The 72089-nt window shown below is 33.9% G+C and overlaps 3 protein-coding genes and 1 long non-coding RNA gene across 9 annotated transcripts in view; 2 read left to right on the top strand and 2 right to left on the bottom strand.

Annotated features, from left to right (window-relative positions):
* The window catches only part of LOC148600243 (uncharacterized), an 8480-nt gene extending 6376 nt beyond the window's left edge, over positions 1-2104 (top strand). For all 3 annotated transcript variants that reach the window (XM_088557214.1, XM_088557215.1, XM_088557216.1), the window contains exon 2: positions 1-2104. This exon is cut by the window's left edge. In XM_088557214.1, coding sequence (XP_088413340.1) covers positions 1-2042 — 2042 coding nt within the window. In that variant the 3' untranslated portion in view covers positions 2043-2104.
* Positions 2105-18564: 16460 nt separating this feature from the next.
* Positions 18565-54312, bottom strand: LOC148600242 (TPR repeat-containing protein DDB_G0287407-like). 3 transcript variants are annotated; one of them, XM_088557477.1, is made up of 19 exons: positions 54182-54312; positions 51161-51604; positions 48819-49033; positions 48092-48193; positions 47468-47543; positions 46813-46927; positions 45017-45249; positions 44149-44304; positions 42856-43084; positions 41042-41274; positions 39536-39682; positions 37266-37451; positions 32016-32191; positions 30095-30308; positions 27383-27581; positions 26109-26191; positions 24358-24547; positions 23817-23935; positions 18565-22068 (listed from the first exon to the last, which is right to left on the bottom strand). In XM_088557477.1, the coding sequence occupies exons 2-19, from the start codon at positions 51584-51586 to the stop codon at positions 21862-21864; spliced, it is 3306 nt and encodes a 1101-aa protein (XP_088413603.1). In that variant the 5' UTR covers positions 51587-51604; positions 54182-54312; the 3' UTR covers positions 18565-21861. The 3 variants fall into 3 exon arrangements, with proteins under 3 accessions (XP_088413603.1, XP_088413604.1, XP_088413605.1); XM_088557478.1 differs by having other exon boundaries at positions 54158-54299; XM_088557479.1 differs by having other exon boundaries at positions 54218-54290.
* Positions 54313-56935: 2623 nt separating this feature from the next.
* LOC148600240 (uncharacterized) lies at positions 56936-71389 on the bottom strand. Its single transcript, XM_088558318.1, has 3 exons — positions 71237-71389; positions 67351-67595; positions 56936-62937 (listed from the first exon to the last, which is right to left on the bottom strand). The coding sequence occupies exons 1-3, from the start codon at positions 71334-71336 to the stop codon at positions 59128-59130; spliced, it is 4155 nt and encodes a 1384-aa protein (XP_088414444.1). The 5' UTR covers positions 71337-71389; the 3' UTR covers positions 56936-59127.
* On the top strand, positions 59875-68181 carry LOC148600241 (uncharacterized). Of its 2 annotated transcripts, none has more exons than XR_015917911.1 (3): positions 59875-60017; positions 66313-66507; positions 67902-68181. It is a non-coding gene; the product is annotated as an uncharacterized LOC148600241 (long non-coding RNA). The 2 variants fall into 2 exon arrangements; XR_015917912.1 differs by lacking the exon at positions 59875-60017 and adding an exon at positions 61769-61875.
* Positions 71390-72089: the final 700 nt, after the last annotated feature.

Below are 72089 nucleotides of genomic sequence, written 5' to 3'. Positions count from 1 at the left end.
ATCTTTGTCAACAAATCCTGGTAGAACCAAAAACTTTAAACTGTATGCACTCATTTTGCAAGAAATGTATTCAGCAGTATATGGACCATACAACAAAGGGTCAGAAGAACCCTGCCGGGTTTCTGTGTCCTGACTGTAAACAGGTAATGCCCCTATCTCAATTAAGTGGAAAAACAGCCGAAGCATGGGCTGGAGAATTACAAACAAACGAAGCCCTTAAGAGTATCCTTAAAGCCTTCCAGACTTCTGGTGAAGAAATAGCAATAAAATGTGCATTTCATGCTGAAAAAGACGTGGAATTTTACTGTGAAGACCATGACATGCTCCTGTGTTCTTTGTGCGCTACGTTAACACACAAACCATGCGCAGATGTTGTTACTTTAGCGGTCGCTGCTGCAAGGAGAAAAGCAGAGGGCGGTAAATTTATCAACTTCCTGTCAGAACAAATAACCATGTCAGAAAAACTTCTAAGTGACAGAAAAGAACAGCTAGTAGCACTTGATAGGTCGGAAACGGAAATAAAAAATCAATTAACACAGCTGAAGAAAAAGATGATAGATTATCTTGACAATATGGAAAGTAAAATTATTCAAGAACTGTCCCAGAGAAAGCTCAAAGACATGCATTCTCTTAAATCCGATCTTGACGTTTCTAATGGGATTCTCGTAGATGCTACAAGTTCTTTGAAAACTATACAGAATTCAATCGAAAAAGACACACCAGCAAATTTTGTAATCCGGTTTAAGGAACAGGTCGTTCTCTTCGATGAACGACAAGGAAGATTAACTCGATTTGTTCAAACCCTGAAGAATACAAAACTTTCATTTCATCCGAACAAAGCGTTAGAGCAAGCTGTTTTACAGGGAAAGGCTATTGGTACTTTAACTACTGACACAACATCAAGTCGGTTGTCAAGTGTTTATGGCAAAGCAGCACCGGTTGAGTCTCAAAAAACAACTATGACGAGACAAGGAACAGCTAGATCAAGACCATTTTCTGGTGTCACGTCTGCTGCACCAACACCCAGGTCCGTTCGGAGTACTACAGATATACCGTCTTTCCGGAAACCAATGATACCAAAACAAATACGTTCCCGTGATCGTCGCGAATCTTCAAAACAGGACGTAGAAACAAAGTCTTTGATGTCAGAAGCTTCATCTAGATTATCGGAACAAAAACCTCCAAATGATTTGACACAATCAAAAGCGATGGAACTATCATCCGTAGAAGGGAAAACCATAACCGCGAAACTCAAAGCTGAATTCAATGCGTCTGTTCCAGAACAAAAAGAATGTTCCATTGAAGGAGCTGCCATTTTGAAGTCCGGACATGTGCTCCTGTCGGATTCTTATCACAGTTCACTCAAACTTTTTGATGCTAAATTTTTATACATTGGACTCATCAAGTTTGCCACATCTCCTGGTGACGTCTGTGCCATTGGAGACAGTGAGGTTGTTGTTTGTTTGCCTGATACAATGAGGTTAAAGCATGAAAAAATTGAGAATAACAAAATAGTCCCCGGAGAGGTTCTCACCGTAGGGGACAAGTGCCATTCGGTTGCCTACAACAACGGTACGCTTGCCTGTTGCTCTGGTCGAACGATTCATGTATATGCTCGAGATAAACATTCATGGCAACGCATTTCTACAACACCAATGGATGCTGATAACCTAATGTACATCGCTGTCGATCCGAATGGTGAACGTGTCGTCGTTACTAGAAATGGCTACCCGAATCGCCCTGTTGTATGTTTGTCAAAGAACGGACAGAAAGTTTGGAGTTACACCCATGAAGAATTACGTCTTCCAAGAGGTGTGGCGTTTCTAGGTTCCAATGTCTTGATAGTTTCTTGGGATCAGCAAAAAGTTATCCAATTAAATAGGGATGGTCAATTAGAAGGAGTGGTCTTGCAGCAGGGTGTACAATGGCCATGGAAACTTAGTATAAGTCCCAAGCAAGACAAGCTATTATTGACCCAGTGTTATTATAGACTTCCATTTAAAGACAAAAACTGCGTGAAAATATTTAAGATTATACGTTAAATGTCTTCGGACTGATTTAAAATATGCATGTACTTGCTAAAGAAAATATCTTTTTATCCAGATTGTTTTGTTTTAATTGAGATCACTCTTCTTTCTTCTCGTTTATGAAAACTGTATCTTTCACATTATATGAAATTGTTTCAATTATTGCCTCCTATGCGAGGCGAGGTCGAGTCGAATGTAGTAATATGTCAATGAAAAAAGGGTATAATCAATCTGTAATAGAGCCTTTTGTGATAACTGAGGGGTAGTCGATGAGCATGCTGAATATACACTTCCGCAAGCCCTACCTCGAGGAAGTGTGTATTGAGCATACTCACCAAATTACCACAAAAGGGTCTATTCAAACAATAGAAGGTTAATTTCTTTGATTTTTAAGGAAGCGAGCTTAAAATGAATACGGTTTCAGTTATATTCATTGTTTTACATGTAATGATTTGTCCATCATATTGGCGTTTATTGAAAATTGAAAAGAATGCGGAAACAAATAATTCATCTTTTTATTTACAAATAAACATTAAACAGCGACAATTATACACAACAAAAAAACTAAATAAGTCCATAAGTAATGCCCTCTAAAAGGTGGCCCCGGCTCTCAAACACAGAATAAAATGGTGGTCCAAGCAGGAAGCTGATCATGATGTTTTGAATTCCAAGATATTGCACCTCTACATCAGATCTAGAGTTTCGTCAAAATATCAAGTGTCTGTGATACGTAATGAGAATAATAATTTGAAGTCAACCCATATTGTTAAAGTATTAGAAATAGTCAAATAGTTAAATAGTCAAACGAGATGTGCACGTAGTTCGAATCTTGGACTAAACCATATTGCTTTCCAAAATAATGCTTCTGTCAAAGTATAAAGTTGCTATAAATAATATTATTGCAGGAAAAACTATTATCAAAACTTTTCATTCAAACTCTGATCAAATAAAAAAGTAGTCAAACTTGAAATTGACGTCGCTCGAGTTTTGAATCGTATCCCACAATATGGAAGTCGAAATAATCAAGTGCTGTGATAAATAGTGGCAGGGAAAGCCGTAATAAAAGGTTGCGGACGGACGGACGACGGACACCATGATCGTGTTGACGAGATATAATATGCGACACGCTAAAATAATTGTACTTATGTTTAAATTCCAAGATTAATTAACTTTATCTGTATTAAACTTTTTTAAGTTCTTTTAAACACAAATTAGATATGCTTATTCGAAAAAGATTATGAAATAATGAAAATGTTTCATATTCATACGTTCACATTAAATATATTTTTAAACCAAATTTTAAGCATGACTATATCGCACTCATAATATATCAGTTTAAAGAGAATATTGTGATGGCTTATTCCAGAGATTTTGAAAATGGTGCTTCGAGATAAAAAGTGGATTCTATGTTATAAGAATAACTTTGCTGTATTTGTCAAGGAGACTACAACCCCACTGGGGTGAAAATGTCAGTCCATGGTTGCCCCATTGCTTACTTTTGTCCCAATTCGGCACAGAATTAACAATTATTTTTGCTGGTAAACCCCCTACCCCCAAACCATGAATCACATTTTGCATGATACTGGAGTGCTACTTAAAGTCAGTACACGAATTCTAGTATTACATGTTGACTAATGCATTCACAACAAGAGGCTCACCCGAAGGATTTGAATCGTGTAGTCGTATCAAGAGTTCTATACTTGCATCATTCCTTCTACCTGCTGAGCCACCTAAATCACAGAAGATAGAAGCGTTTGTATGACATGCATTAAAATAAACAACCATATTGCCCTGCAAGTATTGGCATCTGTTGTTTCAGATGAGTTGATCTTCCGGAAATCAGTTAAGATAACTGCGACCATCATGTTTAATAGTTTATCATGAGTCAAAGTCGCCCCTTATATTATTCCGGCAAAGTCTGGTCACCTTTGGCTTAGTATTTGCAGAGAAAAGAGCCCATCTGAGTGGTTTCATCGACGTACTAAGCAACCCGAGAACCACAAAAAGGATTTGCATTGAGCGCATTGAGGTCATCAACCCCGTACACCGGCGCCGCCTGTAGTTGCAGGAGGGAGTTGATATTGATCTTTAACAATAATAACTGAAAAAATACTAAAACAACATGAAAAAGAGCAATAATTCCAAATATAAGTCAACATATTCCCAAAATTATTATCATGAATAAAGAACATTATACTATAGATTCTAAACCCAGACAGGATCTGTCTAAATCTAATGATTGATATTGAGGAACTTGCAAAGAACCTTAAATTGTTAGATCTAAATGGTCCATTTTGTTTTTTGTTACGGCAGCAATTTTTTGAGGTATGATAATAAATCCCTACACCAGTTCTGTTCAGCCATAATTCCTTGCGGAACATATCTTCAGAGTTTCGTTCCAGTTGGTCTGGTAGTTTTAGAGGAGATTTTTTTTATAAAGTGTTAATGAAGATGGATGCCAAGTGGAGGTATTTTAGCTAAAATGGCCTCTAAAACAAAACAGAAAAAGCTAGACGATAACGGAGGTGCCAGTCACGGGACCTGCGTATGACATATGACCTTTACAAAGACCTTCAGGAGTAAGAGGATTTTGTCGTCTATTGCAATTTTCTTACTTTGTTTTTCATTTCACACTAACGCCTTTACTGGTGTTGTTATAAACATGCCATTTGTGGTATTTCTGTCCGTTTATCTCCTTGAACATACCAAGAAAATGTCGAGAACTGCTGGATCACGCTGATTTTCGAATCATAAAACCATCTTTAGAACAGATACAGAGCCGTTGCCTACGACAATTAATTAACCACATATGAAACCAGCCGGTGTCGCGTAATATAAGTTCCGGCCTGTTAGCGGTTCCAGTAGGAATCTGTATTCTATAATAGAGGTTCCTACTTGCGCCTATAATTCTGGTTCCGGTATAAACACAATAATCGTTAACTATGTATGTTTACATTTTACCTTACAATTACATTTTTTACCAAATGTCTTGAATTATGTTGAAAGCAGACATAACAGTAAATGTAATTAATGTTATTACAAATGTAATTATATCTTTTTTGTGAAAAAATGGTCGGTCTTTAGACATGTTGACAATAGTTTAGCGAGAGCAGTGTCGAACTTCTTATGAAAGAATCATTGAATGATATTGATATATCTCTGAAAACTATTTGATCAATCAATAAACAGTATGTGAAAAATATCAGAGCACATACATTCAGTCAGCACCTGTTCCAATATCGAATTATAACTAAATTCAAGCCACTGCCTGTATTTTTATAATTTGCCTTTAGTATAACGCCCAATACCGTAGACTTTTTCCTTTGTGTTTTTTCCTGCTTCAAAAATTAAATCAAAAAATTGTTCATTTTACATTTATGTATTCATCTTTTATTTCATCATCAATTTTACACAAACCTTGTCTTTTTTCACTTTAAAATTCTTTCATTGTTAATTTCGATCTGGGTCATATTTTAAATTTTGACGTTCATTTAAGGAAATACCATTCTGCCGTTTTCGGTCATATTAAACCTTATTTAGAAATTACTTAGTAATCAAAGTTTTTATCTGGATTTTCCTCAAATTACCCGTATTTAATATTTTCTGATATTCTTTCGGGTCATCATGTTCATTTTCTCCATTTGGTTAATTTAAACATTTTCTATGCCTTGTTCATTGTTTTTTATTGTGTATTTTTTTTTCGGCTTTTCTTGCCAGGATTTAATGAAAATTAGAATAAGTTTTCAAGCTTTAATTACATTTCCACATATTTATAACACCCTTACCTGAGATATGCAAATTATCAACATGAGCATAAAATTAATTACTATTCACTGAATAAGTTTTCGAAATACAATTTTTTATCTACCTAAGAAGGAGAAAAACAAAATTTTAATTTTCGTTTTTTTTTAATTTTATTTAAAATTTTGAAATATATTACAGGTATATCTATACAAAAACATGTCATCATCACTTAAAGATAATCTACCTTCAAAATGTCTTTGCCCCAACATTACTCTTTTCTATATAACATACAAATATTAGGGGTGGAACTTCTCTTGGGGTGGAATCTGACTTATACGGGGGAACCAGAATTATGGTGAAGCGGAACCTCTATTATAGAATACAGGTTCCCACCGGAACCGCTAACGGGGCGGAACTACACCGGTGCATCTGTATGTTCTTAACTATGAAAGGAAGAAGTTGTCCATACCATCACCCCCCCCCCCCAAAAAAAAAAAAAAAAAAAAAAAAAAGAGACCTGCCTAATTGTCCATACCATCACCATCAAAAAGAGACCTGCCGAATTGTCCATACCATCATCACCCAAAAGAGACCTGCCTAATTGTCCATACCATCATCATCAAAAAGAGACCTGCCTAATTGTCCATACCATCACCATCAAAAAGAGACCCCCCGATTAGACGTCCATACAATATTTATTATTATACTGCTAGTCACTTCTTCACAATAGTAAACATTTATCTTGCTGATGTATAAGGATCTGATGTTAATTACATTCAACCATGCAAAAAGAGAACTCTTTTATGTCTTAAACAGTCCCTATAGTGCCTTAGATTGATAATTATCCCTTATCTTAAAATTGAGTAGTATTACAGCAAGTGAAAATTGTCATGCTCCTAAATCGCACAAAAATCTCAATTACTGACTGTCAACATTTCTGTCTATCCGTTAGTAGCATATATATAGTTTTTTTTTGAAGACACTGAACGTCAACGTTTGATATGTTTAAGGTAGATCTTTGAGAACTTTGAATTGTAACATGGCTTTAAAAATTCATTAACACTATCGGAGAAACAGTTTCAATATTAACTGTAACTGTGCTATATGTATAATTAAAATAACACCTGATGTTCTAGTTACACATAACTACCTTTCTCACTTGATGTTACACGTAGGTGAAAGTGTTAAGTCGAAAATCCATAGAGTCTCAGGGTATTGTTTAAATTGAACAAGCTCAGATCATAGTTCATTTCATTGTGTAGGTATTTGGTTATACCGGTTCCATCATATAAATAAAGAACTTTTTAATCCACAAAGATTGCATTCAGTATGCCAGCAAACGACACGAGCATTCCAAATGTTATGTTCCATCACGAACTAGTGGCAGCCGCCACTCCGGGATGGTTTCATTACACCCTGGGAATTATTCTTATGGTTACAACAGTGGTGTCTATCGTCACAAACGGAATTACATCGTTCATATTTTTCTTCAAAGACCGAAAACTATTGACGAGAACAAACGTATATATCGCTACGATATGTATTTTATCGTTCGTTATGGCGGTTCTAGGTATCCCAATGGTAGTGACGTCATCCTTCAATAAAGTTTGGATGTTTGGATTTTTCGGTTGTCAGTACTACGCCTTTTTGATGTCTCTTGGGGGTCTTGCTCAGAGCCTGATGATGTCTGCGGTATCCTTCGATCGATATGTGTACGTCGTACGTCATGGTTTGTCGTCTCAGCTGACTCCTCTTACAAACTTTACGTCCATTCTTCTCTGTTGTTTGTTGGCACTGGGTTTTGCTCTTTGTCCGTTACTCGGATGGAACCAGTACGTATACGATGGTATTGGAACGGATTGTGCAATTGATTTACTTGGGGAAAAGAATTATGGAAAATCGTTTCTGGTGACATTAGTAGTGGTATTTTTCATTATGCCAGTTTTAGTGATGATTTTCTCTTATGGAACTGTTTATGCAAAGGTAGTTAAATCCACAACGCTCTTATTAGATTAATAACCACACCCTGATAAAACCTTACAATAAAAACGGAATTATTCATAAAATAATTAATTGCAAAGAGCTATAGGTAGAACGGTACCATTTATTCCCCATAGGCGACAATAGTAAAACTTTTGAAAAATTCACACCTTTAAAACAATGACGGAGCTATAAACTGACTTTTTTCCAGTAATATCATCATTTCTCTAACTAAAATTGCGATCAAAGTCATAGCAAAACCGTCTCGATTCTTTGGTATTTTAAGCAGATGATGTTTGGGGTCAAAGTTCCTCCCTTTTTCTGCGAATGGCATATAAATTTTAAAAATTCATAAGATTTATATAAAATGGTTTTCAAAAAATATATAATGAATTTTTTTTTTAAGTATAATAATGTTAGAGCCTGAAATTGATAAAACATTTTGGGTATCAGCACAATTTGTCCAATCACAGTGTCCGGAAGTATTTACCTGAGGGTACACGAAAAGCCAACCTAAAATAATGAGAAATACAAATGTACGTAGTACCGTTCTACCTATAACCAAAATATTATCACGAGTACCGAAGAACGCCTAGATTTAACGAGAGTGCGGAAATTGTTCCGTGCACGAGTTAAATCCTCAAGCGTTCTTGGCACGAGCGCTCATAATTTGGTTATTTACGATAACCTATTGATTATCCTGTTTGCTATATAGATTTTCTTCATAATTTATCGATATTTTTCAACATGAATTTTAAATTCTGTGATTGGTGGATTGATATCAAAGTTGTGATTTTTTGGCGGAAGAGAGTTCAAGAGTGAAATTACCGAATTTTTTTCACATTAGAATTATCGAAATTTATTACACTGGGAACATTCGATAAAACCATGTTATCTATATAATAAATGTATACATGTCTTAGGTTTATTCCTCGAATGCCGACATGCTTTGATCTACCGACAATTTACCTGTAAACTTTTTGTTGGCGTCCAAGGAATAGGTGTTAGTGGTTATCACAACAAAGGTGCATGCTGATCAAAACTTTCTTACTAATTAAAAGATAGGTAACTTACAGGTGACTTATGTGACTTCATAATTCAGATAATTATTCCAGTTTTTAATTCTTCTGTCTTTTTTTTTTTTTTTTTTTTTTTTTTTTTGCTGTTTTCAATATAAAACGGTATAACATGTTCCATTTATCAACTTCACTAATTATTTATAGAACAATTTTAATTGTTATTTTAGCACCTTTTGTTATAATATAAACATCTATTGAAATATTTTTGTTGGCATTCGGGGAAGACACCATGTATTACTGGTTGTATTGTAACGATGCTCAATAACAATATCAACAATTCAGACCGGGTCAGAAAATAGAAACATTTATGATCTGATTTTTATATAAAGTTCTGGTCGCAGTTAAGTTGCTGTCTTTTTATTGTTAAGAATCATGCATGCAAAATCTGAAAATTGTGATACACCCACAAAAAGGCTACATATTTTTACTATTGTAATTAATCAAAAATCATTTAAAATTGTTTCCATTATGAAAAAGTACAAAGTACACACACAGTTGTTCTGGTTATTGGAATATACTATACTATTTGAAAAGTTTTAATTTTACGAGTATTTGTCGATACTCTTTGATTCATTTTTTTGTTTGTTTGGCATGACAGGTATTAAAGCACTCAAAGACCTTTTTGAAAACATTACCCCAGTCTTCTGACGATTCAAATACTGAAAGTGACAAAGAAATGGTAAAAAAACTTTCTCGGGAAAAAGATCTGATCATCACCATTTGTATTATAGTTGGTATGTATCCATGTATCCTACATGTTTATCTGGCATTTATTTCATCTGTATTGCTCTATAAGCTTCTCTACGGTGAAATCCATAGTTCCGCAATGGTAGTTTGACTGTTAGTGAACCGAGTACTTGCCTAAACAATGTAAATCGAACTCGCATTTCACCCAATCATGTTCTATTTAGCCTTTAGTTTTTACAAAAGGTTTGGTAAAGAAGGTTTTCTTTGAAATATACTATATTCTGTAAAATAAGCGACCTTATTCAAAATGGCTTGTTACTTTGAGGACTTCTTCATTAAAAATGTTTTCTAGGTATTTAACCAAAAAAATAAGTTTTTTTCCGCTTGATTTCCGGTGGGTTAAACTTCTTTCATATAAATAAAAGACTTCAAATATTAGGTGTTTAGCTTAATCACATTTGCCGTGGTTTTCCACATGTCAGATGGTAGAGGTTACAATAGCCCCATGTCAGAAAATAGCTTGCCAGACAACCTCTAGCACTGCTGAAGTACCGAATAATCCAGGCGTACATTTCGTTCTCTCTCGTTCAGTGGCCATAAGAAGACGCGTTGTGTAAATGCTGTCGGACAGTGGCCGTAAGAGGACACGCTGGGTAAATGCTCTCGATCAGTGGCCGTAAGAGTATACGCTGTGTAAATACTGTCGATCAGTGGCCGTAAGAAGACTCGTTGTGTAAATGCTGTCGATCAGTGGTCGAAAGAGTATACGCTGTGTAAATGCTCTCGATCAGTGGCCGTAGGAGGACAGCTCTCGATCGTTGGCCGTAAGAGGTCACGCTGGGTAAATGCTCTCGATCACTGGCCGTAAGAGTATACGCTGTGTAAATGCTCTCTATTAGTGGCCGTAAGACGACGCGTTGTGTAAATGCTGTCGGACAGTGACCGTAAGAGGACACCCTGGGTAAATGCTCTCGATCAGTGGCCGTAATGAGAGGACACGCTGTGTAAATGCTCTCTATCAGTGGCCGTATGAGTATACGCTGTGTAAGTGCTGTCGATCAGTGGTCGTAAGAGGACACGCTGTGTAAATACTCTCGATCAGTGACCGTAAGAGGACACGCTGTGTAAATACTGTCGATCAGTGGCCGTAAGAGGACATGCTGTGTAAAGACTCTTGTTCAGTGGCCGTAAGAGGACACGCTGGGTAAATGCTCTCGATCAGTGGTCGAAAGATGACACTCTGGGTAAATGCTCTCGATCAGTGGCCGTAAGAGGACACGCTCTGTAAATACTGTCGATCAGTGGCCGTAAAAAGACGCAGTGTGTAAGTGCTGTCGATCAGTGGTGGTAAGAGGACACGCTGGGTAAAAGCTCTCGATCAGTGGCCATAAGAGTATACGCTGTGTAAATACTCTCAATCAGTGGCCGTAGGAGGACACGCTATGTAAATGCTCTCGATTAGTGGCCGTAAGAGGACACGCTGTGTAAATACTCTCGTTCAGTGGTCGTAAAAGGACACGCTGGATAAATACTCTCGTTCAGTGGCCGTAAGAGGACACGTTGTGTTAACACTTAAAGAAAAGTAACATACGTGCTAACCACTACTTTTCAACACAAATATAACTATTATGGTTAAGTTCGTGGATTTCAAGGTTATGTGAAAGTAAATTGCTTGAATAGGCCATTTTGTCAAGGAAGGCTGTTTACAGCCTGAACTTGACCTAGAGATCGTCGGCAAGTGGGATTCAACCGGGAGTGGGATATTGCCACATGGAACCGCCTAAATATTCCGCTGTCTGTTCTCTTTGCCCTCCCCCTTTTTCCACCTTGCAAATTTACGTTTGTATATCGCTCCGCCACCGATTGATATGTGATGCTTTATTTTTCGTAAGAGATGGAAGTATTATGACATCAAAGATTTTGTAATATTTGTTGAAGTGCAGTATTTCTATGATTATGTGCTTATTTTAAACTATTTGAATTTTGTCTTAGCGAGCAGTACTATTTTTTTTTTCAGATTGACCTGACGCAGGTCAAACACGCTACCCCCAATAACCAAAAGACAAGTGACTAATTTAAAGGTACTGACGCCATATTGATTATTACAGACTTTCGTTAGGTATCTAGAAAGTGACAGTGATGATTTTAGAAATTCAGTATTTACATTCTTGAATATTTGTTACATTTCCTATTAGTGTGCACCTCATGATGTGCATTTAATGAAAAGTATGAGTTATCCAAGTTTCCCTCAATCTGTGCAGGAAAAAACTGTACAGCATCATGTTGTCACATATTCCAAAAATACTCCAAAATACTCCCTGAACTGTAAAACTAGAAGTTCATAATATGAATACCAACTCACCTTCAACTGACATTAATGACAAGAAGGAAACTTGGGTTCAATGTATGAATTTTCAAATAGTAGAAATGAATTTGAATGTAAATGAAAGTTTTCTCATTTATTTTTTTGGGGAATTTGAAAAAAGACAGGAATTTTAAATAGGTTTGGAGGAATCAAACACAAAAACAAATTTTAATATATTATAGTGCATGCACAATTTGTTCAACTGAAAAAGGCCCTTTAATGCTATAGTGATTGTCTCATTGGTACATTACTACAGTAACACCCATGGATATTTTCAAAAGTTGGCATATGTGACTTTCTCAAATGAAGTTTTAGTTCAAATAAAAAGGTTTTAATTCAGATGTTTCTTTGATTGTTTAAATTGTATAACAATTTTTAAACAAATCAATATGCCCTAAAAATCAAACATCGCGACAAAAAGTGCCCTTCGAAAAATAAAAATTACCACGCCCTTTTCTAATCCTAGATTTAACACTAATATATGGCATACCTCATATCACACCCCAAGACCTATATTGCATACCTTATATCACACCCTACACTGAATACAATTGAAGTATAATGAAAATAAATGTTTTAATGAACATAACATGCCAAAATCTGTATCTGATGCGGTATCAATCCTCGACCTATATCACCCTGCGACCAATAGCCCTAAGTGGATTGACATAGGAGTCTTGTGTTGATACCGCATGATACAGATTTTGGCATTTAATATTCAGTATGGAATGTACATGTTACTCATAATTGATTATCAATATGGTTCTGTTTTCGTGCATTGTCAAGATATGCATTTAGAATGCAAATCTTAAAGTTAGATACAGGATTTTCATGACACATGAAAGACACAGTCAATTAGGTGGTTAGAAATTCTATGTCCATGAAAGTGGATTCAAAATATGATGGATATCAAAGTACCCAAAAGTAGACCTTTCCTAAGAGCTGATTTTCAGGGACATTCATACATGCACAATGTATTAGGTAAGAGAAGGTATACATAAGTTTGTTCATATACTTCCAATGTACACAATGATTAAAAATTTTCAGAACTGCTGATAGGTCTGCTGTCAACATCGCTAGTGTAGAACAGTTGTCATGTGTCTTGGCAAAATTTGCCGTTTACATTTGTATGTCTGTGAACAGAAAATTTATACTGAAAACAACAAAAATACATGTGCATGTACTCTAACTATGGTTACTGGCATATGCATTACAGTATTAATTAAAGATTTCATACATGAAATTATGATATTTGTAATATAATAATACATGTATCAGATTTGTTATATACTTTACAGTTTGACGTTAATTGCTCATAAATAAATCAACATAAAGGGATGGATCCAGATATTTTGAAATTTGGGTTTAGACATTATTATAAATCATCAGGTAACTTGAAACCCTACATGGGAGAGCCCTAAACAATATCATTAGTAACCTTTCCAGTTTCTGTATTTATAAGTTTTGTCTAGTACATGAAATGACTTATTTATTGTTTTAAACTCACCACTTCAAACCACTGTAATGATTGTTTACATGAATATTTATGAGGTCTTCCTTGACTCGATGCCTCAGCACTTTGATTATGTGTAGCTAGGGATGATAAAAACATGAGGAGGTTGATCTTTCTTTTCGTGCAGGAGTGATCCCAAATTTCATTATAAAATGGGAATGGTGCCGATCAGGCCAAAGAAAAATGATATCTTGTTTTCTGCTGCCAGCAAGAAAAAAAGATAGGTAGGTAGGGAAGTTATTTTATTTTAAAAAAAAAAGCGTTTACACCGAGTTAATGGGAAATCAAATTTAGTCTTTATTGGAGCTTGAGCCATAATGGTCATCAAATGTTTAGGGTAGGCACAAAAACATCAAGATTACAATGTAGGTAGGATAGCAGGAAACAAACATATTTTTATATTTTTATCCCTAAATATTAGTATCCTAAAATTTAAAGAACGGGGGTCCTAGACTATTATTTGTTCATTTTTACACAAAAACTAAGGTATCAAAATGTTCCAACAATTAGGGGTTCAGCCCTGAAACCCTACTCCGTTCTCCGCCACTGTTTCGCATGGCAAGCCAAAGTGGACAAAAATGAGCATTTTCTAATATTAAAAAATGATTTTTTAATATTACGAATTCATTTTCTAATATTACAAAATATTGATTTTTGTCCACTTTGGCTTGCCATAGAACCGCCGCATAATACTACATGTGTAACTTGCCGTGTAGGAACGTTTTATCATTTATAGAAAGAGAAGGCGTGATCATTTTGACAATGAACAAGTTTCTTGAGAATGGAGATATTTTGGCTTATGTGATACTAGATCTATTGTATTGTAGCAATTTGGTGCTGATTTGAGGTGTACAACTTATTTTGATTCACTTCTTGTCTACTTTGTTAAATCTCTTTAAGTAAAAGATAATGCTGTGTTTTCGTTTTTTTTAAATACGTATACGCCATAAACAGCTAAAGTTGGCACGTATGAGAATCAACGCAACATAATGTTTCAACGAATCGAACGTGATATGATCGCGCACACGTTTCAGTTTATTAGTGATCATACTTTTTTCCTACTCCAGCAATGCTAGAGGTTGTCTGGCAAGCTATTTTCTGACTTGGTGCCATCCTATCCTCTAGCATCTGACATGTTAAAAGCCGCCGCTAATGTTAATTAGCTAAACATGTGTTTTAAAGTACTGTGTCTTCTATTTACATAAAAGAAATTTAACCTACCGGAAATCGAACGATAAAAACCCTAAATATTTGTTAAATACCTAGAAAACATTTGTAATGAAGACATTTTGAATTAGGTCACTTATTTTACGGAATACAATATATTGTTGACAAAACGAAATTAAAGTTGGTAAAGGCAATTCGTTGGTTAATTTGATATGTTCGTTTCGCAAATTTTAAAATCTGTAATTTTATCAACCGGAATTACACACTCAAAAAGCTAAAAACCAAATATAATGTTCATTTCAACTGCTTTTGAAAAGGGTTTACAGTATTGCTGGATTTTCTCATCAGGTAGGTCATTGCTTTTCTTTAGTTTAGTCACCTTCTCTCGTGTAATGGTAAAGAAACTGTATAAAACGATTTAAATGGAAAATAGTGTACTGTAATTCTGCCTATTTCAAAGAACGGCGGAACGAGCAATATGCAATATGGCGCTCGGAAGTAAGAGGTTGGGGTATGGAGGAACCGAATTCCGAACTTCTTACGTTGTAGGAGTATTTTTTTTCTGACATATTCATATAAATCCTGTTTCGACGTAAACAAAATAAATATTAGTATTGGAGGGAGATTTATTTTTTATACAATTATTGGGTTTTTTTTTTCATTTCAGGTAGGCTTGTAAATGTGTGATTTCCAATATATTTCGTTTTTTTAAGTTATTTCTTTTATTTTTGGTAGGCTTGAAACTATATGATTTCCAATATATTGGTTTTTTTTTTTAGGTTTGTTCCTGTTTTGTTATACTCCCTACTGTACGTTGATGGTATGGAAAATATTCGTCACCGAGGCAACATTAAGCCCGAGGGTTATGGTTATTCCATCGATGTTGACAAAAGTTAGTGGCATTTTTACACCTTTTGTTTACTTGCGTAGAAACAAACAATTCCGAGGTCATGTGAATAGCCTGATTCCCTGCTTCCGAAAAATGACGGTGTATCCTGTGGCGGATCGTCAAATGGCAGAATGGAAACGTAGTGAGAGTACAAGTAAAAACATGGAAGACCATGGGAACTAGACACGATCTGTCTGTAGATTATACTGTTGTCAGAACATACAGACTCAGTAGAACTGATAATAGTTAGCAGAAAAAACGACCCAATTCGTCCAATAATCAGCTTTCATTAGTACCATCTGATTGGATAGATGTTAATCCAATAAACCTTGAATTACTGAGATGTCCTCAAAACGGTGCAAATGCACAGTAATAACCGCAGAAATTTATTCCCTAAATGCTGAAAGTTGTTGGTATACTGCTGGTTGAAAGGTTTGTAAGAGAAAAAATGATAAAATAAACGCTTGCTGAAATTTGAATATTATATCACGTTAACTAAGATTTTATGTAAAATATTAAAAGTATGAAATCCTTGCTTTGAATAACTCAAATATCTCCGACAAAGAGTCAGGTTTTGGGTAATCGGCTTACCATAGATTTACACCTAGCACACGTAGCATTGTTCATCTCAATTAGATTAGCTCCGAGATGTTTTAAAAAATTTGTGAAATTCTGTGATATTACCATGCCTTGTGTATAAATCGAGCTCATTCGCCCGGCCAGTGATTTGTTTCTGGACTGAATGTCTTAAATTATGTTTATAAATCATGAGAAATACCATTGGTATAAAATATATTAGTTTGATAGGAAATTAATTCACGTGTTCAGTAGTCTGGTAATTTATTTGTGTATTGATAACCATTTATTCTTCGCAATGGTAACGAATTTTACTTCAATTGTGAAATAAAGTTGATGTTGTCGTATCCGGGGGTTGTATGTTCTAATATAATGATTTTGCCATCTGGAAGTTGCCATTTCTGCATGTGTTTTATAGGTGTTGATATTCCGTTCCTCCATTCGAACGGTTATTTAAAAGTAAACAATCCATGGATCACGAATAGACAAAGAAAATAAACCGGCACACAAAGAACCTAAAATATCCAATATAACATAGAAAGAGGATTTAATAATCAAACTGGGCTCCACCAAAACAGGACAAGGCAGGAACATAGTTAAAGAAAGCGTCCTCAAACACCCACGACATAAGAAGTGGCTTGTTACTCTACCTGGTTTCTGAAAAAAAAACTGTGCTTAAATGTATTTTTGTTCATTTATATCTTGATGTGTACATGTGTACCAATTTCTTTTTAAACACTCCACTTACGGACAATATACAACTACCTTCAATGCTCATTCACAATCACTCATGACAAAATATTATCCCCTAGCGACCGAGGGATCATTTGACATGAATAGTGTACAAGTATCATTCGTAATTTCACGTTACCTTAAACAATACAAATAAAAAGTATAGATTTACAGATTACGTTTCAGTAAAAATAGGCTTCACCTTTCATAATACTTTTAAATCTGTATCTATTTTTTTTTTATCAAATAATGTTTTGAATAAAATAGGACTGAAGGCGAAGTCGTACTTACTTATATGGAAATGCTTCATATTCCGTAGGTGAAATAAAGGCTGTCGCAGTTACTTATTTACAAAAACAATACACTATTGATCAAAATGATATGAAAATACACATCTAATGTTTATTCTAGGAGTTATCCGATTAAACAACAAAACACGATCTCTCCAATAGAATAACGTATAATAGTACGTGAACCCGTTTCTTCTGCTTCATTCATTAATGATCTTAGAAGCCAAGTGTTAGCCGCTATTTCAGTACATCGCAGTATTGGTAAGAATCACAAAAGTTGCAACGATGCAAAAGTCGCTAAAATGCACATCGAAAATATGACAATTTTTTTCAAATGCCGACCAAAGTCTAAATGTCTTCATGTGCAAATTTTCAAGGCTTCAAACGTAAATGTATGAAAAGAAAGCAATGATCGCGTATTATCGTTAAACAATCCTAGTTTTGGGGATTTGATGCATTGCATCTACCCCAAAGAACTTGAAGATAAAGGATACTACAGACACTGTGAAGTCAGCCTCATTTATTGACCTACACTCAGATCGATGGTAAGGGAAAACTATTTACCAAACTATACGACAAACGTGATGACTTTTCACTCAATATTGTCAACTTTCCTTTCGTCTGTGGCAACACCCCTTTAGCACCTGCGTATGGAGTTTTCTTATCACACCCATACATTATGACAGAGGTTGTCGTAACTACGCAGACTTTTTGTTTCGCGCTAGACTTCTTACAATAAGGCTTATGGAACAGGGTTATGTTGCTACCGGATTGAAGTCAACACTACTGAAGTTTTATGGTCGTCATCATGAACTCGTGGATCGTTAAGATGTATCCATCTGCACCATGAAAACTGATTTGTTCAAACGTGTTGATCATAGTTTTCCTTTCGTCTTTCATTTACCCGAACTTGACTTTTTATGAGCAACTCGACGGTTGTTTCTAGAAAAGCAGAGGACGCTTACCCTACCGGTGCACCTGGTCCATGCTCCCAGTTTTTAGTGGAGTCGCTCATTTGCTTTCGTTACTTTGTATGTATGATTTTAGTTACTTTATGTTCTTTGTTGTGTATGTCTGTTTTCCACGTCTGGTCTTTGTCACTGGATTACATTCTTTTGATTACCGCTATAACCTTGGTTCCCTTGGTTACTCTAATATCCAAAGAGTAATTCGATCAAACTGAAATTCAAGAGTGATCTGTATTTTATGATACTCAATACCTATACAATGTTTGAAAATGGTCCATTTATGTCTTTCAGTGTTATCGTCTGACAAGGAACGGATAGACACACAACTTGAATTATATAATACCTTACCACTTCGTATGATGAGGTATGAAAGTAAGGAAAATTGATATTTTCTATGACACAATCGAGGACTATAACCCTTAGTTAGAAAGATCAAACAGCAACAATATAAAATCTTGACCTGTAACTTATCATGATAAAACAATTATAATTCAATTTTTCTAAGCATAATAAAAAAAATAACTTGGCTTATCAACAACACAGAATATTGCATCTATATCTTTTTATTCAAATAAATAAATTAACAGATTGAAAAAGTGAATAATAGATGATATTATTATATAAAAAAAACAATTCTAAAAATAACCATTCAAATGATTTAGCCTTCCTTGGAATAGATGTTACTTTTTAAAGTAGCTCTCCAGTTAAGAATCATGCAAAATGTGATTCATGGGTAAAAAGCCTACATATTTTTATTTTTGATATTTTGTTTGAAATGTCATAGTAAACAGAAAATAAGGTGGTTTTTCATATAACCTGTGCTCTTAGGAGATAAAAATTAAATGTATATAGAATGCACTGTAGATTTCAAAATTAAGGGAGATAACTCTGTAAATGACGCTGAAATACAATAGAATCTACTGGATTTTCAATGTTGATCATCTCCTAAGAGCAGGCAGATTTGAATGAATAATTACATATATCATAGTTTAGACCCATACAACAACTTAATAAAAAAAAATAAAAATATGTAGCCTTTTTCAGGGTGCATCATATTTTTCAGATTTTGCATGATTCTTACAAAACAGCTACCTAAATGTTTCTTTATACTGATGATATGTCTTAATAAATTTATTGGGGGTAAGCTACATTGACATATCCAGTGACTACATGACATAATAGATAGAAAACACCTTAAATGTAGAAAAATCTACAACTAGTTCAAAAATGATCAAATGAAACATTACTTTATTATAAGTGATATCTCTGCACACTAACTTTAGTACATGGTCTAAATACAAACTGAGTTGTCAAAAAACAAGTAGTTGCTGAACTTGCCCAAAATCAAGGCCCAAAATCGAGTCAAGGCCAAAAATCAGATGCCAAAACCAGGACCGAAAATCAAGTCAAGGCCAAAAATCAGAAGCCAAAATCAACGCCAAAAATCAGAACCTAAAGTCAGGGCCCAAAATCCAGGCCCAAAATCAGAACCCAAAATCAAGGCTAAAAATCAAAACCCAATATCAAAGCCTACAGAGTACAACACAAATAAGAAAATCTTGTATCAGAGTATCAAACAGTTATGATGGGTAGTTACAGAAAAAAAAGTGTCACACAGACAAATGGACAAAGGTAAAATTATATGCCTGCTCCAAAAAGGAGACAGTAAAATAATAATTAGAACACGGAGGTATAACAAAAATAGCAAAGATCAATGAAACCTGTCTTTACCAAACTCTGAATTGAACAAAACCATTCTCAACCAGACACTTTTTAAGTCCCTTTATTTTAATCTCATACCTCTCTAGAAAGACCAATATAAATATAGTCTGGTTTAGTCAAGTTTCATTTAAAATATTTACAGCCCAAAAGTGACCTGGTTTAGACAAGTTTCATATATAATATTTACAGTCCAATAGTGATCTGGTTTAGACAAGTTTCATGTATATTATTTACAGTCCAATAGTGATCTGGTTTAGACAAGTTTCATGTATATTATTTACAGTCCAATAGTGATCTGGTTTAGACAAGTTTCATGTATATTATTTACAGTCCAATAGTGATCTGGTTTAGACAAGTCTCATTTAAAATATTACAGTCCAAACAAGACCATCTTGTTATACAATTATTACAGAGTCTAGAAGGGGTTTGGTTTGGACAAATTTCATTGGTCCAAAAATGGTCTTGTTGAGACAAGTTTCATTTGGTCTAAAAGTGGCCTGGTTTACACAAGTTTCACTGGGTCCAGAAGTGGTCTAGTTGACACAAGTTTCATGTATAATATTTACAGTCTAAAAATGGTCTGATTTACACAAATTTCATGTATGATATTTACTGTCTAAAAGTGGTCTGGATTAGACAAGTTTCATGTATAAGATTTACAGTCCAAAGGTGATCTAGTTTAGCAAGTTTCATTGGGTCCAAAAGTGGTTTGGTTTAGACAAGTTTCGTTGCATCCAAAAGTGGTTTGATTTAGACAAGTTTCATATATAATATTTATAGTCCAGAAGTGGTGTTCACTGTACTAACATAATAATACACTATGGTTTCATTACATGTATTAACATGAACATAAATGATTGTCAAAGTTGACTGCAGTCAGTAATAAAAGAGTTGTCAATGACAAAGTTACAAAATGATAAAAATTAAGTATGAAAATATACAACCTGTCAGCTTGGAGTCAAGTGTACATGTGAAATGTATGAAAATTAATATGGTGAATATATCACAGACAACAACCTTGATGGGATAAAAAATGTCAGCTCAAGGCCACCAATTAGTCTTCAGTGAATGATAAGGAAACCATTACACCACAGGGCAGGCTGCAGCTCACTCAATATAACATATTACACAGGTACTGCCCCATATAAAACATGGAATATTACAAATAGGAGAAGTTATTCATTAAAACTGGCTGAATTTTCCATTATGGAAACTTCATGTGGTCTGAGGGTATAAAACTGCTGATCTTTCCTATTTATACATTAGGAAAAATGAATACACAATAAAACACCAAACCATTGAACAAAGTTTTGTCAAGGGGAGATAAGGCAAAAAACCCATCTTTAAAAAGTCCTTTAATAATTTTAATGACAGCATATATTGCTGAAAAATGATTTGTCATATATGTTCACAATATCAGGTACATAAGTTTGTTTTGTTTGTTTGTTGGGGTTTAACCTCCGAGCAGCAATATTTCAGCTATATTCAGATGATAGGTACATATGTTCAACAGGTATATAAACACTAAGCTAAGTTTAAATTAAATTAGTTCAACACCTTTACAGATTACAGACAGTATGTATCATTAAGTATGATGGACAGATGGATGAGAGTGGCAGTTATGATAGACAAATGGATAGATTGATGAGTGTGGGAGTTGTGATAGACAGAATGACAGATTGTGATATATAGATAGATGGGTGGAGTTAAGCGACGACTAAATCTTTTTTTACTGTTGATGATGCAAGTAAAAATAAAATGTTGGTGCATTTTGAATGACTGAAGTATACAAATATGTGTAAAAAGTTATAACACAAAATATGTACTAATACAAAAACAACTAAAAAAAAATTTATAAATAGCAAAATACTCATGTTCTTAATATCACAATGTAAAGTAGTATAAATAGAAATGTACATAAAGGTCATAGAACTGTAAAAAACATATGAAAAAATTCCTGGAGTTCCAGCTATCAGAGTTCAATTGTATATACATTTAACAAAGAATGAGTGTAAACAATTTTCAATATCCTGCAAAGTGAGTAGTTACGAGAATTTCACAATAAATATTCAAAGGTTGATATGTTTACAAGGCTTCATGCTGCTTTGTAAGTGAGATATGTTTACAAGGCTTCATGCTGCTTTGGTTGCTTCTCTTGATATTTCTGTGCTTCACTATCTCTATGTAGACTCTGCAAGATAATGATAACGTCCTCCCTAGACCGTACAGTGTTAGGATGTAAATCACCCTGTACTTCCTCTAGTATCTCTAACTCTTGCTGGTACATATCTAAACAGCCTTCAAGGAAATCCCGTCTACGGTTTGTTGTCTGAAATGAAAATACTGGTTAATAAAACTGAAAAAGTACAAACAAATGTCTCAAAGGAGCATTTACTTTTATACAAACTGTATCTCTTTAGTCATATATTCTGAAAATGATTTCTAAAATCTTGTACTTTGTGCCATTTTAACATAGATGTTATAGAAAAAGATGGGTACCCATCTCTCATCCATTACACCTCCTACACCACTAAATGGAATTTGATGAATCTTTCTCAGAATCTTGATTAAATTTTCACAATGTGCAAATGCTATTTTAGATTTTGATCCAAATCAATATGTCAGTTTCACATAGCAAAATACAAACTGTGGCATTTATGAATATTGGGGCACAGGTACTCTTCTGTGTAACAGAAGGAAGGAAGGGATACCCCTATGGATATGCAAAGTGGGAGTATGAGAATTATCCTACAGCAGTTGTCTGGACAAACTAAAACTTCAATAAAAACATTGTTCTAGGATGTCTATAAATGTTTAACTTACAATTATGTCAGCCATTATTACAGAACCTTTTTATGCCCCTGTAACTAAAAGTTGGGGAGGGGCATATTGTTATAACCTTTGTCCAATCCTTCATCTCGCATGTTTTTACATGATAACTCAAATACTCTTCCTCAATTATAATGAAATTTTGGGAATTTGTATTTATATATCCATAGTGGGAAGCTCCCTTTAATTTTTTGAAAAATTCCTATTTTTCGATATTCATTTACAGAAACTTATTCACACAAAATAATGGATATTTTCCAGTTTTCACACAATAACTCGACATTTAAAATGGAACTATGGGAAAGTGTATATGTTTATATCAGGAAGCTTATTTAATTCTCTGTAAAATTCAAATTTTTTGTTTTCAAGTTATAGATATTTATTTGTAACAAAAGGGGGGTTCAAGTGTATTAGGAAGTTCCCTTTAATTTTTGAAAAATTTCTAGTTTTCAACTGAACTTGTGTGACCCAATGCGCTATAGTTTAAACCAAAACTTTTTTTCAGTATAAAACTTTTAACAATATTTTCATCTGTACAATGTCTTCTTCATGCATGTGCATATTTGTGTGGATGATTAATTGAAAATCTACTTAGCAGCTTAGCAGCTCAGTGAAAATTTTTTTAAAAGCCCATAAACAGATTAGGGGCAATGTCTGTGTCTCCCTGACACAATGCGGTTGGCTAAACAATTGTGTCAATGTGGAGTGTGGGAGCATCACCTTGTCTATTTTTTTTTCATACTGAATTCTGCTTTAATTGAAATATAAATGCAATTTCAATTTGAAACTGCATGTTTCTCTGACACCACTAAGTATCACAAAAGATTGTGTGAAATGCAGTTTAACTGAAAGGAAATTATCGATAGATGAACATTATAAAAATGTCATTCATTTCTCAATTTTCATTAATACTAACTATACAATTCACACATATGTTATTAATGTAACATCAAAAATTTTTTTTTTTTTTTTGCAGTAATTCATGAACTTTTAGAAGCAAGTGATTACAATTTTCTGTTCTATAAAATCCTTCATTGATCAAACAATTCTATTATGAGCACATTTTTTCAAGAACAAAAACACTTAACTTATTTCCAGACTTACAATATTACGATATCTTTATTTGGAGGTGTATCATTCAATCAATTGAAATTTTACTAATAATAAAAATAGTCAAATGAAATGCAAAAATATATATTACAGATATAGTAACACTCCCTGTATAAGGTACCATAACCCTATACCTACCCAGTTATTCCAAAACATCTGTCCATGAAGCTGAGCACACCTGGCTGTACTCAGGTGGAATTTACCAAACATAGAGAGACAAAGAGCCATTGATCTGGTAAACATCGATATAGGAATCGCTGAAAAAATAGTAGAAATAGATACAAGCATTGCAAATATCATATAATATACTGTGAACGTATATAGTAAACAATCAATTCCATGTCCTTACATTGACCTTACACCTTGACAATCAATGAGTTTCTATAGAACATGCAGAACATAGCTCATGAATGTATCAATTATACACCCAAATTTGGATGTTGTTTCTAAAAATTTCTGCAGAATGCCAACAAAAGTTATAAGGCCTACTATAACATCAAACTTTTACCTCTGACCTTGAAGAGTCATTCTATACCACCAAGATCACTGCTACCTTAAACTTTTACCTTTGACCTTGAAAAATTAATGTCCATCTGTACCAGCAAGATCACTGCTACCTTAAACTTTAAACTTTGACCTTGACAATATATGTTGTTCTTAACCTCTATTGACTACTTACAAAGGTCACCATTATACTGGTTCTTCTCCCCCAACATGTAGAGAGCAACAGCTATGCCCTGCTGGTCACTGATACTTTCAAACATTTTCAGAGCTTTCTTCAACAGATCTGAACCATTTGTAAAGTATCCACATGAGAGAAGGACACGACCAAAGTACTGCTTGTCATCAGAACAATATTTTTCATTCACCTGTAATCATATAAATCTAACATCAAACAACAAATCATCTGATTTTCAATCATTTTTTCAACAGTCTAAATTAAATTTCATTACAAATACTTGTATAGATTGAATAACAGATATATTTACTGGACAACCTGTTAAGATTGAACGTGTTGTTGATATCAGACAGCAAACAAAATTGATTACAACTTATATGTCCTATATATATAAAGTCAGATATCATATTTTAAATCAATCTGTAAAGTAATTGGTAGCAGAAAAAAAAGTTGATATTTATTCACCAAAATTGCTTACAATGTATGACTCATTTTTATAAAGCCACATACTGCATTGAAATTAATATATTCATTGGGAATTGAGATAATTTGGACAAAATCCTGACACAGAACATAAGGACAAACAAATAACTAGGAAATATCAATATTCTATCCATTCTTTGACTGTGACACCATACAAGTCACTATGACTTTACAGTATCTCAACAATACAGCTACACAGACTTCAGAGTATCCCAACAATACAGCTAAAAAGACTTCAGAGTATTCCAGCATTTACAATTACAGCTTACGCAGACTTCAGAGTATTCTAGGACCAATACTAACAGCTACGCAGACTTCAGAGTATTATCTGACCAATACTAACAGCTACGCAGACTTCAGAGTATTCTAGGACCAATACTTACTGCTACACAGACTTTAGAGTATTATCTGACCAATACTAACAGCTATGCAGACTTCAGAGTATTCTCTGACCAATACTTACTGCTACACAGACTTTAGAGTATTCTCTGACCAATACTAACAGCTACGCAGACTTCAGAGTATTCTCTGACCAATACTAACAGCTTACGCAGACTTCAGAGTATTATCTGACCAATACTAACAGCTACGCAGACTTCAGAGTATTCTCTGACCAATACTAACAGCTACGCAGACTTCAGAGTATTATCTGACCAATACTAACAGCTACGCAGACTTCAGAGTATTCTCTGACCAATACTAACAGCTTACGCAGACTTCAGAGTATTATCTGACCAATACTAACAGCTACGCAGACTTCAGAGTATTCTCTGACCAATACTAACAGCTTACGCAGACTTCAGAGTATTATCTGACCAATACTAACAGCTACGCAGACTTCAGAGTATTCTCTGACCAATACTAACAGCTTACGCAGACTTCAGAGTATTATCTGACCAATACTAACAGCTACGCAGACTTCAGAGTATTCTCTGACCAATACTAACAGCTACGCAGACTTCAGAGTATTATCTGACCAATACTAACAGCTACGCAGACTTCAGAGTATTCTCTGACCAATACTAACAGCTTACGCAGACTTCAGAGTATTATCTGACCAATACTAACAGCTACGCAGACTTCAGAGTATTCTCTGACCAATACTAACAGCTTACGCAGACTTCAGAGTATTATCTGACCAATACTACCAGCTACGCAGACTTCAGAGTATTCTCAGACCAATACCAACAGCTACACAGACTTCGGAGTATTCTCGGACCAAAAATACGGCTATGCAGACTTCAGAGTATTCTAGGACCAATACTTACTGCTACACAGACTTTAGAGTATTCCAGACCTCTTGCACGACATTGCTTGTAACCTGGATGTGCTCCATAGACATACTGCAGAGCTGTAACAGGAAAAAAACAATATAATTTTATGTTTGTTCAAAACTTGCAAAGATACAAGTTACAAGAACATATTCAGTGATATGAGATGGTCCCTGATATCAATTTACAAAGAAGCTGCATGGATCCTAGCATAAATCTATATACATATGCAGTGTTTACAGTGATATTTATTGTATCTATGTTATTTTTGATAAGTAAATACTATAGAAGTATTAATTTTCGTGGAGTACTAATTTTCACTAATTTCACAGTGGACACAAAAGTGCAAAAAAATGAGTTTTAACACTACAGGACAGTTATCATTTTTTGAAACTGCAAAAATTGATACCTGCAAAGATTAGCGAACACAAAAATTAATACATTTAAAATAGTTTATGTACAAGGTTACCAATGAATTTTAGAATAAACCCATAGTTAACTTTCTTGATTAGTAGATTTACTCAGTGTCATAAATTGTTTGAGAACTGAGTACAACTTATTCTTAGTAATGGAGTTGGTTGGAAATGTGATCATATAGTCATCTATAGCGAAAAAAAAACTATTTTGACAGATTTCACAACCTTCCCAACATAAAATACAATTATTAGTGGTAGTTTAATGTCACTGAAAGACGCCACTAACCAAATGAGAAATTATTTCAAGAATGGTTTACAAAAAGTAACTCAATAAAAAGACAGTAAGATCTGATGGAGAGAAGAGTGGTAAAATGTATGGCTCCTAACTCATAAAGTCTTAAACAAATAAGTAACAGAGCATACACCTTCCAAGGTTTAAAAAACAAAACTGAAATGCCTCACATAATTAAATACTTACAGTTAATACTGTCTAGGTATTAAATTAAGTTACATGCATGGTCACATTAGGTATACTCCCACTTGTACAGGAAGTTGATATCAGATAGCAACCAAAATTGCTTACAACATAAGACCAATCTATAAAAAGCCCCATCGATCCATCCATCAAATAACTTACAGGGTATACCAAACTATATAAAGCCAGACACCAAATTTGAAATATTCCCGTAATGCGGGAGCATAGATATTTGTGACAACAATATTAAGGGGCAGACAGACTGACAAGGTGATTCCAATATACTGCCCACTATTTGAGTGGGTGCATAAAACATTCTTGAAGCTACAACAAAGCGTATGCGCAGGTTAATAAAGATGAAATGTTACTAATTATCCAACCTTTTTTAAACAGTAAGTTGACCATGATGAATGTAGGTTCCCCTAACTCCTTGGCATCCTCTCCCTTAGTTTTGGTCAGTTCAGATATCACCTCCTTCAACATTTTTTCCGCAATATCATACTCCCCAATATCAACCAAAAATGATGCTGTGTTAGACTGTACTGGTGCCCAATCTTCTATCGCCGTCAAATTTTTGTCCTTAAAGAGATTGAATAGGATTAAACTAAAATTTATTGGTACAGGCGCACCTAAATCGGGGAAACAAATTTTGTTTTTTATGAAATCTTGATTTTTCATAAATTCTATCTAAAAAATTGTTTTGACATTTAATTCTATTACCACCACCCTAATCTGAATTTTGGATCCACCAGTGTTGTAAATAGTTACTTTATACTTTCTTCACAAACAAGATATTGAACTTTATGTTGTGCTGTGAATACACCCAGTGAACCATTTCTGTCAATTTATATAATATAGTAAGTAAGAATTAGATGAGTGAGGAACCTGAAAAATGGAGAAAAGGTACATAAGTCACAAGCAATCAATAATGAAATACAGCTCCTTTTTAAATAACACTATAACAATAAAGTTGAAAATGATAGCACTTTCCGTATATCCGTTACATCCTTCATTTCCTGCATTATAAAGTTGGAACATCATTGCTTCTAGGAGATACTTCGACTGTCTTTGTGGATTATAAACCACTAAAATCCAAAAAAATCTTTCATAACACAGTGTTAGCCAATCATTTCCACGATATGAGTGACGCTGACAATCAGCTGACTGTTCCTATACTTGGTTTTATTTTTGGTTTTCATCCTAACATATATACTCAATACTAATAGACTAGGTTTGCACTCATATGTGTAACACATGATGGACTGAGGTGTTTTTCAACGTCCTTGGCTATCTTTTGGGGTCTCTCATGGACAGTGTAAAGCATCAAGGTGTTTACACAGTCCCCAAGCATAGTCAAATCAGTGAATATGGGTCATTGTGTATTCGAGAAAATTCGTTGTCATGTGACCACATTCATTCATTAAATTCATTAAAATTAATGCATTATCACATGATTTAATGTTGAACGGTGACCAATTTGTAATATGCACGCTATATACAGCGTTGTGCAGCCTACAGCAGCATCTGCTGAATCTTTGACCCACCAAAATACTTTTTGGGATAAAATCAATACTTTTCAGTGCATGTAAGGCAGATATTGGTGTATGCAAGTCAACTGATGAAAAATTTCCAAGGCCAAAAAAAATAATGTTATGTTTCCAAGCACTATTCTAAAATTTTGTTGGGTCGGTAGGTAGGGATTTTTATTGATATTTTTTAAATGAAATAAGTCATAAAGATACAATGAAAACCAAATATGCAAAGACAAAACATGTAGTAGACTTAGTCAATAGCCTAATCCCTTTTGGAATTACGTGCATGAGTAATTTTTTGTCTTGACGGAGGTGGTAAAAACAAAAAAAATATCTCAAGTGCCGAATTCCAAAAAGGGATTATCCATGACCAAAAGCACACTCATTGCATGTGTGTGTTTTCAATTTTTGTTCTTTTTTCGAAAGACAATCGGCAGAATTTTAATGTTATTTTTTCTTATCTTGAAGTGTTAATTGTGAGTCAGTACGGATGGATTTAGCCGTAAAGTCCATTACATACCGGTATTGTATTTTTGTTTCATCAGAATTTCGAATGTTTGATGTTGACTACATGACTGTAAGTGGGAAATTTTTATACTCCTTTGCTAGAGAACTAGGACCAATGTAAAAAACAAAGTCTTTATAGATGTAAATTCTTAGCAAATCATACACTACTATTTTGGTCCTAAGTAAGAGTAATTGACAGACTTTTTAGGGAATATCTTAAGCAATCCCTCTAATAGAAGCTGAGAAATCTGTTCAAAAAAATTCCTCATGCATCACCTAAACAATTAATTACAAGTAAATCATTTATATAAACAGGAAACAGACAAGTGAGGAACCTAGAAAAAGGAGTCATGCAAATTACTAAATATCTAAACATTCCCTTCAATAGTAGCTGAAGTGCCAGTAATATACCTATCTACAGAAACAAATATCTTAACTATGCATTATTAGACATTTTGTGATCATATCAAAGAAATGCTGAGTTATAGTGCAGGATGTATAGTTGTTTGTTTTGTTTTTTTTTGTTTTGTTTTGCTTTTAGTCACATGATTTGTTTTTACAAATACTTAAAAGCAGTATGCTTAGATAATTTGACGTAAAACCATGACAATAGTTTGTTTTCAATGAATGTAACATTTCTTCTAAAAGTAAAATACAGAAATACCAATCATATCTATATTACAAATTTTGATAGCTGTAAACATGTAAATACCTGTGATAATTTTACAGAACCAGTGATATATTAAGAAATAAATCAAGAAAACTCCATTTTATCATTGTTTTACCAGGGCTGGCCATTTATGTCACATTGTTTTACACTGAGCCATAGCAAAGGTTAAATAATAACATAAATGGCCAGTCCGTGAAAAAACAATGATAAAATGGAGTTTCCCTGATTTATTTCAATTCAAAAAGGACTAGTTTCTTCATATTTTTTAATAGACTCAGCCAATGTGTTTATCAATTTTTTACCATGACCATGGTCTAAAGATCTTTGAAGCATGTTGTACTAAAATGCAACATTTAAATTTAATTCAGCTGGTATATCCTTACCTTAATGTACTGTTTCAGAGAATCATAATAGGCACTTGATGCTATCTGATATCCACCAATAAAACGCCAGTATTTCATTAACTGCTGTTTGCTGTTGTCTGTGTACATTTGTTCAAACATGTCTTGTGAGAGTAGAACTTTTTTGAGATTGTCTTTATCATTGGCACACTCTAGGTGGTATGGTAGTTCTTCTGCTTTTCTTTCAACATCAGAACTATAATCAAATACTGTCAGCAAAGTCACAAAGAAAATACCCACCACTTCAAATGTTAAATATGGTCCCCTAACTTAATTATGTCCCTTTGCAGTCCTCTGTTCATTCATGTGCATCTACATATGATGTCCAATCTCCTTTTAAAGTTTCATAAAAATTCCTTGAGCCATTTAGGAGGAGTTGCACTCACAAGGTTTTAACATGAAAAGCACCTTAAATTGGATTATCTCCATTCGGAGTCCATAAATTGAATAACTATATTCCTTTATGCACATCACCCTTCCAATAAAATTTCATCAAATTTAGGAGGAATTGCAATCACAAGGTTTTCACATGTAAAACTCCTAATTTAGATTATCTACATTTGGAGTCCTCCAACAGTAACCATGATCCTCTACAGTTTCATCAAAATCCCTTGAGCAGTTTGGGGGCAAAGCCCTTAAGTTGATTTATATCATTTTGGAGACTTCCAACAGTAACTATTTTACTTCATCCACATTTCTATTTGATGCCTTACATTTCTTTAAAGTTTCATATGATTGATTGATTGATTGATTGTTGGGGTTTAACGTCCGAGCAGCAATATTTCAGCTATATTCAGACGATGAACATGAAATGGATGATAAAATGAACATGAAATGATGATGAAATGAAAAATGGGATGGGACACAAGGACAGTAGGGTCGACAAATTTTGATTGCCACTAGAAAAAGGGAGGGATGGGTAAGGTCGGGCAATTTAGCCTCCTGCAGCGGAGCGCAGTGGTTCCTACTATCGAATACCACAGCAGGTTTCTTTAACGTGCGAGGAACTTGGCATCTTTCCCACCACGACGCACCACTATGGTTTACGGTCAGGTTTTCCGTATTATAGCCTGACAACCCCAGCATGTAACATGCCAGGGGTACCCCATTCCACCACCTGGGGCACACATCCCAGTTGCTCTGTGGGCAGAGTGCCTAGCCCCCGGCTAGGTTTCTGAGCACTATTTAGTAGCCTTTTACGACAAGCTTAGCGCTGCTGCAGGCCTATTCTTTTGACACCCGGACCTGCACGGGGCTTAAAGTTTCATAAAAATCCTTTGATAAGTTTAGGAGGAGTCACACTTATGAGGTATTAACATGTAAAACCCTGAAGTAGTATTATCTTCCTTTAGAGTCCTCTAACAATAACTTTATTTTCCCATGCCTTTGGTTAAGAAGTTGCACTTACAAGAAATGTAGACAGATGAACAGACAAACAGACACAGTAATTCAAATATACCCCCAAATTTGTTTGTGTGGGGTATAACTAGAGTCTCAAAGGAGTCATTGCTTATCTAGTTGTAATTTAATTATTATTGAAACAAAACTGTGACACAAAAAATATCAGGGTTTAATTGGCAACTTTACACAACTACTTATGCCAGATGGAGCACGACTACCAGTGGTCAGGTCATTTGATCATGGTGATACTTTTTGTAATATAAAGTTATCATGATTTTAATGTTTTTTTTTGTAATACCTTCTTGGCAAAAATGAGCGCTCATTAGAACATAATAATCTACTCTTTTGCAAGAATGTACATGCACAATGCTTTACAACAAATCATTACTTTCAGAAAAACCACGGACGATAACAAACTGTACCCATAAATATGTATAATTGAGATGGAATTTTGTTTTTAAGATGGAAGTTTGACAATTTCCATTATTGATAAGTTTTGAACCTTTTAGTGAAGTATTCTATGAGTCTTGTATGCCACCAGTTTTTGGTACTATCATCAGTCAGGTACATTTTTCTGACAGCTTTACTTATAGTTCTATGGTGAAAGTCCAATCTACCCTCTCCTGAGCTTCCACATGGTCGCAAAAACTGTCGTAATCCTACATACACCAATGCCCACTGAAAAAAGGCGTAAGGTACTAATTAATAACAAACAAAAACATAAGGACTGTCAATTTATTAATGATTTTGAATTACATTTAACATATTTTTTTTAAGTGTAAGTTTTTGTAAGAATCAGGCAAAATGGGAAAAATCAGAAATATTCATGCAAAAACCTACCAATCTGACAATATAATATCACTCAAGGTTACTTTCTCTATTTGAAAAGACCATTATTTCATCTCAGCATCACTGGCTTTGCACAGAAATTTTTTCAATATAATCTCAGAAAAATGAGGTTTTTGACAGAGTTATCTGCCCTTGAAATGTTCATTTTCAGTACATTTCAATGAAATTGTCCAGCATGGTATGGAAAATTTTGTCTGTTTTCCTTGATTTTGAAGGTGCAAATAGTCAAGTTACACTATCAAAATGACAGGTTTTTTTTCATACCATGTTTCACTCACTGCCTGATTCTTACAGAGACTGACATTACATGTAAGTTGTAAGCAGTATCTAAGCATTACTTACTTTATGACCTGGGAATACTGTGAAAGTACTTCAATTTGTTAATACTAATTATCATGGATAAGGACAGAAATACAAGTCTGCGGATTCTTGAATTTGTGATTTTCACTATACACATTAATGGGAATCTCCTTTTTGTTGGGCACCAAATTTTGTGGTTTGGCTTACCTATAAAAACCAAGAAAATTGGTACCCCACAAACAATAGTACTTTCACAGCATAAAATATCTACTGTGCATCTATTAAAAATACAAATGCACAAAGTCACCCAAAATGAATCATCAAATACGATGAAAAACAATAAATGGCAAGCTAATCATTAAGGGCTATCCCTACCAGGGAAAGAACTTATTTATTTTCTAATGTTTTTTTTTTTTTATTCTTCCGTTTTTTGCAAAATTTTCTTTGACATGCTCTCCCCTATTCATCTTTCAAGATATCATTACCAAATTTGGACCATCGAAAGAGCTCATTAAGGACTTTTACCAGATGACCCTGAGAAGAATTCCATTATCCATTGTAGAAGTTAGCTCCCTTTTATTGGCGTTTTTTTTTCACCGTGGTCCCCCGAATTCATTTTTCAGGGTATCGTGACCCTATTTGGTAAATGTGTAGATGTCATCAGGTTCAATTAGGAAATGACCCTGCTAAAGTTTTCATTACCATCTTTAAGAGTAATGTCCCTTTTAAATAGTTTCTTTTAATCGCTCATATCTTAAAAACCATTAGAGATAGAATAATTCTGGAAACGGTTTCATTAATAAACATAAATTTGTATTTTGTTATCAAACCATACAGGAGTTATATCCCTTGAAATATCATACTTAAGTTTTAAAAATTAATATTTCAAGAACCGGAAGTTGTAGAGATGTGGGACAGAGTGCTAGTTTTTTACCCTTTCAATATTTACTTTGGCACGGCCCTGTTGCGTCATCTATCAAGATATCATTACAAAATTTGGACCATCAATAGACCTTTCTTAGGAATTTTACAGGATAATCCCATGAAGAATTTCATTATTCATTGTAGAAGTTATCTCCCGTTTATTAGGGTCTTATCAATATGGTTAATAGGTGCCCCAAACTCATTTTTCGGGATATCATTATCATACTTGGTGAACATGTAGATGTCATCATGGTCTATTAGAAAATGACCCTGCTAAGGATTTCCTTATCATCTGTAAGAGTTATGTCCCCTTAAAACAATTTATTTCAATCCCTCATATCTTGAAAATCATAATAGATAGAATCAATCTAAAAACTGTTTCATGTACACAACATGAATACCTAATGAATAAACATAAACATGTATTTTATTATCAAACCATACAGGAGTTATATCCCTTGAAATATCATACTTAAGTTTTTCAAATTTATATTTCGAGAACCAGAAGTTGTAGAAACATGGGACCTTCATCAATGATCTTTGGTCCATGTGACCTTTCATTTGCATCCAAGGTCAAAGTTCACAGAGTGCTAGAAAGCCTTCCCACTGCGAACTACAGGCCTTGATACTGAGAAAACAATATGAGATAAGTGCATACATACAGCGTATGAAATGACCCCATTGATATGCCCAACATTTTGAGACAAAATTTACAACTGTCAGGCCGTCTGTTCAAAAGTTATGACAATTTAAATGTTTTGCAGAATCCAGTTTGTGACCTTGACATAAACGTATGACCTTGACCTTGTAAGTTTTTTCAAGGTCAGGTAATCCTAAAATGTATGGTGGTAGTTTCATGTCTCTATAACTTCCGGTTCTGGAGCTTGTTATTGCATCATATTTTAATAATCATTAGGCTCAAAATGAGCTCCAAAATTGCCCAAATTATTTTGTAATTTTGTTGTATATGTTCTGCAAATTATCATACAGTTTTCAGATTTGACATATCTTGTCTAGTTTTGGATCTATTGAAATTTTAAGTTTTGAGAGCAGGGGTATATATTTTAAAATCCACAGCAGACACACAAATGGTCATTCCACAGAATGAAAGATCTGCACAAGTACAACTGTTTCACAAAATACCAAGAACCAATATCAAAAAACAATGATACTACAACAACTTAAAATTTTCATATTTTTCAATGGTTTTATATATTTCATCAATACCTATTTATAGATTTGATATTGCATCATTTTTTCAACTTTGTCAAAGAGGGTCATGTGATATATCATTTTGAAGGTCTAAATGAGCACATTTCAAAAATCAAAGTTTCAACCATGATAAGTAATACATGTTCAAATAGTAGAGTCATTAAGTGCAAAAATTTAAAGTTCTTAGTGGGTAAGGTTGTTGCATATCAAATGAAAGATCTTAAAGCGTACATCCGAGATATCGATGTTTTGTCTCGAAATAAATGACTTGGGTGAGGTCATTGAGTGCAAAACTTAAGTTGTTTATATAGTTAGGTTGTTGCATATCAAATTAAAGGTCATGTGTACATCTCAAATTTCAATTTATTTATATAGAAAAAGAACCCAGTTGGGGTTGATAAGTGCAAAATTCTAAAGTTCACAGAAAGTAGTCTTCTTGTATATCTAACGAAAGGTCGTCGAGTTGACATTACAAAAGTTATGATGGGAACATCGACAATTGCATTTGACAAGGTCACCAAGTGAAAAAAGTCAAACTGTTGTTTTAATGTGTATATTACAAAGAGAAAGTTTTCAAGGGAAAGACCTTTCAATAGTTTAACAAACAATTGACATACTAGTTTTTAATATTTTTTTATTATTTAAACACTATTGACAATAATATAAGCTATGTTTAAAAGCTTAAGTCAAAGTATATTTTACATGACATTCTAAGGCCAAAAAATTATGTCTGTTTCCTGTTACCAAAGCAAACAATTCCAGGTCGGTAGGTTGGGGTTATATTTATTTTTATCCTGCAATGAGTTCATTAAAGGGCAAATAACGGGTGTCAAATAAATTTTTGCTTTATTTGTATAGTAGCGAATAAAGTTTCGCCCACCATCATGACTTCACAAGCCAAACTACTTTTTTTACCTTTGATCTCGTTTGTAAACATGGTAATTATGTCAACAAGCACGGTCTTTGTTTTCAGTTGTCGTAACAAACATTTTAGACACATTTTTTTATGATAATGAACTAAATAAATGATTGAATATTAAAATGTTGTTGTTATTTGTTTATCTTCTGTCAATTCTTGGAGATTTGTTGCAATTTGACACTTTCAATTGTTGTAACTAAATTCATCTGCTAAATTGTACAAATATAAATATGGATGAATCAGACATACTCAGACCAGAAAGAAGTAGGTCACGGAAGAATTTATTTCACATCAGAAAAACGTGTTAAATGACGGAAATTATTGTTTAATTTTGAATATTTATGTTATGTTTATGACTTGTTTAAAAAGTAAAAGTTACAATTTACAATATTTCGTCAAATAATGTCCATCTCTCAGAACTACTTTTTGTCGTGGGTTTGCAATGAAAGCAAATGGGGGCCCACGACAGGTTCTAACATTTGAATTAAATACTTTTAACAACACAAAACCATCAAAATTGACTTATTGCAGGATAAACACAATATTAGTGTATTACAGAAAATATATAGAAAGTATTTGTATTCAGCTCTGAAGGGGAGTAACTGCTCGGCAGAGCCTTGCAGTTACTTACCCTTCCTTGGCCTCATACAAATACTTTCTATATTTTTCTGTAATACATTAATACTATATATTTCATTAATATTTTTTTTTGACAAATGTCTTTTTGTGGTCAGTTGATACAGTAAACTAAGATTGGATATGGGTACAAGCTTTTTCCAGAACTTTGGAAAAACTCAATGCAGGAAACAATTTTTTCCAGAATTTCAACAATTTCAATGTCAGAAATTTTGAGTCCAAACTGACGGATGACAGGAAACAAACATATGTTTCTTTGTCTTAGTCATTGGTACTTTTTTCTTTTTCTAATCAGATATACAGTAGTAACAATTTGTAGTTTCCCTTGAAATGCAAAACATACCTGAGCCATTGGTACTTCCACTTGGAATGCAAGAAAATACCTAAGCCAATGGTAGTTTCACTTGGAATACCAGACATACCTTAGCCACTGGTGATTTCTTTTGGAATGCCAGACTTACCTATGACATTGGCAGTTTCACCTGGAATGCTAGACATACCTGAGCCATTGGCAGTTTCGCTTGGAATGCAAGACATACCTTAGCCAATGGCAGTTTCACTTGGAATGCAAGAAATACCTAAGCCATTGGTAGTTTCACTTGGAATGCAAGGCATACCTTAGCCAGTTTCACTTGGAATGCAAGATACACCATAGCCATTGGTAGTGTAACTTGGAATGCAAGACATACTATAGTCATTGGCAGTTTCACTTGGAATTGAAAGACATACTATAGTCATTGGCAGTTTCACTTGGAATGCTAGACAAACCTTAGCCAGTTTCACTTCGAATGCAAGACATACCATAGCCATGGGTAGTTTCACTTGGAATGCCAGACAAACCTTAGCCAGTTTCACTTGGAATGCAAGACATACCATAGCCATGGGTAGTTTCCCTTGGAATGCCAGACATACCTTAGCCATTGGTAGTTTCCCTTGGAAAGCCAGATCTTCTTTGACCTTAGCACCAGGTATACTTGGCTGTAAGGCTAATATTTCTAGTAGTTCTGTTTCTAGTAATCCAAACCTTGATGTTTCTACTAGACACAATGTAGCCTGTACTAAATCTTCACCATACTCCTTAATTGTCCTCAGTAATACCTGAAATAATCATGTTAGAGGAAGCTTCATACCCTAAATTACAGCTAAAGAGAATAGGAAAACTCGATCTATACCCCAATGATGACAAAGGTGGCTTCATAAATACAAATAAAAGATCTCTATTTATAGACAATAGTGTTCTGAATTTACTCTTCCATTTTGCATTTTAAAATGTCATTTTATTCCACTCTTGCCTGATAATTTAATATTCAGTATTTTAAACAGTCAACTAAACAATTTTCAATGGCCATGTAGAGTCATATTGACTACAATATCAGGGGTATTACAAATAATAAATGGAAGTGAAAGCACTAAGCAACAAGGGGTTTACGAACCACTTAAGGGCCCCAGCGGGTCCAGGGCAGTGTCTTGGTAGGGAGCCCTCAAGACAGGCCCCCTGCTCAAAACAATTCAAGCACTCTAAAATGCAAAAAGATGACTGTTTCATCTTCATATTGATGCAGACTTGTTGGAGCACTTTAATCCCCTGATTTTAAACATGTTGAAAATTTCAGATGAAAATTAAAATCAATCGAGGATGCAGAAAATTTGGAACATCCCTGAACAATGAACTTAATTTCTGTTGGGCTCCGTACCCTTACCTTGGTGAAATCTATTACTTTCTCACAATTTGTTAAAAAAAATAACTTTTTCTCACAAGTTAACAAATATAAAAAAAACAAATTTTGCAATCTTTTTATAAGAAAGCTCAACACATGACATAAACTCAAAGGATGCAACCTTGTAACTTTAATTTAATGTTGTGGTGAACTGAAAATGAAAATACATACCAAAGTAACCGTAACCAGAATTTTATTCCAGCTATAGACAATTTAATATGACATTTACCCCAGGGTCAATATTTCGGGGGTCAAAATATCAGATGACACTGGGCTTTTGTGTAAATGTAATGCTCTTGGATATCATCTAAAGTAACAACTACTGTGAAAGAATTTTAATTTGTGGATACCAATTTTTTTTCCTTAGGGGAGAAACACAAGTTTGTGGATTCTTGAATTAGAGGTTTTGAGATTTTCAGTACACATCAATGGGATTCTCCTTTTCATTGGAGACCAAATTATGTGGTTTGGCCTACACAAAAATTTAATTCCAAACAAAAAGTACTGTAAATGTATTAATTTTCGCAGGGTACTAAATTTCGCTATTTTCGCGGTTGCCTCAAGAACGCAAAAATTAGTACCCATAAAACTATATTCAAATTACTAAGTCTTTTGACCGTTGTATTATGGTTTCCACAATTCTAAATAGAACATTTTTTTGTGTAAGGGTCTTATCATTTATCTATTATAAAAATGTATATGGTAAAAGCATGAGGGTAATAATTACTAAATTCATAATCTTATTTACATAATGACTTGTATCAATGGCCACAGAGTACCTGTCACATCAAAGAATAGAAATCATTCTGTGCAAACATTCTATTAACAAAAACAAAATGTAAGTGTTAAACACACACTACAGGTAATCACAGATTAAATATTGCCGTTAAATACACACGCTGATAACTGTCAATAAAAAGTTATTTCGTAAATATGCAATTAAAGTGTCAAAATTTAATCTCTACAATTAATTACGGCTTGGGCAATTAAGTGAGTTCTTTAAGTTTTAAATAAGAATACACTATTAGATTATAATGGCCAGAAGAAACTATACATGTAGACTTGTCAATTTGTTTATGTCGTATTAATGGCCGCTATTAATATATTTCAATTTATTGAAATATTAACGGTAAAATAACTCATCAAAATTGGAATCACACACTGCCGAGACTATTGAAAAACTTTATTTTCTCAACCTTGAAAACCGTGAAAATTAATACCAGCGAACATGTTGACTTTTCAGAAACCGCAAAAATTAATACGTTTACAGTAGTACTTTCACACTCCATTACAAAAATTTTAATGGAAACAGAAAATTAACATATAATGAGTATTTTTCTAAATTTCAGGGAATAAAACTATCTCTGGACCTGTTGCATATTAAGACTCATCATTTCACATGCAAATTGTTTTCTAGCAGTACAATCATGTTCTCAGACAGGGCCTTGATATATGAAACCTTACCATTTCTAGCAGTCCTATCATGTCATCAGGAAGAGCCTTGATCTTCTCTGTGAGTTGTCGAAAGGATCCAAACACTCTCAGCTCCTCACAAGCTACAGTCAGCCACAGTGGACGACCAGAATCTGGTTTATTTGTCAAAATCTCCAGCTAAAATACAAAGTAGAATATAAAGAGAATGGAAAACTATATTCAAATTACTAAGTCTTTTGACCGTTGTATTATGGTTTCCACAATTCTGAATAGAACATTGTTTTGTGTAAGGGTCGTATCATTTATCTATTATAAAAACGTATATGGTAAAAGCATGAGGGTAATAATTACTAAATTCATAATCTTATTTACATAATGACTTGTATCAATGGCCACAGAGTACTTGTCACATCAAAGAATAGAAATCAATACTGTGCAAACATTCTATTAACAAAAACAAAATGTAAGTGTTAAACACACACTACAGGTAATCACAGATTAAATATTGCCGTTAAATACACACAGAATGGAAATGGTGAATATCTCAAAGGGACTACAACCCCATCAGGATGAAAAATGTTCAAGGCCACCCATGGGTCTTCAATGAACAATGAGGAACCCTCACACCACTGTTCATAACGCACTGCTATGTTGTTATATCATTAATGTCTCAATAAGTATTAATAACAGAGACTACATGGCTTAAAATTTCTAACAATCTGTTCCTAATTAACCAACAGTACATCATTTCTAAAATAAGTCACTTCTGACAGAGCGAATTTGAGCCAGTAATGTTCCAGAGCATCTACATATATAGGTCACTGCTGATGTTCTATCTCTATAATTATACAGTTTAGCGAACAAATAAAGAAAATTTATTTGGCTACATTTGGTTGATTTAAGTTGGAGATGAATGTATGATTTTCTAAAAAGTCCAGATCTGAATGCAGAAAAGCTTATCGTTATATGAAAGTGTAGCATATGTAGACTGAAAAAGCATCGTTTGTTTTGTGGGTTTTTCTCCACCTTACTATAGACAGTGTCTTAATTTTATATGGACTGGTACTTCAAATCTATATTATAGTGTTGGTTTCCAGTACAATACACTGATCATTCACCTGTAAAATCCTACTGATATAGACATTCTGACTAACAATTACTTTAGATGTACTTACATAAAAAAGGTTACAAAGATAATGATATCCTGCCTTTTGTCAGATAAAATCTTAATTTTATTTTTAGCAAGCCTTTTGATTGGCTGGGTCTGATATGTTATCTTGCATATACTTACCTTTGTCTGTGACATAATTAATGTTGATTGGTCTATGGTCTGTGATTCTAATTATCTCATACAAAATAACATTTCTATTTACGATTAAATCTGAATTTGGACTGGAATAAATTAAATTATATAAGGTTTGTTCTTAACTTTTGACCAATTTGCTGTAGTTGATGATGAAGTGTAATTTGCTCAATCCTTATATCTAAAGACTGTGACCTCTACAGGTATTCTCCCCAAAACTATTGATCCCATACCTGTTCAGCATCCAGTCTCTTGTTGTATTCTGCCAGTATTTTACATACTATATCTTTTCTTATGTTCTTATCTAAAGGATCAACTGACAACTCTATAGACCTCTTCTTTTCCTTCTTGCCCTCACTTTCATTAGCTCTAAGAGAGTTGAGACATTTACCCTCCAGGGTACTAACAACAAGCCTCATACCTTCAGGAAGAACCTTTGGTAGCCATAACAGATACTGGGCATCACCTAATGTAACAATCATTAACTTAAGTTCAATCAAATGTTGCTAATATGGTAATGTTAATATCAATTTTTGAGTGCTTTACAAAAAACAATTCTCTCAATGACATTTAGCTTTAGTTATTGCAGAAAAAAATTTGTATAAATTATGGTTATTGAGAAAAAAAATTGTATGAATTATACAAATTTTTTCCTGCAATAACTAAAGCTAAATGTCATTGAGAGTTTTTTTTTTGTAAAGCACCTGAAAATTGCTATTGACATTGTGAGCAAAATATTTTGGATGAATTTGAAATATTATTTGTTTAAATAATTATACAATTACCAAGTGAGAACAATATAACATTAAATAAATCTAATAATTTGGCAAGTTTTAGGGAAGTTCGCTGGTTAATTTAAGAATAACAAGGATTACAAAGGGTTGTTAAATCTGTCAAGATCTTTTATTCAAGGACAATATAAGAAGAAAACAAAGATGGGACCATGTTCTCTTTCTTGAAAAATAAGCATTTAAAGTGTTGTCAGGAAAAGGTTCCTCTAGATTTTCCAAAGGTGTTTTTCTAGTAGGTTTTATCTGTCAAAAACAATGAAGAAATAACAAGGATTTCTTAAAAACTTCCCAAATAACATTTAAGGTGTGTTTAATGAAATTATAAAATGAAAAGGACAAAAAATAGTAGTGCTATGAAATTAATAAAACCATAGGAGTCCAAAAAATTGACTAAATTGTCTGAACATGATCAGTGAACATCATGAACATCCTTAAGGAAAGCTCAACAATATGAAAATCATTAAGTATCTAAACAACTGTAGGTAAGGGATGTCTATGTCCTCTGACAATCTAGTACTGTGTCCAATTGATAGTTATAATCATATATAAGTAAAATTTGTCTGTTGGGCAAACACAATTCATGAAAATGTAAACATAAAATTGAGGCTATTTCAAAGCATTTAAAAAAAGTACTACTTCTTGGTTATATCATTTCTTCAACATTAATAAAGGAGAAAGTTCGGTAAGGACCCCTTTTGGCCTCATAATTTGGACGAGATTTATGACATTTTCCAGAAATAACAGTAAAAAAAACCTTTTACTTGTAACATTTTTGTATTTTTAAGATGGTTTTTGTGTGGAATAGAAGTGGCCACACATCTGTTGACTCAAGATATTTTCACACGAGTTGTAAGTGGCAATTATACAAAATAAAAAATAAAGCACAAGAGTCAACATGAATATGACCATTATAAAAGAGTGAAAAACTGCACAAAATTTTGTTTTCCAGCTTTTTAACAGATTTTCCCAATCTCGGCCAAGTTTGAAGGGCATATATGACCGTATATTTTCAAATTATTACCATAAACCAATCAAAGCCACTATAAAACACATTAAAGAGCTGGAGAAACAACATAATATTTTCTTCATGTAGACTTTGTTTTTGAGACCAAATTTTGTTCTTACCAAAGGCAAAGCAACTTCTTACAGAAGTTTGTTTTAAGACTGGAGAAATCACACATATAATTAAGTATAAAGTTTCACTTTGTTGCAACAGATAGAAACAACAAAGGAATCAATTTTAGACAGAAGAATACCATCATCATCCATCTGATTGAGTGCATCCAAGAATACCACAATATTATCATAGCCTTCCTTTACTGCAACTTTAGCTGCATACTCAAACATAGTCAGTGCATATCTTTTCATTTCGACCAAATCTTCTGGCATCTTAGTTCCAGTAGGCATAAACTCTAAGAAAAATCTCTGCAGAATCTGGAACAAATCTGTTGATCCTGGGGTAGCTCCAATAAAGTGATAAAATACCTACAAAACATTAATCATTGATCCTGGGATAATTCAGATAAAATTATAAAAATACCTACAAATTATTAATCATTGATCTTTGTGTATCATTCCTGATAAAATGGAAATACCTCACTTGTCAGTGCCTAAACTAAACCCTGAATAAACATTTCACACATTTTTCATCTGCACTTCCCTTCCCTAAGCTTTAGATGGTGGCATTGTCACTTCTAATTGCTACATTCATTTCAAAAGAGTGTTTACTACAATTCAGACAATCAACCAATTAATTTTTAACTTCCATAAAAACAACTAATTATGTTGTAATTAACCTCTGGTCAAATAACCTTCACATGTCTTACAGTTATTAGATAACAGCCAAGTAAGGGTTTTAGTATTTGATATTCCGTACTTCCTATGACATCCATTTAACCATTTAACCATTTCCAACCCTATTTAACATATTACCAATATTGGTAAAGCAATCATCTATTTATACTGAGCTAAAAGGGTTTGGTTTAGACAGATTTCACTGTATTAATTCTTGTGCAAGAAAATTACATATGTCAAGGGAACCAAGGTTCTAGCAGAAATCAAAAGAAAGTAATCCAGTAAGACCAAACATGGAAAACATACAAACACAATGAAGAACATTAAATAACTAAAATAATACATACAAAGTAACAAAACAAAATGAGCAACTCGGACTCCACTATAAACAATACTTCATTGTTTTAATGGATAGCGGTAAAACCCTGAGTACACTAATTATAAATCTAGACCTAGTGCCACAAAACTGAAAAACTACTTACATCTGATAAAAGTCTAAACTGTTTGTGACATCATCAATCTTGAAGATATTAATTGGAGTTACCAAGGAAGTTAAGAATATTTTAAGACTTAAAAATTTTTAAAATTTTGTTTTGCTGGGGCCTGGATTTGGCATGTAAGAAATGCTTTTTTAAAAAATATCTCTTAAAAAATTTAGATGTTAAAGAGAAAATGAAGTGTTGAATGATAACTTTTCATCTCTTTAACATCCTACCATGATTAGACATTGTAAACATCAAATTTGTACACTGTACCTTGTATTTTTTGTTGTTAAGACACATTTTGACAGTATAAGCGATGAGAGCAGACTTTCCTGATCCAGGATAACCCACCAGTACCAATGGCATCTGTTCTTTCCCTGTGATGTAATTCATAATATCAGCTACATCTTTATCTCTTCCCAACAAAACCTGTAAGAAATGGTACAGAGTTAGAAACAGCAGCCTGCCCACCAGCCTGAGACTGGCTATTTTTTAGGTTGGGCTGGCTAATTTGAGCAAAAATCTATATAGTAAATATATTGAAAAACTGATAGAATTTGGGTGAGTTTCCTACCCTGCAAGGTAGGAAACTCAAATGGCACAATATAAATCTAAGTTAACTCATTCAGATCATACTGGATTCCAATTTGCCCTGTAACATATATGTATCAATTTGATCCGATGGAGCAGTGTAGCAAACAGAGTCATCACATTCTGAGATGTTTGTTTAATATTGATTTGTTGTGACATGTATTGTTAATTTGATCCTCTATCCTACATAACAACACCTAGATGAGCTGTCATGTACTACCATAAATCGTGTACGAAGTTACAACCCTAGAATAATCCTACAAGGAGGAATGACCCTGCCAGCCCAAGCCATATTTTATAGCCTACCTGGCTGAGTGGGCTAGGGTGCTGGACTATGTGCAGGCAGTGTTGCCATAAATGTCTCAGCAGTACGAGTTTGAGACCCGCGGAGGGAATGACTAAAAATTTGTTTCGCTTATTTGACAGTTCTAAAATTGTTGGGAATTTTTCAAACCCTTCTATGCTTACATTATATATATATACCTGAGATCTCTGGAACATGAATGTTTCACGTTACATATACCTGAGATCATGTTATATATATATATACCTGAGATCTTTGAAACATGAAAGTCTCATGTTCTTGCTTAAGGATGTCTGTCAGACTGGGAGCTATTCCAAGACTATTGGTAGGATATTGAGATTCCAACATTGTTTTGAAATGTCTCAGTACACGCTCTCCCATTTCTTCAAATCCAGTCAACAAGAGACGTCCATTCTCTTCTTTTTCATAATTGACACTGTAGTCAAATGTCTGAGAAGGATATTTTTCTCTTAACTTATCTACAAAAAAGTTAAAAAATGTAGAGTTTGTACAAGAAACACGTAATAAATAGCCCTTGGCTACAACTGGTATTCAATATCAATCTTTTGATCATCATATTAATTTTGATCTCATTATTGGACTAAAATATCCCTTCCTATGCTGAAAAAAAACATTATAGTGACAGAGCATCAGTAATGTCCTTAATAAGTGGATGCTCTGAAACATGAATGGCTCAAAATCATTGTGTCAGGAGTGATGTATTTTGGAAATGATGAATGCAGTAAGGAAGTAATTGTCTGAACTTTTAAAGCAGATGCACAGCTTTCAGCTATATGATGAAAGAGCCATGAATCATCAACAGTCTTAATTACCAATAGCACCATCCCATATTAGGATCCCTAATAGGGAAAGCCTAAGACCACATTATTAAAACAAGGATATGTTGTAAAATTAAAAGATCACACTGTCAGAGAAGAAAAAAAGCCTTCAGCATGAAAGAAATTTTAGTTTGATCAGTTAATAATAGTCGCATGAAAAAAACATTTGATATGTGTGAAGGACTTCAGTTTATTATTTAGTATCAATATATGGTATGATGTAAAATAATTTCTGTGTAAATAAGGAATGTCTATGTTGTAAAAACCTTTCTGTTGAGATAAAGAATGTCTATGCTGTGCAAAACTTTTAGCGAAGATAAAAATGTCTATGTTGTACAAAACTTTCAGTGAAGATAAGGAATGTCTATGTTGGACAGACCTTTCAGTGTAGATAAGGAATATCTAAGTTGTACAAAACTTTCAATGTGTCAAAGTTTCCTTTCCTCTTTCATCTACCCTGGACTTGACTTTTTATGAGCAACTCGGCAGGTGTTTCTAGAAAAGCAGAGGATGCTTACTCTACCGGTGCACCTGGTCCATGCTCCCAGTTTTTAGTGGAGGCCAAGTTGCTCATTTGATTTTGCTACTTTGTATGTGTGATTTTAGTTACTTTATGTTCTTTGTTGTGTATGTCTGTTTTCCATTTCTGGTCTTTGTCCCTGAATTACATTCTTTTGATTACCGCTATAACCTTGGTTCCCTTGATTACTCTTTCAGTGTAGATAAGCAATGTCTATGTTATGCAAAAATTTCAGAGTAAACAAGGAATGTCAATGTTGTACAAAACTTTCAGTGTAGGTAAGGAATGTCTATGTTGTACAAAACTTTCAGTGTAGATAAGGAATGTCTATGTTGTACAAAACTTTCAGTGAAGATAAAGAATTGTTCAGTTGTACAAATCTATCAGTTGAGATAAAAAAATGTCTATGTTGTACAAAACTTTCAGGGAAGATAAGGAATGTCTATGTTGTACAAAAATTTCAGAGTAATAAGGAATGTCAATGTTGTACAAACCTTTCAGTGTAGGTAAGGAATGTCTATGTTGTACAAAACTTTCAGTGAAGATAAGGAAAGTTTATGTTATACAAACCTTTCAGTGTAGGTAAGGAATGTTAATGTTATACAAACCTTTCAGTGAAGATAAGGAATGTTAATGTTATACAAACCTTCAGTGAAGATAAGGAATGTTTATGTTATACAAACCTTTCAGTGTAGATAAGGAATGTTTATGATTTTCATCTCTTTCTGTCAGATACGATTTAATGTTTTCATCTTTAACATGGTCCAGATAGTCTGGTGTCCTCATCAAAAACAAAGCCTGTATATTTAAATAAATAACTAAATAATAAAATTCATGATTACTTTTCAATATTTTTTATGACAACAAACCTACAATCCATTCTAAACAACAAATGCAGACATTTCCATTCATAAATTTCCCTCTTAATTATGGTGCCCTAAGATTATGGTTTCCCAATAAATAACAAACACATTACCTTAATACTTCATGATCAAAGAACATAACATGAGCAAATTGGTGAGTGTTCGATAACTCATTGAGTGTACAATAACTAACTCAGTGGGTGTTTGATGAGTAAGTCTGTTGTTTTTTATGGCTCAGCAGTCATTTAATAATGTTTAAGTGTTTAATGGGAACTTCAGATGATATTTGACAAGCAACTCAGCAGGTTGATGAGCAATTTAATATCTGATAAGTAGCTCAGTGGGTATTCAAACAAGAAAACTACAGGAAGCCAACTAATTGCCTGTGTTATAATACTTTCTTTATGTTACTTTGATGTTATCTTTACTTCACTTTGTCATCTCATGATCTGAATTTTTACAGCATCAGACTTACATTTCTATTCTGGTCCCAGTAGCCACCAACCATGATCTCAGAAGTGGTGACAGACATACCAGGCATCCATTTATACCTAGAAAGGACAAGATATTGATTACAAAGAGTAATCAAGGGAACCAAGATTCTAGCGGAAATCAAAACACTGTAATCCAGGGACAAAGACCAGACACGGAAAACAGACAACCACAACAGAGAACATAAAGTAACTAAAAATACATACAAAGTAACAAAAGTAAAGGAGTAACTTGGACTCCACTAAAAACTGGGATCATGGACCAGGTGCACAGCTAGGGTACAAGCTTCAAAATACATCCATGTATACATGATATGACAGCTGATTTATTTAACAATGCATGTTTGATGTCACCAAAACCAATGTATGGTGATTTATTTCATAATTTATATTTTTTTTTCAGTTTTTAATATACATGTACAAATACAACGTACACTTTTAAGACTGCAAAGGGAAATAAATATCTAATATGACCTGCTTCAAAGCTCTTTAGACCACAGTCATGGTAAAAAAGTGATAAACACATGACCAACATTTCATGCAACACAAAGGCTGCGTCCCTTCAAAATATGATATGATGAAAACTTCCAAAAAATATGATACTGTACCTTGCTCTAATATCATCTGGAATATCTTCTATCTTAGGAACCCAACCAAACCTTTCTGATACCAAACTCAGGAAATAAGGATATGTATTCTCTTCTCTACATCTAAAACATTCCATGATACAAACATATGTTAGAAAACCAAAGCCAGGCATGAAGTTAATGTTAAATATTTGAAACTCATTACAATTATTTATGGAATGTTTCATATTTTTGAGCAGGTCATATAAAATAACCTTGTTATTTTTACCTTATACACAGTGAAGCAGATATAACAAACTGACAGTACAGACATATATCCCCAGCCACCGCAAAAAAAGTTGAAGTGCAAATGCCCATACCTCCTGTAAAATTTATAATTTGCCAAAAAAATTTGCAGCACAATATGATCAACAGCATATGGTGACTATCAATCCTACAAAACTTGAACAAAATCCGTTGAGCAGTTTCTGAGAATTTGTGTTAACAATGTTTTCATAAAGTGTAGAAGATACAAACTCAAAAAAGTCCCATAACTCCTGTAAAATTTGTTAAATCAAAATGGCAGTGCAATATGATCAACTACAAATGGTGACTAACAATCCCACAAAGTTTGAACAAAATCCATCAAGTGGATTTCAAGTTGGGTGCACAAGTGTAACTGGATGGACAGATGGACAGATGCAGTATTGAAGTTCAATAGACAGGATGCTTGCTATGATTCAGCAATAATAGAATGTTTATTTTGTACCTATCAAGTTCAGACAAACAAGCCATCAATGTTTCTCGTGTATCAGCATCTTTAGGAACACCCCATCGTAAATCACACTCAACTAGTCGTAGTTTTCTTTCTTCACACCACTGCCTCAGCTGTGGGAATACCATCTTTACCAAATAATCTCTTTCATTGTTCATATCTTTAAATGTACTGCTTACAAATAGTCTTACAGTCTTCCAACCTTTTCTCTAGAAGAATAATACAGAAATTCATAAACATGTACATGTAATGAGAAAACCATCAGTTTCAAGACAACCGAATTAGTAATTTTTTTTTTTATTTATTCTTGCTTTTTGTTATATAACAAACCATGCTGACATGACTAACCCTTCTGACATACAAGTAACTAAGGCCAAAAAATGTATGTCTGTTTCCTGCTACCCTAGTTTTTTTTACTGTTTTTAGCTGTAAATGTTCCAAAGTATAGGAGAAAATAATTTTTTTTACTCATTCATTGAAAAAATAGAAACTAGGCTTCTAAATTTTCCCCATTACCTAACAAGGCAGATTTTTTAGTAAAATTTTGCTCCTGTGTGAAAAATGTTCTTATTCTTATCTGATATCAAATACAAAGCTCCCCCTCACAATGAATATAGTGTCTAAGGGCACAGTTGTAATGTCTTCAGACCTCTATTGATGGCTATCTTCCAGATTGGTGGGCAGAATTACATTTGAAATGTATACCCATGTTTATTGGCTATAAATACCGTAAAAGAATAAATGTTAAACAAATGTTCTGAAATACTTTCTGTAATATACACAAGAATCAAATCTAAGACTCTCGGTTATAAATGTTCTGACATAATTAATATGGGATATCAAACCAGAGTCTTTGGTCTGGGTTATGAATGTTCTAATGTAATTAATGTAAGATATCAAAACTGAGTTCCTGGGATATATTTATTCTGACATAATTAATATGAGATATCAAACCTGAGTTGCTGGCTTATTAATATTCTAACACATATATAATTTATGTGAGATATCAAAACTGAGACTCTGGATTATAAATGTTCTAACATAATAAATGTAAGATATCAAACATGAGTTTCTGGGTTATAAATGTTCTGACATACATGTAGTTAATGTAAGATCTCAAACCACAGTCTCTGGGATATAAATGTTCTGACATATATATAGTTAATATAAGATATCAAATCTGAGCTTGTGGGTTATAAATGTTCTGATATACATGTAGTTAATGTAAGAAATTGTGCTCCTTTACTAGCTGACCTATTCCTTCACTCTTATGAGACTGACTTTATAGCTGATCTGATCAGAAAGAAAGAATATTGTTTGGCTAGATCCTTCAATCTCAGTTTCCGCTATATAGATGACGTGTTATCTTTAAACAATCCTAATTTCGGGGATTTGATACATCGCATCTACCCAAAAGAACTTGATATAAAAGATACTACAGACACTGTGAAGTCAGCCTCATATCTTTACCTACACTTAGAAATTGATGGTAAAGGAAAACTATTGACCAAACTTTACGACAAACATGATGACTTTTCATTCAGAATTGTCAACTTTCCTTTCATCTGTGGCAACATCCCTTCAGCTCCTGCTTATGGAGTGTTCATATCACAACTCCTACGTTATGCCAGAGCTTGCCGAAACTACGCAGACTTTTTGTGTCACGCTAGAACTCTAACAAATAGGCTTCTGGAACAGGGTTATGCTGCTACAAGATTGAAGTCATCACTACAGAAGTTTTATGGTCGTCATCATGAACTCGTGGATCATTATGGTGTATCCATCAGCACCATGAAAACTGATTTATTCAACGGGTCATAGTTTTCCTTTCCTCGTTTGTCTACCCCGGACTTGACTTTATGAGCAACTCGGCAGGTGTTTCTAGAAAAGCAGAGGACGCTTACCCTACCGGTGCACCTGGTCCATGCTCCCAGTTTTTATTGGAGTCCGAGTTGCTCATTTACTTTTGTTACTTTGTATGTATGATTTTAGTTACTTTATGTTCTTTGTTGTGTATGTCTGTTTTCCATGTCTGGTCTTAGTCCCTGGATTACATTCTTTTGATTACCGCTATAACCTTGGTTCCCTTGATTACTCTCTCAAACCACAGTCTCTGGTTCGACAAATGTTCTGACATACATGTGGTTAATTAATGATATAAAACCTGAGTTTCTGGGTTATAAATGTTCTGACATACATGTAGGTAATGCAAGATATCAAACATGAGTTTCTGGGTTATAAATGTTCTGACATACATATAGTTAATGTAAGATCTCAAACCACAGTCTCCGGAATATAAATGTTCTGACATACATGTAGTATGTAAGATATCAAACCTGAGTTTCTGGGTTAATTTCTGGTTTGTTGTTCGACACAAGAGCATCTACATATTTCTCCCATACTCGTGGATCATCTGACAGTTCTAATCCGCCCATCAATTCTGACAGATCAGCATCCTGCCATTTGTCAATCTGTTTAGGTCTATATTTCGCATTAACTGGCTTAGCCTCCAAGGTGACTGGCTGATTTGTCTTTTCTTCATCTGGATGTTCAATGATTTTATTTTTCAACTCGTCATGTTGTTCATTTTTCTGTGCAGAAGTGGTCTTTTCTTGTTCTTGGACGTCTGTAGTTTTTGATGTAATGGGATTTGTTTCTAGTTGACCAGGTTTGGTCTGTGCCCGAGATGGTTCATTTTTTGTGGATCCCTTTGAAGTCTCTTGTCCCTGAAGGTTTTTTTTCTTTGATGAACCACTGCCCATTCTTTACTAAAATTAGATCTGCAACAAAAAATATCATCACACAACTAATATGTGTAAAAATAAAGGTACAGGAATATTTTAAGTCTTAGTGATGGTAGCTAATTGTTCATGCCCTCTTATTCCGAAACACTTCATTCTGTAGAAACTATTATATAGATTTCTATTTAATGCACACATTTGTAAGATCCCTTGAAATCCTTTTCAGGATATGTTTTTTGGTACCACTTACTCCAGCTAAAAATCATGCAAAATGTGATTCATGGTTGGAAAGCCTACATATTTATATTTTTTATATTTTGTTTAAAACATTATACTAAACAGAAATAAACATATTGTTTTTCATATAACCCCTGTTCATAAGAAATATAACTTATGTAAAATGTAATGCAGAATTCAAAATAAAGGGAGATAACTCTGTAAATGACACTTAAATACAACAGAAACTATTGGATTTTCAATAAGAATTATCTCCTAATAGCAGACAGATTGGAATGAATGATTATACATTTCATCACAAAGACCTGTAAAGCAACTAATATTAACAAAAATAAAAATATGTAGCCTTTTTTGGGGTGTATCACATTTTACAGAATTTGCATGATTCTTACAAAGACTACTACTTAATATTTGCATTTTCTTTCATTATCAGAGTACATTTAATTAAAGTACTATGTACACAATACAACTCATCAAGTAAAAGCAATATACCAAATATATAATCAATGTATCCAACATAAATTCAGAAATTTGTTACAGAAATGTGTAAAACAGATGGACAACTGGACTTACTAACAGACAAGGAGATTGCAATCATAGCCCCCACTATATTTACTCCCTTTTAGGATTCAGTGCTGAAAGTATTTTTTTTTTTACAGCCGCTGTCAAATCCCAAAAGGGATAACCACTCAGACCCCACAAAAAATACTGTTGGATTTGAAATTCCCCTAACCCAGTCAGGTCAGTTTTTAGGTGCCTGGTTAACTTGAATAACTTATATACATGATGTAAATTAAAACTGTGGTCATACAGTACAGTGCATTGCATTTTTCATATTATTTAGAACTGATTTCCTTATACATATCAAGCTGAATGTCAAGCTATACTACAGATTTCTGAAGTATAAACTGTAATCATTAATCAAACAGAATCCAACTTCACACACATTTTCAAATTTTGTTAAATTTCACCTTTTTTCCAAATTTTTAAACCTGTCCAAAGTGTGTTTAAACTTAAATAAAAACCAAATTCAGCTTAAGAAAATAATTTCCTTGATGAACATAAGAATTTAAAAATCTTTAAGAAACTTTTTATCAATTTGAGTTTTCCGTCCAAATTTACTTGGTTAAAATCACTGCTATTCACTTCCTGTTTATTAATTGATTAACTAATAATTATAGAATGGTGATTTTTACTGATTAAAGTGTTAAATGATGTTCAGCACATTTAATACTTCTTGACACTGTACTACAAGAATTAAATTCCCTAAATGCAAATTTATTACTTAATATTTTTAATGGCCAAAAGGAATTTCAAAAAATATTCAGTTGAAGACTAGATCTCAATTTAAATTCCAGAAATATTGGAAAATTATTGAGCTGCATAATTGCCAGAAATATATTTACTGAATATATAAGAGGTATTGAATGATTTTAAAGGAATTAAATTTGGACTATATTTTTTTGTAGTGTTGAGAAATAGTAAGGAAATTTAAGTGATGAACTGGTGACATAAGGCAAAATGATCGAAAACCAAAAAATGAATTGCCTCATTATTCTTAAATTTAATTTCACTTTCAGTTACTGAAAAGTGAATTATAAACAAATGACATGTATATAAATGCTTCTAATAGGAAAATAAGAAAATAAACACAAATTTCATAAAATTTTATCATAGACCTATATGAATGAAAGAGATTTGCAACTAACTGAAATCTCACAACACACGGTGGGGAACAAGATCTCATATTTACTAAATTAACAATGACATCTTCATTTAAATTATCATAACTAAAAAGGTATTGTGAATATTGTAAAAAAAAGTTTCCCATTCTATGTTATCTTAGCTTCATGTTCATATCATATTTATATTTCTACAAACAAAAAAGAAGTATTGGAAACAATCTACCGCTTATTTTTAGCCTTAGTTTATTTAGAGTCAATTTTACAATTTGCATGTATGTAATTTAAGGACAAAGCACCGTATGTCATTCCCACATATGTCACTTGAATTATTGCCAGTTTTATTTGCTTGCTTTGAAGCTTTGTATGTATTTTAATGTTGTATGTCTTTTGTGTCTTATATGTATCATTGTTATTGTTATATATGTTGGGTTTTAAAAGCTCAGTAGAGCTTGTGTTGTAATGTTTTGCATGTACCACCTTTTAAAAGTAATTCAATTTAAATTGATTATTTTCAAATTAACTAATGACTTTTTTGTTTTTGTTTTTTTTTATATATATAGATAATTGAATATAAAATCATCAGTTTCCCCACTTTGCTACAATTATTCTAGGGGAAACCAACAATTAATTTTTTTTTTTCGTGGCCTTATAATAGGTAAGAAGATTTTACCTTAATTTCAGAAAAAAAAATCACCTTTCAATGGAGAAGTACAGGTCAACTTGTACCTACTTCTTGCCCTCTTGACCAAAATCACAAAGAAGTAGAGCATTTTTCTCTTCTGGTTTCCTTGTTGCTACAATAAATCATAAACAAAAGCGAGAGCTCAGAAAAAAGTCATAAAATTTGGAACCAGTCGTTTACATTGATTATAATTACCGTTCAGTTACGGACCGATACAGAAAAAATACGCCAAGGCCTGGATCTTTTATATAAAAAATAGTTCTTTTCTTAAAAACTTATACACTGCCTGCATCTGGTAAAAGAGAGGTATATGTCGTCAATTAATCTGTTCAGTATTAAGAGCTAGTGTAAAACGAAAATGCGATAAAGATGAAATCCTAAACAACCGAAAGTCCAATATGTCTTCTCGCAACATCTAAACAAAATGTGAGGACTTGCCTTAAATGAATTGGTTTCCTAAACTTAATAAGAATCCACACATGGATTTTTGTTTGTTTGTTTGTAGGGGTTTAACGTCCGAGCAGCAATATTTCAGCTATATTCAGACAATGAACATGAAATGGATGATAAAATGAACATGAAATGATAAAAAGAAAGGATGGGTCACAAGGATAATAGGGTCGACAAATTTTGATTGCCACTGGAAAAATCCACACATGGAAAGTTATAGAGCTGGATCTTCATATTAACCCATGAAAGAGATGTCAGTTCACTTTAATTAGAAAGATATTATCCGCAGTGAAATACAGACAAGCTAGTAGTTGTAATACCACCTACTCTCATAGTGGTATTAATACTATGTGAATGTTAAAACTTCTGAAGATTTTCTTGAAAACCTAAAATCCCAAAGTTTTTCGGAAATTAGTTCTCTTCAAACTTTTGACTTTTCAACACCGACATTACATTTAAAGAACTTATTCGTAAATCTTTTGCCGATTCGACTAGAAATTATGTTGTCCACATATTTTTCTAAAACATCTCAGAAGGGTAAAGTTTGCTACACCGAAAAGCAGGTTTTAAGCTTACAATTATTACTTGATTTCCTAATTGATAACATATTTGTCACATTTGTAGGAGTTCTTTCTCAGCAACAAGTTGGTTGGCACTCAAATGGTCACTAATTGTGCTCCTTTCCAACCATACTTGTTTTTGTATTCATACGAGTCTCGAGTTTCTTCACAATCTCGTAAAGAATAAAAATATAGGAGTTGCGAAATCCATTAGTTTCACATATATTGATTATTTATTGTCAATTAACAACCTTTCCTTTGGTAAATGGTTACCTTCAATATATTCACCAGACGATGATATAAAGGAGACCACAGACAGCTTGTTCAGCATCTTTTTGGACCCTACATTTCGAATTTGTCAACAGCAAACATCACAGTACCAAGATTTGTGATAAGTTTTAAGTAGCTGTCTTTGTAAGAATCATGCAAAATCTGAAAAATGTGATACACCCGAAAAAAGGCTACATATTTTATTTTTGTAATTAAGTTATCTTATGGGTCTATATCATGAAATGTGTAATTACATGTATTCATTTAAATCTGCCTGCTCTTAGGAGATGATCAACAATGAAAACCCAATAGATTCTATTGTATTTGAGTGTCATTTACAAAGTTATCTCCCTTAATTTCGAATTCTACAGTGCATTCTATACAATTTTTATCTCCCATGATCACGGGTTATATGAAAAACCAAGTGTTAATTTCTGTTTACGAAAGCATTTTAAACAAAATATCAAAAATAAAAATATGTAGGCTTTCCAACCATGTATCACATTTTGTATGATTCTTAGCTGGAGTGCTACTTAAAATTATATCCATATAGTTACCTTCATCTCTTGCATATGGTGCTTGTATTTCACTACGCTAGAGCAAGTACCAACTGCTCTTGATTTCCTTGGACGCCATACATGTCTCATGCTTATCAGACTCCTGGATCAGTGATACGAGAAAATGCGTCTCAAAATGCCTCTTACCAAATTCTTTTTCGGATACCAGTCCTTGGTTGACAAATACTCAGTTTCTTCCAAAACAATGAGTAATGACAGCTTTTCGTATTTTTTTTTCTTTGTACCAATATGACCACTGATTTACAACGTACCTATAGAATGCAAATACTATTTAATCACCACCGCAATAGAAGAGGGTGGTTTGGCGCTGTAAAACCTAGATTTAACCGGCCATCACTTCGTTTGAAATGGTCGTACCACGTGCAGGTACCAGCTATACTCCGGTGACGTATTTTTTTTTTTTTTTTTTTTGGTCAGATTTATTATGGACTTGATTTGATTATGGATGGAATTATAGTACGGTAATTTTGTTATCCTTATACAGAAAAATGCTTTGGTCAGGGAAGTGGGGAAATGTTTAAGAGACAGAGGTGTGGCGTGGTAACATCCATGGTGCCATCAAACCAATAGATTCAACATAGTGACAGGATCACGGAAATATTTCACACAGTTACGCTCACTGATACTTGAAATGCATTAAATAAAAATCAAAGAAGAGCCCCGCTGTATTCGACTTTTTAATTGTTGCACGAATGATTTATTTTACATAGTTCAGGAACTTTTAGCACGGAATGAAAATAATAGATCTGCACCATCCAATTCTCAACCCCGAAATAACATGCCACCGAAATTAATCTCCAGTTTCAGAATTGTTCATATCTTATTTCTCTTCAGAGTTTTTTGTTATGAAACCCAGGTCAGGGTATGATTACTAGGCCCAAATTATTCAAAAACAAGTGAAAAAAAAATAAAAAAAACTTTTTTATTAAACAAAACAGATGTAAACTGAAAATACAATAACAAAACAAAACATCTCATTCTAGTTATATGTTCTGAAATACAAAGAAACTATAAACACCCTCTTCGCCGACTAAGGTATATCTTACCCAAAATAAACCCATGAAATTAATGAATAAACTTTAAACTGCCAGTTACTTTATGTGTAGATGTTTTGGTTGGCGGATGGTATATGGTACATTTATTATTTTTAAATACAAGCACTTGGGTTATTATCATGCTTGTCGATGTTATGGAGTTTCATTGTTGTGTATATAAAATCGAACATACTGACATGTGGCAAAATATCATCATAGACATTAATAATAATTCATAAGTTCATCACAGGTATGTGTTACTTCTATACCTTCATAACGAACAACAAAATACCGAAGTACAAATGTAAAAAGCTGTTGTAGCATGAGAAAATTGTCAGAATATCAATTTTATACTTCCATTTACTGGCATAGAGCAATAAAACTCCTAATAACACACATAGCAGAAGCAATAGGATCTAGAGTTAGCATTCAGATTTGTCCTGGTAAATATTTCTACTATAACCTATTTGTAGAAGGATCCAGAATCATATTGACTTTTAACAAAAATACATCGTATTTTTAAATAGAGGGTCTAAAAAGCCTGAATTGCTTATCTGGTTTAAGTAGTCACATTTTATATCTTATAAAAGCGCCCACGTTTTTTTCTAGGATATATTTTTTTTTAAAAATACCCCCTCCCACTTAGCAAAGCGAAGGTATAAAAAAGACAGCCATTCCAAATTTCGATGATTTTCGAAAGTAATAACATCAAAAAATAGCAAAACAAAATCCAACAAAATGCTTTTATTTCCAACATAGATAAAAAAAGATTTCCACAGAGAGATCCCATCACGCTGAACACTTTTACCCAAGTCAGAATTTGGCTAAACCTAACGCAATTTTGAGACATATGCGAAAAACTTCTGTCTGACCCCTATGTTATATTTTTAAAACGGCGGCCATGTTTTTCGACGGATCAGAAATCGAAGCATTAAATTTTTACAGGATTCCCAAAAGAAAAATTACACTTTCACTGCATTCTGTCCAGCAGATACTTGAAGAAAACGATGACGTCGACGATGGACGCCAGGAAAAATATTTTGATACTATGTTATGCATTTCAATTCAATTTTACTTATTCTTAAAAAAAATAAAACAAAATCATTCCTCTCCTGTGGATGATTTAAGGTTGAAAATATAAAGGTATTCGTTATATCCCAGTAAAAGTACATTCCTCCCTGTGAATGATTCGTGGTATTTGTTATATCCCCACAACACATTCACTAGCATACATTAACTATTAAACCTATTTCCTAAATTACCAACACCCGACGACATTCACTGTCGAATACGTAAGTTACAACATGTATTATCTGACGGTTTGAAGGAACACTATGAAGATTTGTTTGTACCCAATTAGAGTCACAGTCAAGAATATATGTGTAGGGTGTTGGCTTCTGTCTACCGACTGTGACTTGATCGGTTTATAAAACATTGCTTTAGTTATATATACTTTTAGACCGTCACATGAAAAACAAATTTAATGGGTCAGTATACAATTATATAACTTTAAAACCATTGTTATTACACATTATTTATCAGTCAGCATTCAATTAATTAACAAATAAACTAACCCTAAAGTCCGTGAAAATGGCAGAAAATAAGATAAATTGGAACCATTTCAACTCAGTTAAGCAACACTCCACAAACGTGATTTTTTTACAGAACTTCGCACGCTGTTTGTCATAAAATTTCAATGCTCATAGTCTCAATAAGAACCTACATTATAAAGAAATGACTTTGTAATATCAGTAAATGCCATCTTCTTGAAAATGAAAAATACTAACTCACAATATAGACACATGTAGTCTAAAATGACTTGTTCCTATGACCAGTACTATAGTATTAAAACGTGTTTTTATACTAGCCGAACTGTACAGCTGGCAGTGGGAGCAAGTCCTGTGAAAAATGTCAGTATCGAATAGTGTGTAAAACAGCCGTAATCGTTAACCTAATGCATGCCTACAATGCCTTACTGGTTTCTATGACTACTAGTAGTTTCCATCATTCTCCCCAACAGATAATTCACCAGTGACTACATCTTCCACCTGATGTAACTGTTCTTTTTAAATTGTTGTTTCACAGGTTGTCTCTTTGTCATTGTTAGAACTATCCATGGCTACACCGTTTGTGTCTTGTTTGGAGTTCCAAACTGTACTCCTTTCGTGACTCCCTTCCATCAGAACATTTGTCGTATTATCAGAATCACGCTCATCTTCGTTATCATCATCTCTAGCCGAGTTATCAATTGAGTTCACTTTCTTGTCATCATCTCTAGTCGAGTTATTGATTGAATTCACTTCGTTATCACCATCTCTAGTCGAGTTATCGTTTGAATTCACTTCGTTATCATCATCTCTAGCCGAGTTATCGATTGAATTCACAGTACGACCAGAACTTGTTCCTCTCGAGTTTTCATGGTTACCACTCGTTGCTCTTTCATCATTATCATCATTATGTACAGTATCATCTGCCTTAGGCTTCCAATCATCATTCTGCTGAAAACCAACATTTATGACGTTTTCTGAATCATCTTCATCCACCTGAGTTTCCTTTGTCGTTACATGAAGTTGATAATCAGGAAAACACATTTCTGATGATCCCGATGATTTAAGTCCGTGCAACTGTTGATCGGAAGCATAATGCATATAACTCCGTGCAATTATCTTCGTACAAGAAGAACTAGATTTGTTTAAGTCTTGCATAGTTTGATGACAAGCTACATCAAATTGGCAAGCTGGGAAAGGTTTAGTGGGTGAATGGACGAAATGAGAAGAACTGTGTCTCTGTTTACGGTGTGATTGTTCGTGTAGTGTCAAATCTTCATTTTTCACATCAGGATGTTCCAGAGATGGTATAGATGAATCTTCCTGGACGAATTTGCGTTCCGTATGAGCTGGGGAATGGTTTGGGTGAAATGACGTATTTATTTGATGTTCAGATGTGTACTTATTCGGTAAGTGCTGCGTCTGGCTTTCTTCTCCCTGATCACTTCTATGCACAGAACCGTCCAACGGTTGGCATACATTTGAACTCAAATTGTTTGCCAATAATTCATTTAGATGTTCTTTTTTATAACAAGTAGAAACGGATTTAGTATAATTACTGTCGCTGACAAAAGGACCATAATTCGACACAGAACAGCTGTAATTATTGTTGGTGAGAAATTTTGATAGTTGATAATAAGGGGACATATAGGCATTTGTTTCTTGATAGCCATACTGCATACGACTTTCATGTTGATTACCTCGCCCCTCCCGATAGTGTTCAGTTTGCAAACTAGGCATACATTCATAACTTTGTCTGCTGTAATTCACAAGAAGGTTGTCACTTCCAGCCTGGGAAACATTTAACTGAGGAGAGTATGCACTATCTGTTTCCTCGTTGTCTTTGTTGCTAACGGATGCAGAGTAGGTTTCTGTGCTATTTGAGGAGTCCTCGTCTGAAACCGATTCATCTAAATCGTCAGCTTTCTGCCAAAAGCCCGAGTCATTTCCAGTAAACAGAGACTGTCCATACATATTGTAATAGCTATTAGATTCACTTGGAGGCGCCCTTAACTGTGTGTTCTCTGCTGAAATCACTGGTTTGTTATGGTTGTACATTGACAACAAAGCATTCTTTTCTTTCCTGTAGTTCAGGGTAGAGGTGAATGTCGAAATTGGAGGCACCTTTTGTGAGTGATTGACTTGTAGTTCCATGTTTGAGTTATCACTAATAGATGATGTGACTGGTAAAGGTTCCGAGTTTGAAGTGGTAAAGACTACATCTTTGTGAATCGAGTCATTAGTATAATGACTGTGGTCGCTGGTCTGAGTCTGTTCATCTAGTACTTCGTTACCATTTGAGTGAGATTGATACAATGTCCTTTTGTTTTTACTGAAGTCTATAGCTTTTAGTTGGTCATTTTTATTAACAACTACACTGTTGTCAACTTCCTGGAACAGTCGTCTTTTACTTCTATTTAGGCTGTCATACTGTCCATAAATGGGGGAAGTACTTTTAGAACCACCAACCGAAACAAAACAGTCTTCTTGGATAAAGTGTTGTCGATCATCTCCCCTGAACATTTGAGCTCTTTTAGAATTTTGTTCTTCAAGCCTTCTTTGCTCTGCATGTTTCATTAAAAGCCTCATATACTCACTCGGGTGATCATCCTGTAAAACTGGGCTGCTCGTCATTACCCCTTTTGCTTGGCCCGGGCTAGTCGAGCCTGTCATGACCCCTTTTGTTTGGCCTGGAGTACTGATCATGCTCCCTTTTGTTCGATCTGGAGTACTCATCATGACCTCTCTTGTTTGGCCTGGACTACTCGTCAGAAGCCGCTTTGTTACGTCTGGGCTACTTGTCATGAGGCCTTGTACTTGGCAGCTGCTATTCATTACATTGTTATTTTTATCAATCAAATTAACAGAAGATTGTGACGATTTTGAGGTGAACAAAGGACTTGTAATAGGCCTAAAGTAGCAACTGTTGGTGGCATCATGTGGCTGCTCCGTAACTGTTATAACTGTATCACATGATTGTGGAACTCTTGGCATAGACATTTCTTGCTCTTTCATTAGCAGGATTCCCTGCATTAGTTTTTTTACTGCTGGACTGTAAGTATTTGTATTTCCTTCCATACATTCATCCCTGGTTGGTATTTTGTCATTCCTTTCTAGAACCTGACTTGTCCCACTTTCAGTCTCATTATTTACAGATGGAGTCAAATTCACATGAACAGTATTATCCTTCCTTGTTGATGGTTGAACAAATTGTTTACTATAATTTGAACTAACTGTGACTGGAATGTCATCTTCAACTGGCCCACTGTAAGTTTTAACACACAGAGGATTAACATAAAAGGCAGCTGTTTTTGTATCCCCAATATTTTCTTCTGGTTTCCTTAAACTGGAATTTTCAATAGAACGGACACCTTGCTCATTAGCATTTTCCATCACAGCTCGCTGATTGTTTAAAGCATTTTGTAAAAGTAATTGTTGTTGATATGACAACAGAAAGTGATTCCAATTAAGGAATTGGCTACTGTCATTCAAATTTGATACGTTGTTGAGGGGGGCAACGTTAAGAGTTGGAACACTGTGTTGAATCTGTCCTCTCTGGTACATCTGGTTAACAACTGGAAGCGGTGTAAGGAAGTTCAGCACACCTCCACTTGCATCGTGGTAATGTATTAAATTTTGATAAAGATCTTGTCCCCCTAAACCAAGACCTTGGTGATTAACTGGGGTTTGGAATGCTGGTCTGTACAACCCATAGTGATAGGTGCCTAGATTTGGATATGATGATGTTGTCATTGCTATGGTAGCCCTTGGAAGGGAATTCACAGGCATTGCTTGCTCTCTTCTGAATGGCGCGGGTGATGATACCCCTGTAATGCCTGTGTTGACATGGGACAGTTGCTGAATTGTGTTATCATTGATATGTCCATGAACCGATTTCACAGGAAGACATGGGTAAGCAAATCTGTCTGTGGCTACATTAAACGGTCTGACATAAGCTCTGGGGTTGATTGGCTTCTTATAAGGAGACGGCGTTGCCGGCACTGGTGTCGTTTGTTTTCCTGTATGAGACGGTACAGATAATCTAGGATGATAAAACAATGGCGAATAAGTTTCTTGACTTAGATTACTCACATAAGAAGTCACAGGTTTAACATCTGGCTGTGTGCTAATTGTTGAAGTATAAAAGGCAGTCTGATTTCCATAGAAATTTGTAACAGCTGTATGAACATTTGAGACAATGGGCCTTTTATTCTCAGTACTTTCTAGATTGCTATTTGCAACATCATAAAATTTCTGCAGATGTTGGTCCCGTTCCTGTATTTTTCTTATCTGTCTTTTAGCTCTAGCTCTTCGATTTTGAAACCAGTTCTGAAATACATGTATAATAAAATTTTTGATCAAAATTTAAAAATTATTTAATCTAAATCTTAAAACAAATGAAGTGTCCTGTTTCAAGGATTGCTATCACTCTCTTGATTACCAATCCAATCAGGAGGTCAGGCAAAATGGCATTAGTGTTTGTCTATATGTTGTATATTGAGGCACTCCAAGGACAGAATTGAAAGAATTGTTGAGTGAATTTTATGGTGAGATTGTTTTAGTTCATTTTTACCTTACATTAAAGGGGGATGGTGAAGGCCCTATAAAACTGGTTAAAAACCACTTGAGATGTTGGTCATTAATGTGTATTTGTGTCATTATATTACTTTTTAGTTTGATATAGAACTAAATTGCCATTGTTTTGTTACCATGGATTTTATTACTCTAGTTGTTGGGGCCTTTCAGAGCTTACTTAAAATTGTTTTTACACTTGTTGAAGAGCTTTTGTTGATCTCTGAAAGTATTTTCTGTTTTAAATATGCATTTATGTTACACACACGTACACTGGTTCATTTGTTACGTTTACCATATCCGTATTTTTTTTATTACTATAAACAACATGGGGAACATTTAAATCAGTACAAAATTGCATGTAGCTTCTTGTAACAATCAAGCAGAAAGATTTGGTCTGACAGAAACTGAAAATATCAAATGCCATTCTTGCCTGAAGATGCAGAGACATGTCGCTGTGCTAACAGAGCAGCATAAACAGGGAAATCGTATATGGAGAACACATCAGAACAACAACCCTGTGAAGTTTTAAAATATAAAGTATGAGGTGTCATGCTTTTCAAAATTAGACAACTAGAAGATTACATAATCTCCTTCTTCAAACAAGCAGAACAAAAGCCGATCAGACAATGACAAACATCAAAAGATGGCAGAAGCTCACTAGAATGTAGCTCGCTAAATAAAAATAACAAGAAATAGTCAGGATTTTTTTTTAATCCATCACCATTCAAGCCCTTTTTATAATATAATCAAGACTAGTTACAGGAAATAATAAATAGTTCCAAATAAGCAAGACCTGTGTGAATCAATCAGATACTAGCATGTCTGTCAAGAAACTGGCTAATCTGCATTTCAATGAAATGGCTCTTTAAGGCCCCTTCAATCCTGATTTCCTAAACAACCAAGGCCACAGCACCCAAAGGCAATGGCAACCTCACAATGATTGTACAGAATATTGTTTATGAGTTTCATACAGATGACAGAGACCTTGAATTAGAGTGATCAATGTGTGGTTCAATCCTAAAATAATGAATATACTGATCAACTAAGCTTAAAGCAGTCGGTTAGAATGCTAGGTCCTTGTGAACGCCATATATTCTGTCTACAGGTTTTCCGATGTTCTGATTTCAATTGTAACTAATTAAATTCTTGCCATATTAAATTTTGCCATATAACATGGCCAGGTCGTGGTACAAATCGAATGGTTCAAATTCTATTTCAATGAAAGCAGATTTTCAGGAATTAAACGATGTGCAAGATTTGTCTTAATTGTAAATTAGAGTGGGGTAAAAGTGTCTTAAATTTCACCGTCATACAACATTGATAAAACAACTAATGCCAAGGTTCAACAGATCAATAATTTATGCTATTCTGTTTCCCAATGTCCTAACAATGCATATAATACCGAAATACTGTACATGTACTTTGTTTAGGGAACTCAGGTGAAAATGTAGATCTAGTTATTCTTGTTAACACCAAGTTATACAATCCTTAATTATTAACCTTTTTTTTTTCTTGGCGATGAACTTTGAGATCTTAATACACATTATTGGTGCTGAAGTCTGAGATCTAAATAAACATTATTGGTGCTGAAATTTGAGATCTCGATAAACATTATTGGTGCTGAAGTTTGAGATCTCGATAAACATTATTGGTGCTGAAGTTTGAGATCTTGATAAACATTATTGTAAAATATCATTAATTCCATTTAGTGATTTTGAGGAACAATCTAATTAAAACTACATGTAGCTCTTGTTATTTGTGAATGTGGAGCATAGTGAATAAAGTTGAGGAGTTATAAATAAGAGAAGGGTACCAAATGTTCATAAATGAATGTCCATGTTTGCTTCTGATTGTAAATACTGGTACAATAGTTTACTTTTCATCATTTATTGATTCTGTTGTAACTTTTGTTGACTGTGGTGTTACACAATTAAATATTCTCTTGACAGAGCTAACAAGTCTCAGATAGAAAATTATTTGTCCACTGTACAATATCTAAGTTGGGTCAAAATCTAAAATAGGAGGTGCACAATGGAAGTATATAATAGAGATTCTGTGAAAGTTTCATTTAATTCCATTCAGTGGTGTAGTCAGACATTGGGTAACAGGTCTTTGTAAGAAGGGTCGCCTCTGCATAACTGAAGGAATGAAAGAAAGGAAGTATGGACGAAAGGAAAGACAGACACCCTTATAAACTTCCCACTTTGTTAATATGTTTATACCTCTGAAGGTATTAACTGTTTTGTATTCAGGTTATATAATTATATATGGTAGGGTTGCCATAAAAAACAAGAGGCTCTAAAGAGCCTGAATTGCTCACATTGCTCTATGAACAACATTCTATTGTTTTTCTTGGATAAAAATTCCTAATGCTCATACCTAAGAAACAAGCATATCAATTTTTATTCAATTCTGTCCAGTAGTTTCTGAGGTAAATTTTTTTCTTTAAAGTAATATAATATCATTAAAAATAGCAAAAAAAGGGAAACAATGTTTAAAAAGGGAAATAACTCCAACATGGCTCACTAAGTCTCACTAACCACTTCCGGGTCAAATGACCACCCCCCTATGTAGTACCAAAAACACACTGAACCTAGACATATGCATTGTAAGTGCATTATTTGTGTGTATTATGATTAAAAGTAGTCAAAATAAAGCTAAGAATGTGTACTTTAAAATCATATATGTAATTAATTACAAAAGTGTATGAATATTGTTTACATGTGTGAGTAATTTGCCTCCATGCTGTCAGTTAGCAGAACAGGTAAAAATGTGGATTTTCAGTATTATTTATTCAAGTAAATTTTGTGAAGAATTTCTACTATCATCGTACCATTAGCATAATGATTTTGGAAGCCTTACTTTCCAAGCTTCGCAACGATATCCAACTTTAAGATGTCATTTGTCCTGGGATTTCACAGTGAGACTTTGAAAATTACTTTTTTAACATGTAAAGTAATGGAAACGTTAGAAGTGGTTAGTGAGACCTTAACAGATTACAAAGAAAATTTGACCATATATAGATCTCATCATGCTGTACACTTATACCTAGTCAGAATTTGGCTAAACCTAACAATTTTGAAGATATACACTAAAAACCACTGTCTGACTCCTCTGTTCTATTTTTAGTAATGGCGGCCATGTTTTTTTATGAATTCCCACATCAGTTCTATGCAGGATACCCAAAGGAACATACCAAGTTTGGTTTTATTTGGCCATGTAGTGTCAGAGGAGAAGAGTTTTGAAAAACAGTTAACGATGACTACGGACGACGAGGACAACAGACCCCAAGTGATGGCAATAGCTCACATGTCCTTCAGCCAGGTAAGCTAAAAATTCATTAGAATAGAAATGGCCACATTGTGGCACCTCATTCCTTAATGGTTCCAATCAAAACCTCTATCGATAACAGGGCATTGCATCTACTACACTTTCCAACAACCTCCAAAATCAATCCCAACCTACCTTTGAAGTACGAAAACTTATTATACATTATTTCAAAATGATCAATTCACTTTTACTCAATTCATCATTCAGAAATAATAAAATATATTCTTCCTAGAGAACCTGATTCCTAGCCCCATCTGAGACCCTGATTCCTAGCCCATCTGAGACCCTGATTCTAAGTCCCTCTGAGACCCTGATTCCTACATGGCTCAAGTCATAACATTCAAATTCAAAGTCTCCCTGTGTAATACAGCACCTTGTAGTTTAAATTCAGAAGAGATCCATTCATTTTTACTCAAGTTATTGTCTGGACAAAAGGAAAGCATTTTTCTGGCCCCTTTTTCCTAAAAGGGTTAAGTCTCAACCCCCACAGTCAATCACAGCCTTTTTTTGGTGTATGGTGACTTGTAAATTCCATTCACTAAAAGTCAAGTTATAAAATGGTAATTCTGGAAAATGCTTATTTTATGGCCCCTGATCCTAAAACTGTTCCAGCCAAAACCGCCAGAAATACTACCAACCTTCCTCTTTTGGTTTTGAACATTTGTTTTTGTGTTAAAATTTTATAGTTCCCAAGAAAATCATGTTCCTACAGACAAAGACATGGATAAATAATGATAAAGATGACAATGACAACCAACCACAATATTTTTTGCTGCCATATAAAAAGCAATATATGTTTTGTAACAATAGTTATCATACAGGTACATGTGTACTTACCCTAACTTTTTCTTCTGCCAGGTCTAATTTCCATCCAATGGATTCTAACTTTTTCTTGCATGGATAATTATTGACAAGAAAAACTTGCTCCAGAAATGTCACTTGGTCCTCAGAGTATGTTGTTTTCTTCCTTCTCTTTGGCAAAGGACAAGGGTCAAGATCATCTCTAAGGTTAAAAGGTGGTAGTCTCCGTAGATGTTGGATTGTCGGCCCAGCTTCTGTGGGTACTACCTTAGTGTCTTGGCCTTAATGAAAATTGAAGTCATAAAAATAAACAGGAATGAAAAAATACATACCACAGTATCATCTGTATATGTATTGTTTAGTGATTCAAGGGAAATCTCACCTGTTATTTTAAATATTGAAAAAAGTCAATTCTTACCATTCGACTGTATAATTTGAGTTACAACTACAAAGGTATGTCATGCAATCAATGGATTTCTAGTTTTTTTTATAGAAATTGTAGAAAGGCTGGTCAAAAGATTTTGTGGTTGAAGACCTTTTGGTATCTCTTGTGTTCCAATATATGTGTTTTTTTCTTCTATTTTTAGTACTAGAATGAAAGCATGTTTAAAATAAAACCCTACTGTGGCATGGACATCTGATCTATCACAATCAACATTCACTGAACATTTTTTGTTAGGGTATTATGGACAAAGGACAAAAGGAAAGATGGATAACATTTCAATTACAATTTAATTTTATTGTGTATTTCTCAACTTGGCAAGATATAATATTTTCCATACACTAAATTGGTATTGTGACATTAACAATGATCAGGTCCTCGATCTGCAATTTAAATAATTCAAAACTAAATAAAGCTTTGGTGAAGGGACAAACCTTAATTTTGACTTTAATCTATTAGAAATTAAATTAGATGGATTGTTTTTAATTCTTGACTAGGTTATGCGAAATAGCCAACTTCAGGGGAGTTTTTGCTTCATGAAAGACGAAACATTAAATACAAATGTAATGTTATTACACTTAGTATTTTGATAGTTTAAGCAAAGAAAACAAAGAAACAATGTATTTCTAACACACCCATATTTTGTGATGTTGCATACTTGACATTTTGATTTCAAGTGATATTGCATGACTGGCTTCATCTGTTTACATTCACAACAAAAATGTTCGGAAGTTTAATTGTCGGTTGGTTGGCTTTTGGTGGATGACTGTCTCATTGGCAATCATACACTGTACCACATCTCCTACCTCCATAATATATAGAAAAATTATCAGAGTGAACATCAATTGATCAAATATCTATCAGGTAACTGACTAAATTTGGTCACTTTAAGAAAGGGGCCATCCAAAAACAAATGGATTATACATACAAAAAGTGAATATACTTGACTCCACCAAATTAAATGTATACCAAAATATATTTTTTTTTATTGTAATGAAGAGAAGCTCACACAGTTGGAAATTCATAAAATTTCTACAGAGAAATATAATAAAACAATTGTGTCAGCTTGATACAGCAATATCATGTTTTATGAAACATTTACATGTAAAAGAGATATCAACCTCAGCCATGGGCCATAAAAGTGTTCCATAAAACATGATATCACATGCACTGAGCTGCCATAATTGAATAAAATTCTCAAGTGTGCTCAGAAATAATTAAGTGAGATAATAATTTTGAGTCACAAGTATTTAGAATGTTGATATCCAAATGTTTCTGACTTAAATCTAAATAAAGTGTTAAGATTGAAAAATATTGTCAACCGAAACCTATCTCTATATTCTAGGAGTCAGCTAAAAGTTTTCACTGTTTCCACATGAAAACAAAAATTTGAAAAAATGTTAAGATTTTTCATCAGTTTTAGATTTTTAAATCACTATTTAGAAGAAAGTTATCAGGAACTGTCTGTACATGTGATAACACTAAACAATGGTGCACTCAGTTCCTTTAGCTCTATTAGAAGTATTTCTTTGCAGCACCAGGGCACTAAGGTTTTATTCTGGGTTTGTTCTGTTGTAAATTATCATGGGCATCACATCTACTGCTACAGCTGTGCAGATTTGGACCCTTGTCCAGGGTAAAATAATTTGGGGACAAAATACTGAACCATCTGTTATTGTATGGGTCTGGCCTCTGTTCAACAAATTTTTAAACAATACTTAGTTTAAGGAGATCCACTTATGCCATAGAAAAAAGATAAGTTATATGACAACCTCTTATAATTCCAAGGTGAACATATTTCAGAATAAGACTTAAACAGACAACTGTTCAGCTGCAAATACCACCTTGAAGCTATAACTTTATTTTTGTTTTGCTTTTCTGTTTACCTCAGTTAAATAATCACGTGGACTTAAGGAGATAGACCTAGGGTAAGGGACACAATTCTTAAACATCAGTGATGTGTTTGTATTATATTCAATTTCACCAAAGCCTTTCAGCTTTTTTTTTAAACAGGAAGAAAATAGTTCAAGTTACTTTGATGCTTATATGAGATTGGTGTAAAATGGTGAATAAAAACGTTCAACTGACTTGTAAGAGTTGTGTCCCTTACCCTAGGTCTACCTCCTTCAGATAACATAAGATTCTTTCTTCTTATGTAGTTGCCAATATCTGTTCCATTGGTATTTTTCCAATTTTATAAATTTGCACCAGGGAGTCTACAATGTGTATTTCATATTAGAAAGAAGTCACTTGTAATAATCTATACTGAGTTGTGCCTTAGTTACATGTATTTGGCTGTTTATTGGCCAATCTTCTCAAATTAGGGACATCCAATTAGAATTCACAAGCATTGAAGAAGTTGCGGATTTCACATATTTAGGCAATGTAATAAACAATTATAATGGTACAAGCAAGACATCAAATCCAGACTGAGCAAAACAAGATCATCATTCCACTAGCTTAGAGCAATTTGGAGAATGAGAAAAAATCACTGAGACTTTATAAAAGCAATGTAAAATCAGACTTGCTTATGCCTCTGAGTAGTGGAGAATAATCCAAAGTGACTTTAATAAATTGGCTGCCTTCCACAATACAAGCTTGCAAAATCTGTAAGATACATTGATCAAACGCGATTTCCAACAAAGACTTATAAGAAATGGCATCTCATAGAGACATCAGAGAGGAAATGGAAAACAAAAGGTGGAAGAAAACCAAACAACATCACTAGAGTGTCACTAAAATGGACTCCAACTGGAAATAGGAAGCATGGGAGACCTAAACAAACATGGCAACAAACAGTGGAGGTGAGATGGGTATGTCAAGTCTAGGAAGTAGAGAAGCACAAAACAGGAAGTTATAGAGACATCTGGTGTTGGCATTATGTGCATCCAAGCAGAGGATTAAGTAATTTGAATTGGTATATCAATTTGTAAAATCACTGAATTATGTACTAAATTACATCAGCCAAGGGCAACTTTTTTTTAAATTTCTTTATCAATATGAAATTGATAAAATCAAGTAAATGAATGTACCCATGAGGCATGACCATGTCTAGAGAAATATCAAAATTTTTATTTTCAAAATTTAGCTGTTCACTAACACTATCCATTTTTGACCTCTTACTGCCAATTAAAGGATAAAAGAAATGTATAATTTGTGTGCCTAATAATGAGTTTAAAAGTATCCAATAATTGGGAATAGGCACTAAACTTTTTTTCAAAAATTCTATCCCCATTTTGTTTATGCCCCACCCCTTAACCTGTCCCTGTCATAACTCTTTAGGGTTTTCTTTTGGATTGCTCGGTTTTGTTTGTTTGTTTGTTTGTTTTTTTTTTTTTTGTTCCTTTACCAAACATGAAATTTTAAGAAAATCTATGCAGAAACCAAGTATATCAAGTAGAAGTACAGACCGTGTAAAGCTTCCCCAATAACCACCATTAAGCATACCCTATTTGCACTTATTATATATGTATTAAATACCTTTGAAATTACCATCTTTATCTGTGTTCACTTCATTTTCGTTGTAATTCTCTCGTCCAGACTTTTGCTCTGAGTGGACGACCTCCACATACTCAGACATGTTTGTCAATTGTTATTGATGAAACAAGCACGTGCTACCAATTATCACACACTTGACCAATCAAAATTCAATTATTAGTCTACAAGTACCGTGAATCGTTAGTTTATTTCATCCCTTTGATATGTCCTCAATTTAAAATGGCTAAGGTCAACATTTTTACCAAAGATACAGTACTTTCACAGAAAGTTATAAATGAAAAAAATTGTATTATCTTGCATATAAAAAAAATCATATATTTTGCATATCAATATAAAATAACGCATTTTAATGAAATATATCATACCTAGAAAATGCCTTCAATTATAATCTTGCATTTTATTTTTAATGAAAAATCTTGCGTATTGATGTAAAATCTTGCATTGTTATGAAAAAATGCATGCACATACTTTATTGTCCAGAAAAAAAGATTGGAGTCAAGTTTTAACAACTTATCAATGTCCTCTCCAAAATTAAAAATTTACATACATCAGCAACATATTCACAAAAAAAATATTAGCAAACAAACAAATGACAAATGAGAATGAGTGCGAAAAGGGAAAAATATTATGTCATGTGATCAATTATCATTACCAAACCATATTGTGTATTAGTACGTGGACTGAGATAACCACCCCAGTCCCTATGCCCCCTCTAATCAACCAAAATATGATTTTCAGCAACCATTATTCCTCCCATTTGCGAATCTTTTTGTAGACTTAATTTAATCTGAAGCATTTTACTTTTTTTTATTCTTCGAATTCTTACGTCCTACAA

Source organism: Perna viridis, chromosome 13, assembly GCF_037379345.1.
Source record: "Perna viridis isolate PV_CMFRI_1.1 ecotype Kerala chromosome 13, ASM3737934v1, whole genome shotgun sequence".
Classification (NCBI taxonomy): Eukaryota; Metazoa; Mollusca; class Bivalvia; order Mytilida; family Mytilidae; genus Perna; species Perna viridis.
The sequence above is the reverse complement of the archived record's forward strand: the minus strand, read 5'-3'. Positions and strand labels throughout refer to the sequence as shown.

Excerpts from the sequence above, each read along its gene's own strand:
- LOC148600242 (XM_088557477.1), bottom strand. The coding sequence starts at position 51,586 with ATGGGCAGTGGTTCATCAAAGAAAAAAAACCTTCAGGGACAAGAGACT. Across the intron at positions 44,305-45,016 it reads TCATGTTTCAAAGATCTCAG|GTTTTGTTGGGAAGAGATAA; the intron begins GTATATATATAT and ends CATTTCTTACAG. Across the intron at positions 26,192-27,382 it reads CAACTTACTGTTTAAAAAAG|CTCTGCAGTATGTCTATGGA; the intron begins GTTGGATAATTA and ends TTCCTGTTACAG.
- LOC148600240 (XM_088558318.1), bottom strand. The coding sequence starts at position 71,336 with ATGTCTGAGTATGTGGAGGTCGTCCACTCAGAGCAAAAGTCTGGACGA. Across the intron at positions 67,596-71,236 it reads TAAAGATGGTAATTTCAAAG|GCCAAGACACTAAGGTAGTA; the intron begins GTATTTAATACA and ends ATTTTCATTAAG. Across the intron at positions 62,938-67,350 it reads TGGCAGAAGAAAAAGTTAGG|AACTGGTTTCAAAATCGAAG; the intron begins GTAAGTACACAT and ends CATGTATTTCAG.